Consider the following 72,089-nt stretch of genomic DNA (forward strand, 5'->3'; position numbering starts at 1 on the left):
TGTACAAGAATATAACTACTATAATACTGCTCCTATGTACAAGAATATGACTACTATAATACTGCTCCTATATACAAGAATATAACTACTATAATACTGCTCCCTATATACAAGAATATAAATACTATAATACTGCCCCTATGTACAAGAATAAAAATATAACTACTATATAACTACCTCCTATGTACAAGAATATAACTACTATAATACTGCAAAGAAAGAAAAATCCAGCTCCACGAAAATCCAAAAACCCTTCTTTATTGGTGTGAATAGAAAACACTCGTCAGAGAATTAAAATGCCATTGTAGTAGGTAACAACTAGTTTCATGTAGTAAATCCCTTAGTCATTCACTACCTGAAACTGAACATATATATATATATAATGAATAATACCCCATGCATATTACAAAAAAATCTCTGCACCTCTCACTGCAGTTACTGTTCCAGTCTTTTGGGGTCTTTCTCTCCAGCATTGTACATCTAGGAGATTACGTATTCTTCTTTGCACACTTGCTCTTTTTCAGTGAGCTTGAATGGAGACATCTATGTACCGCAAATTTAAAGGGGTTGTCCGGTACTAGGACAACCCCTTCTAATACCCCACGCTTGGCCCCGGTAAAATAGAAAGGCCTATACTCGCCTTCTGTGCCGGCGCCACTCCTGTGGTTTCGGCACTCACTCTCCCCAGGGCTCTCGTGCGGTTGTAGGACACAAGGTGCCCGGCGCCCAATCAGCGCTGGCGTCACTATCTCCGCAAACGGACAAATTGAACATGAAGAGGAAGTCCGGGCTGCAATGGATCTCTGGATTCCTCTTCATGTTCAATTCGACACAAGGCGAGGGTGGTGACACCAGCGCTGATCGGGCTCTGGGCACCATGTGTCTTACAGCCGAACAAGAGCCCTGGGAACGCGAGTGCCGACACCACAGGAACGGCGCTGGCATGGGAGGAGTATAGGCTTTTTTTATTTTATTGGGCCAAGCGTGAGAAATGAGGGGAATGAGAATGAGTTGTCATTTTGTGGACAATCCCTTTTAGTCTTGTCATAGATTCTCAATGGGATTTGGGTCTGGACTGTGAGTGGGCTGTTCACACATACTTTGATCTTTCTAGACCATCCATTGTAGTTTTGGCAGGATGTTTAAGGTCATTGTCCTACTGGAAGGTAGACCTACGCTCCAGTCTCAAATTTTTTGCAGACTTCAACAGGTTTTCCTGTTGCTCCATTTAGCTCCATTCATCTTCCTATCAGCTCTGACCAGTTTCTCTGCCCCTGCTGAAGAAAAGCATCCCCACAGCATGATGCTGCCACCACGTTTGATGGTGGGGATGGTGTTTTTAGGGGGATGTAGTGTTAGTTTTCAATCACACAGAGCGTTTTGCATTTTACCACAAAAAGTTCTCTTGCTTCCTCTGACCAGAGCCTTTTCTTACCCTTACTCAATTGGTCCCCCTACATGACTTTTTCTAAACTGCCAACAGGACTTATTTTTTTCAAAACTGTCTTTCTTCTTGCCACTCTTCCAAAAAGGTCAGATTTGGGGAGTATACGACTAATAGTTGTCCTGTGGACAAATTCTCCCCCCTGAACTGTGGATCTCTGCAGCATCTCCACAGTGACCATGTGCCCTTTGAGTGCTTCTCTAATTAGTGCTCTCCTTGCTTGAGATGTTTAGGTGGACGGCCATGTCTTGGTAGGTTTGTAGTTGTGCTATACTCCCGACTTCCATTTTTGGATGACTTATTGTACACTTCTCTGTGAAATGTTCAGAGCTTGGACATTTTTTTAGAATCTAACCCTGCTTTACTCTTCTCCACAACTTTATCCCTGACCTGTCTGGTGGGCGCCTTGGTTTTCATGATGCTGTTTGATACCTAATGTTCTCACACAAACCTCCAAGGCCTTCACAGAACAGCTGTAGTTATACTGAAATCACCCCCAGGAGGACGCAATGTACAAATGTGACTTCAGGAGGCATTTGGTCATTCAGGATTTTATTTAGGGGTGTTAGGCGTTCGACTATAGGGGCTGAACAGAAATGGATGTTATAATTTTTAGACTTATATTTTTTAAATAATTACAAAACCTTGTATCATTTTCTTTACACGTCACAAACACTTGCTACTTTGTGTTGATATCACAGAAAATCCCAATAAAATACAATAAGGTTTGTGGGTATAACGTGGAAGAGTTCATAGGCATCAATACTTTAAGGTACTGTATACATGGGTTGGATAATGTCTGGTTTTCTTGAACATGTTCTTGGCCGACCCTCAGCACATCATGGTCCGTGGTAAGACTCTCTGAATCTCCTCATGTCCGGCAACGAACCGAAATACGAGGTCTATGTTCATCACCCTGAAACAACACAAGCGAGAATTTGCTGGAGGCGCCTTTCATCCAAGGAGTCTCGTGTCTCCATCGGATCTGGACTTCATTCTCTGGTTTTCTCAGTAGGTTCTGACACCCGGGGTAACCAGCCTCGTCCTGTGACTCCCGCTATCGGCCTCTTGGATGTCGCTAGGAAATCTTTATTGTGGCTCGCGCTGCATTCATCCAACCACTGGACATTCTCAAAAAAACGACAGCAATGAAAATGTCAGCACCGATGAAACGTTACAGGAGACGCCTGCAGACCCCGGACGACCTTGTGCTGCTGATGTGGAAAGGAGCTTTACAGTCTTCCAGACTTAAAAATAAATCCTCCGAGGTGCCTGCGAAAAATTTACGGTGCGTTTTTGCCGAGGTCGTAAAGCATGGGCAATGGGAAAAAATGCATAGTGAAATCACATGTGATCTTGTTAAAAGACAGACACTTTTTTTGGAAAAATCGCAAAATATTTTTTTCTCTACCAAGGGTCTCCTATAAATGACGTACGAATACTGCATTTATCTTTATTTCTTTAGGATGTTACAGCAGCCCCCGCCATGGTCCTACTAAAACTCACACAGCTCATAGCACATGGTGTACAATATAGGTTATGCTCCAACCACATCCAAAGACACCGCTAGATGTCACCTCTATGAAATGCAGTCGTACATAATATAAGAACGGTCACATTATTTGTTCTTTCCATCCTACACTTTCACCAGTTTTCTCCTCTGTCGATTCCAGCTCTAATATTCAGTCGTCTCTGAGCTAGTAGGTGTAGACTGGCTGTCTCCTATCCTATGCACAGATGAGAAATACTCAAGCTACTTACCAGGTAGCGGTGTTTTTCAGGAGTCCATGACAGCACTAACGAGAGAGGGGATCCGCCCTTCAGGGACAGGAAACCTACAGAGATAAAAGGGCGGCACCTCTCTCCCGCATCAGTTGGATTACAGAGCATGAGAGGACCTCCATTGATTAGTAACACATAAAAATCTTAACACATTTCACCTTGTGACTAAAATTTGTAGAAAATTAACCTACATGAGAATATACTTATCGTGATGAAACCCATACCAGTAGAAAAAAGGGAGGGAATATAGGAGTGCTGTCATGGACTCCTGAAAAACACCGCTACCTGGTAAGTAGCTTGAGTATTTATTCAGTCGTCATGACAGCACTAACGAGAGAATTACAGAGAAAAGAGTATTAGGGTGGGATTACTGCTTCCAGCACCCTTCTACCAAATGTAAGATCATTGGAGCTACCAAGATCTAATCTATAATGATTCAAGAAAGTAGACGGAGATGACCATGTGGCCGCCTTACATATGTCCTCAATTGACACCTCCGATCTCTCTGCCCAGGAAGATGCCATAGCACGGGTGGAATGAGCCTTTACGCCTTCCGGGACTTCTAGGCCACCTGCTGAATAAGCCAGAGAAATTGCCTCCCTAATCCATCTACTCAAGGTGTTTTTGGATACTCTAAACCCTTTCTTGACTCCCTGATAGGATATAAACAGGGAATTATCTTTTTTCCAGGGATCTGTTAAAGAAATATATTTAAGAAGGCATCTTTTGACATCTAATGTATGGAGTTTGAGTTCCTTTGGGTTTTTAGGATTACGACAAAAGGTGGGGAGATTTATCTCCTGGAGTCTGTGGAACCTAGATGCTACTTTTGGGAGATAGAGGGGATCCGTTCTTAATACTACTCTATCTTCTCTAATCTGCATATATGGAGTCAGTCTAGAGAGGGCCTGCAAATCACTAACTCTCCTAGCCGACGTAAGAGCAATCAAAAGAGCAGTTTTTAAGGACAGGATCTTTATAGATGCAGATTCTAAAGGTTCAAAGGGGGGTTCCGTTAACGCCGAGAGAACTAAGTTTAAGTCCCACGGGGCTAGTCTTTTCTTAACGATGGGTCTTGATCTAGCGGCCGCTTTAATAAAACGAGCAATCCAATAATTTTTAGCTAACCCGCAATTATACAGCGCCCCCAAGGCTGAAACCTGGACTCTAAGGGTGCTTGTAGCTAGCCCCATCTCGAGACCTCTCTGCAGGAATTCCAAGATCTTTGGAATATTTGCTTTCTGACTGATAACCGATCCCGAGACCGAAAGGAATTTTCTCCAGATTCTTACATAAATATTTGTTGTGGAGTTTTTTCTGCTTTTTAATAGGGTATTAATAAGTCCCTCTGAAAACCCCTTTTTTCTTAGTAATGACCCTTCAAATCCCACGCCGTCAGATGTAAACTGGCCACTCGTGGATGGAAGACCGGACCCTGTGAGAGGAGGTCTGGGAGTTCTGGGAGAATCCACGGTTGAGAAACGGACATTTTCCTCAGCCAGGGAAACCATGGCCTCTTGGGCCAGAACGGCGCTATCAAAATAACATGGGCTTTGTCCTCCCGAATCTTCCTGAGGACTATCGGGATCAAGTTCAACGGGGGAAAGGCGTAGGCTATTTCGAAGTGCCAAGGAATCAGGAGAGCATCCACCGCCACCGGATTGTCTCTGGGGTTTAGGGAACAAAATTGACGACATTTTTTGTTTTCTTTGTTGGCGAAGAGGTCTATCTGTGGGTATCCCCAACGATGGGTGATCTGATCGAAGATGACCTGATTGAGCACCCAATCTCCTTGCCCGAGCTTCCTGCGACTTAGAAAGTCGGCTACAACGTTGTGTTTCCCTTTTATGTGCAGTGATGTTAGTGACCGTAGATGATTCTCGGCTATCTGTAAGATACGACCCGATACTTCCATTAAGGACCTGGATCGGGTTCCCCCTTGGTGGTTAATATAAGCTACCGTTACCTGATTGTCTGAGAATAGTCTGACGTGATGGTCCTGTAAGGATATAAGGAAATGTCTCAGAGCTCGTTCTACGGCTAACAACTCTTTGAGGTTAGATGACAAATTCTGTTCGGAGGGTGACCAAACCCCCTGGACCCACATCTCGCCCATATGCGCCCCCCATCCCGTGGGACTAGCATCTGTGGTTAATACTCGCGATATGTGGTTTATCCAGGGAACCCCATTACGAAGGTTTGGAGCGTGTAACCACCAACGTAAGGACTGAATAGTGGAATCTGACAAGGAAAGAAAACTGTCCAAGTGACCTTCTAACCGACGAGTGTTGTACAGAACCTCCCACTGTAGGACTCTGGTGTGGTATTGGGCCCAACGTACTGCCGGGATACACGACGTGAGTGAGCCTAACAGTGACATTGCTCCCCTCAATGTTATAACTGGATTAGCAATCACTCCAAGAATCTGTCGTTGGATTTTTTCCAACTTAACGTCAGGTAGACGGCATTCTTGTAACCTCGAGTCCAATATGAGACCCAGGAATTCTTGAACCACTAGAGGCTGCAACCGCGATTTTTTAAAATTGATTATCCACCTCAACCTTTGCAAGGCTGCAATTACTTTGTGTAGTTGGGACGTGCAGTGTGATTCGGAGTTTCCTATTATTAATAGGTCATCGAGATATGGAACTATGAGAATATCCTGCTCATGGAGATGCGCCATAACCTCCACCATTATTTTAGTGAATACCCGAGGGGCCACCGCAACACCAAAGGGGAGTGCCTTGTATTGGAAGTGTCTTATTGATTCTCCTAAGAGGACTGCAACTCTTAAATAACACTGGTGGTCTACGTGTATGGGGACGTGATAATACGCGTCTTTCAGATCCAAGACGACCATAAAGCACCCGCCAAACAATAACTTTATTGCAGACTTGACCGACTCCATTTTAAATGACGGGATCCACAAAAACCTATTTAGGCCCTTAAGGTTTATAATTGTGCGAAAGGTATTATCTGGTTTCTTAATCAAGAAGAGGGGAGAATAGAATCCTTTACCCCTCTGTACTTCAGGAACCTCCACCAAAACGCCTTTCTGCTGGAGTTCCTGGACCTCAGTCTCTAATGCCAGCTGCTCTGTGGAGGAAGAACGCATTGGTGTTACAAGAAACCTGTCGTCAGGGGTGAATCGAAAGTCAAACTTTAATCCAGACTCAACAATGTTCAAGACCCACGGGCTATTGGAAATAATACGCCACGCCGGATAGAAGGCTAGAAGTCTGCCTCCTACCCGTTCCGCCAGTCATTGTGGCTTCCTGTTGTCTCTAAAGGAATTGAACATGTAGCCTCTACCTCTCTTTTTATTGGCGTCATATCTGGATCTTTCTCTATTTGGTCTTGTTCGATCAAACCATCTCCTATTAGTGCCTCTTCTGTAAGTAGGCCTACCCAGGTAGGGAAACCGTTTCTTACTGTCTCCCGCTTTTTCTAATAATTCGTCCAGAACCGGACCGAATAAGTGCTCTCCCACGCACGGGATGTTGCACAACTTGGATCTGGCCTGCATGTCTCCTTGCCAACATTTCAGCCAGATTGCTCTACGGGCTGAATTAGAAAGTGCGGCTGACCTAGCCGCCAATTTAACTGAGTCCGCTGAAGCATCAGCAAGGTAAGCCGCAGCCCCTTGAATCATAGAAAGGGAGGATAATATTTCATCTCTCGGGGTTTTGTCCTTCAGCTGACCCTCCAGGCTATCCAGCCACACCATCATAGAGCGTGCCGTGCAGGTGGCAGCGATTGATGGTCTGAGAGCCCCTGCTGAAGTTTCCCAGGCTCCTTTGAGAAACACATCTGCCCTCCTGTCCAGTGGGTCCTTTAAAGTCCCCAGATCTTCAAACGGTAGAGAGGACTTTTTAGAAGCCTTGGCTACAGCCGCATCAAGCTTCGGGGCTTTATCCCACGTGGCCGAAGCAGACTCCTCGAACGGATACTTCCGTTTGAAGGATGGAGGAAGAGAACCTTTTCTTTCCGTTTTTTTCCATTCCCTGGAAATTAGGGCGCTAACTTTCTCCACCACCGGAAAGCATTGGCGGGATTTACGGTCCAGACCTCTGAACATGACATCCTGCATGGATCTCTCTGGTGTCGTCTGCTCAATCCCAATTGTATTATTTACCGCTTTAACGAGGCGGTCTATGCGGTCAAAAGAAAAACAAGAATGTTCATATTCAGAACCCGAGGAGGATACTGATGAGAGAGAGGCTTCCGACTTCAGATCTCCTAAGTCACTTTCGTGTGAACTTGGGGAACCAGGGTCTATTATTTTAGACCCCCTATTATGAGATTGAGATCTTGTAGAGCTCCTAATCTCTTGTCTAACCATCTGTCTCAGACTAGAAGCGAAATCTGGTGTTTCTTCCGCTATTAGACGTTGGATACACGGACCACATAGTCTTTTAACGTATTCGTCAGGGAGAGGAATACCACATTCTGCACATTCCTTGTGCTTGGATTTAGAGGACCGCTTTCTTCCCTGATGTAAAAAGGGAATAAGGAGGGACACCAATCACTAAGTGAACTTTCACGATGATCACTTACCCCTACAGTGTCCAAGTGGTACCGAAGATTGCGGGGGGACCCTCTCCACCAAAGCAATATCCATCCGGCTTGAGGACTTTCCGGCTTTAGCAGATTGATCAGCTTTACCACCAGGACGACTACTGCCACTAGAACGTCGCTGGGTGTTTGCTGCATGGGGCTTCTCCAGGGGTTGACGCTGCTGCTCAGAAGGCAACTGCTCCTGCTCCTGAGACTCCATTGTAACAATGGATATGAAGCATGAGGCAGCCATCAATGAATCTTTAAGTAGCCGGCCCCCTAAAGGTACCTCCCCCTGATGGGGGACAGCAGGCCAATCCCGGTGAACTGCCTGGTGCCAGCCAGTGTGTGGGAGGCCCCTCCTTTCCCCAAGATCCCTCCAATGGTACTCACAACTTTAGTCCGGAAGTACCGCCGCAAGTTTCCACCGAAAACGCCCCCACGCCGATTTTCCAGGGAAGAACGCTGGGCGCCGCCATATTTTCCTTCAATAAGACGCACTGCGCATGCGCCGAGCGTCATTGCTTCTTGCCGGACTAAGCACCGCCCCCCTATGCGCGTCACCTCCGGTGCGACGCTTCCGGGACGCTGAGCGCAGCGCTCGTGCTGCTTAGAATGCCGGTGTAGAGGGGAAGCTCTAGCCCCGACGCCGGCACCCAGGAAACCGCAGCTGCGATGCACTACCAGCGGAAAATGTGCCCGTACCGCTTAATACGCCCGTGCAGAGGAGACGCTCCAGCGCACAGTGCCGGCCGCAAAAGTACCGCCGCTGCGATGTGTGCTACCAGCTGGGTATCGGAGGGCCTCCCACACAATACTTACCTGCACCTGGCGATGGGACACCACTCGAGACAGCACTCCCCCTGAAGGCTGCTCCTGCCGTGCTGTTGCCTACCCCCACAGCCCTCTGTGGTGTGGCACTTCCAGCGTCACGATCAACACCGGGGAAGGGGCCATCCCGCCTCCAGGATCGGTGAGTCGGACCTGGGTCCCAAATTCTTCGCCTTTCTTCAAAAGGCCTCTGCAGGGTCCCCTGTCAGGGACAGGAAACCAACTGATGCGGGAGAGAGGTGCCGCCCTTTTATCTCTGTAGGTTTCCTGTCCCTGAAGGGCGGATCCCCTCTCTCGTTAGTGCTGTCATGACGACTGAATAAATTCCTGCTCCTCTGTCTATGAATAGCGCACATTAAGAAGCTGCTGCATGGGAGATATTTTACAGCAGTACTGAGCAGTGTTGATGTGCATCCAGCTGAGGTCAGATGTTTACTAGAAGGCAGCATGGTGGACATTATACAGCAGTATTAAGCAGGGTTGATGTGAATCCAATTTTGAGGTGAGCTAAACATTTACAACACAGTGGACATTGTACAGATGACCTGAGCTGTTCAACTTGAAGCCAGCTCTGCAGTCAACTAAACGTTGACTGGAAGGCAGCACGGTGGACATTGGACAGCAGCACTAAGCAGTGTTGATGTGAATCCAGCTCTGAGGCATGAGGTTTATTAGAAGAATGCGGTACAGAGCAATGTAGCTGTGAATGCAACACTGTAGTGAGATAAACACTTACTAGACACAGCAGATTTCACTTTGCTCCTTGCCTCTCTATAGGCTTTAAGTAGCTGTAATCTTAGTGAGCTGGCAGACTATTTTGACCAAGGCTGACCTGAATTCTTAAGGCAAGGGGGAAAAAAAAAAGGTGGCTTGTAAGTGTAAAAAGAAGATTTTGCTGATAAGATCTATTGATGTTTCATATACTCACTTCTATAATGGCAGCGACCATTTAAAGCTGAATTAGTCCAGCTACAACCGCTAAAGCCATCCCACGAAGCAGCAACATCTTCTCAGTGACGTCCGTGACAGCCTCCAGGTACAAATACAGGAGGCAGTAATGGACGTTACTGGTGTCTCTAGCTCGTTACAACCTCGTTATAGGCACCTTATTTCTTAATTTTAAGAAAAGCTCTTAAAATTATAAGTTTTACTTTTAAAAGAATATTTCCCTTTTCATAAAAGACTATTCTCGGATAGTTCTTGTAAGTACAAACAATTTTGCAATATGCCAATTATTAAAAATTTTCATCCGTTTTTCAGACCCCACTTTTGTTTACAGGTCATAACCTTGGGAACCGACCACCGCTGCTGGACAGCCAAACATGCTCAGTGCTGACAAGCTCTTTCTAAGCAATTTTGTTTTGAAGAAACCAGGCCAGCATCGCTGGAGCGCATCATTACCGCCTAATCCCGGGCAGCTGCACTGCAGAAGGCAGAAGTGGTCGGTCTCCGAGGCAATAAGCTGGAAACAAGTGTCAATATTTCAAAAACTGATACTTTTCAAATTTACTGAGAATTAGAATTTGTATCAATCTATGAAGATGGGAATAACCCTTTAAACTAACCCTTCCTTATACTCCTATACAAGTGAATGGGAGTCACAAAGTTTTCGGAAGAAACAAGAACGGCCCATAAAGTAAATTCTAAGAATTATTTTTTTTAGAGTTTTCAAAATTTTGATTTTAGAGATGAAATGATGGAGCGGAGTTCATAAATTATCCTCAGCCTCTGAGACATCCACCGTCATACATAGCACTTGGGAGGCCGCAGAAGACCTAGACAACCCCCTTTATGAAAGCCGCACTATAGGGCATTGTGTAGATGACAGGGGTCCGCCAGCATCGGTGGCAGTGACTGATGAGATGTGTCTGAGGTCCGACATCGCTGCTGTGAATGAAGAGTCAGGGAAGGAGGGAAAGATTAATGAAGGGAGGAGCGAAGGAAAAAAAACTTTGTTAAATCAAATGGGAGATTTATTGGACAAATTGTATTTATGACGACAGATGCGACCTGGAGAGGGGGCGGGGGGCGCGATTTGTCTTAGATTTACACATCAATACGGCCATTTAGATTTGTGCTGACAGTTAATAGAAAACAAAGTTAATTTCTAAAACCAATTGTGAAATGAGTAATGAAGGTTATTTTGTTTGTTTTTTTTTAAAGAAAAAAAATAATTTGAAATTTTAGCATTTTTGACAATATCTTATCTGGATTGTTCATTCACTGTAAGGCCGAATTCACACTTTTTTTAAATTTTTTATAAACATACGAGAAAAACAGACCACCGTCATGAGTTTGGTCCGGTATCAATTTTTACGTAACGTGGATCCCACCTTTTGTCAATCATGGCGGCCTGCAGCCGAGGAATGGGAGGTGAAGGGTAGAAGAGAAGGGCAGGCATGTGAAAATATGATCTGCTGGTATTATGACATACCATGCAATGCGTTATATAGTATCAAAGGGTGTTAACTGTTCCGCAGGCTTCAGAGCTGAAATCTCCCATCATCCCCTGCTTGTTTATTGTCCGTGCATACTATTTTACTATTTCCAGTAACAGAATTGTGATTGCTGCTCTGGAGTAAAATACATTTTGTTACTTGACTAGCTTAAGTTCTACCCTTTGCTTATCCATCAAATTCTAAAAGCAGTTGACCCGAAATTCCAGAAATCTTTTTGGCACATTGTGCAAAATAATGATCAAATGACCGTGTTTTGGAACCGCCCTCAAAAAATAACAAAACACTAAGCAGCTTCAAGATAACCTGCCTGCACAGGGGTATGTACACTTTCGCAACCTTTAATAGCTCTGAACCATCGTAAAAAAAAAAAATGTTGTTTTGGAAAGAGTAAAACATTTTTAATTTTTTTTTTTTTTTTTACACACAGACCTGTGAATGAACATCGGCAAAAGAAAGACGGCAGCCTGGAGGCAGAATGATGTTTGCTTTACTGTATATTCATAGGAAAATAAACCCCCACGTAGAAACAGAATAATTTCCATTAACATAAATAATTTTCTCATTTACATATTTAATACTGTGCATCAAAGTTGAGGGGGAGAAAAAAAAAAAAAACAGCATTACGTGTCAAAGCAAGTAAAACAAAAACATAAGAAGCGACGCCCGACACTTCCTGAAAATAATGGAGGCTTGTCCGCCACAACCGACATTTTGTACTGATCCAAAAAATGAAGCAACTTTTAAAAAAAATTTTGTACACAGCTTCTGTGCAGACAAATGTATCTCCATGGTTACAGACTACAAGGTTGGTTTGTAGTCTGTTTCCACATCGACCCTTTTTTATTTTTAAACTGTCACACATTTAGATAAATTTGCCAAAAGTGAAGGACAGATGGAAGGGAGTATGTCTGCAGGAACTGACAATGCACAGAGTCTGTGACCACAGGAACACATGGGTGTGCATAGGGGCTGCATACACAAAATTCTATAGATTTTTATTCAAGGTTATTAGTAATGGAAGTTGCTTAATTTTTTATGCTTTGGGATATATAGAAAAAAAAAAAAAATGACTGGAAATTGCAGCTTACATTTTTAGGAACACTTCTCCCCGAGGCTTCACCTGTTAGCAATTTAGCTGACAGTCGAGGACCTCCTGAGCCTCATACGCATCTATAAATCATTTATTTCGGCTCAGGAGACCAGCCCAGGAATCATGGTCACTACACGCATCAGGAAATGCAGACATGTGAAACCGGACTTAAAGGGGTCGTCCATTACATTTACATAGCTTAAAAATAGGACTATGGTGGTGCTTTAAAAAAACAAAACAAAAAAAACACCTAACATTTACTACTGGTGCCCACCACTGCAGCTGCTTATGCCTTCCTCTTCCAGCAGGAGTGGGTTGCGAGGTGACCACTGCAGCCAACTGACTGACTGCAGTGGTCACCTGACATTATCCGTAAGTACATGGCTAATATATATATATATATATATATATATATATATATATATATATATATATATATATACATACATACATACATACATACACACACACATCACCATGGACCCATTTTTATACTAAAAGTACATAGTGTACAGCCCTATCTAAATATATATAAAAAAATTTATATATATATGTATATATATATATATATATATATATATATATATATATATATATATATATATATATATATATATATATATATATATATATATATATATAATTTTTTTTTTAATATATTTAGGCAGGGCTGTCCACTATGTACTATTAGTATAAAAATGGGTCCATGGTGATGTATAAATAAAAATAAAAAATAAAAAAATGATAGTAGCCATGTACTTACGGATAATATAGAATACATTTTTCTGGGAAAGCTGGGTTACAATCATTATAGATGGCAATTTCAGCTTCCACACAGCTCGTCACCACGCTGCTGACAGAATAGCAATATTACGCAGCCCTGCAGTTTAGGAGTCTGGAAAACAAAACACCATGTTGCCAGTGATCCAACTTTGCCTGAAAAATGACTTGGTATTTACTTATATATTTTTTTTGGGGGGGAAAGGGGAGAGATATGGGAAAAAAGCAAAAAGTGACATCTTTATTGTAAAAAAAACAGCCACCATAAATATTCCTGGCTTATGAATGTCTAGCTACATGCTAAATAGGATAGGAAAAAAAAAAACATCTGCAAGAACATGCAGGCAGAAGTGACTAGTCCTTGTGTGCACATGTCGGGGGTGAAATCAATTTAGATTTTTCTATAAAAAAAAAAAAAAAAAAGTATATACCTATATATCTATAGAGAACTTTCTTCCTATGAGCTTATAGGCCAGAATACTGTAGGTGAAGCTGCCTATATAGCCATGCACGGACATTACTAATGAAATCCCTGTATGTCAGATTAGCAGGCTGTGCAGATGTAAAAAAACAAACTGAATTTAAAAGGAAATATCCACGCTCAATATCTGTTTGTGAAAACGTATCTAAAATGAAGCAACTTTTGCAAACATTCTGAGTTCTAAACATTCCAATGGTGTCTCCATGGTGACAGACTACAAACAATCCCTGTGTAGTCTGATACTGTAGTCATGTGATACTCCTCTCTGCGATCCCAAAAGAATTAGGGAGAGGAATGAAAGAAAGTGACAGCAGAATCAGACTACACAGGGATCCGTTTGTTGTCTGTTACCGTAGAAACACAAGTCTGCATAGGAGCTGTGTAAACAAAAAACAGAGCTATTTTACAGTTGACAGTTGCACCATTTTTCATTCTAGATACAGTTAAATATAAAAAATAAAATGTAATCTTAAGTTTGAAGGATGGAGGATAACTACCCGACCACTGGAACCTCCACTGATCCTAAGAACAGGGTCTCTCAGTCGTGGTCCACCATGTGCACTGCCGCTCCATTCACGCTTATGGGAGCGATGAAGACCAGCAGAGAGCAACCCTAAGCTATCCTTGGCAGTCCCATTAAGAATGGAGTGGCTCTTCAAAGCCCCAGTTCTCGGAGTTGGTGAATCCCAGCGATCAGGAAGTTTTGCCCCTATCCTATATTTAGGGGGTAAAGAAGCATTCTCAAGATTGGAAATTAAGTGGCCAGATTGAAAATGGCGCCACTCTGGTCCATAGGCCGCAGCTGGTATTGCCACTCTGCACCAGTAAAGTGAATACCAGACCATAGTCAAGAGTGCCGCTGCTTCAAAAAAATACATTTCGTACAGCCCCTTTAAAAAAAAATTAAAAAAAACTAAAAAAAAAAAAATATTTTTATTTTTCCCTATACACGTAGGCAGTGGAATGACGACTTCAGGGGGCGTCTTTAAAACAATTCAGTGGCTTTCTTTGCCGGATAGAAATGATAACGATGTGCAAAGAGGGATCTTCTCCGGTTACTTATCGGAACTCTTCCGCGGTCTACGGAAACTGCCCATGTTCTCGTTCAGTGCGTAAATTCTACGGGAAAATTCCTCAAACTCTCCCAGGACTTGATCGTCGCACTCCACGGCCACGGCGCGGTCCACAGGAATACTGTTAAACGCTCCTAATTGATCCCCCGAGGTGAAGTCCGAGGCTTCGGTGCCCAGAATCTCCTCGGCTTGTTCCACGGCGCAGTGCAGGTCGCCGCTGAGGGAGGGGAGCGCGGCGCAGGAAACGGCGTCACTGCCAAACTCCATGCTTTCGTTCTGCGAAAAAGTTCCGTTGAGGGCGCAGGAGGAGTCTGAGAAATGCGCGGCCTGGCTGTGCTCCTGGCTATCTGTGGTTGCTACACTGTCGCCATTAAGGCTCTCGCAAAAATCCTTGCGAGTGTTTCCCGAGGACGTGCCGATGCTGGCGTCCAGCGAGTAGGCGAGCTGCCCCTGGTCTGCCGGCGTGGCTGGGACCAGTATTGCGATGGGCTCCGCCACTGCCGCCTTGTAGCTCGGTGGAGGGGTTCTGTATTGCGTTTTTTCATTCTCGGAGCTGGCGCGCTTTCGAGGTCCCTTTTCCGGTGTTGGAGTCCGACTAGAGAACCCGAAGTCGTGGCTTCCAAATGTGGAGCTGGCCGGCCTCTTTGGAACTGGGATTGCACTGGAAGTGTGATGTCTGTCACTGGTGGAGACACAAAACAAAGATTAATGACTGAGCGAGGGAGAAAGGCGAAGACCTTCATCAGACTCCATAACCTATAAGATCTCTGCTTGCTGTCAGAACCAACAAGCGTTTGCTATAAAACTGTATCTAGGCCAGAAAGCAAATGTCTTATCTCACAGAGGATTTACAGGACGTTCTAGAGAAAATATTACATCCAAGCAGAATAGCGAGTGCAGCTCTGGAGTATAATACAGGATGTAACTCAGGATCAGTAATGTAATGTATGTACACAGTGACTGCACCAGCAGAATAGTGAGTGCAGCTCTGGGGTATAATACAGGATGTAACTCAGGATCAGTAATGTAATGTATGTACACAGTGACTGCACCAGCAGAATAGTGACTGCAGCTCTGGAGTATAATACAGGATGTAACTCAGGATCAGTAATGTAATGTATGTACACAGTGACTGCACCAGCAGAATAGTGAGTGCAGCTCTGGGGTATAATACAGGATGTAACTCAGGATCAGTAATGTAATGTATGTACACAGTGACTGCACCAGCAGAATAGTGAGTGCAGCTCTGGGGTATAATACAGGATGTAACTCAGGATCAGTAATGTAATGTATGTACACAGTGACTGCACCAGCAGATTAGTGAGTGCAGCTCTGGGGTGTAATACAGGATGTAACTCAGGATCAGTAATGTAATGTATGTACACAGTGACTGCACCAGGAGAATAGTGAGTGCAGCTCTGGGGTATAATACAGGATGTAACTCAGGATCAGTAATGTAATGTATGTACACAGTGACTGCACCAGGAGAATAGTGAGTGCAGCTCTGGGGTATAATACAGGATGTAACTCAGGATCAGTAATGTAATGTATGTACACAGTGACTGCACCAGCAGAATAGTGAGTGCAGCGCTGGAGTATAATACAGGATGTAACTCAGGATCAGTAATGTAATGTATGTACACAGTGACTGCACCAGCAGATTAGTGAGTGCAGCTCTGGGGTATAATACAGGATGTAACTCAGGATCAGTAATGTAATGTATATACACAGTGACTGCACCAGCAGAGTAGTGAGTGCAGCTCTGGGGTATAATACAGGATGTAACTCAGGATCAGTAATGTAATGTATGTACACAGTGACTGCACCAGCAGAATAGTGAGTGCAGCTCTGGGGTATAATACAGGATGTAACTCAGGATCAGTAATGTATGTACACAGTACCTGCACCAGCAGAATAGTGAGTGCGGCTCCAAAGTATAAAACAGAATATTCCTTAGTATAAAGAAAAAACTAAGGATCCCAACCTGTGGCCTTCCAGCTGTTGAAAAACAAAAACCCAGAGACTTGGGAACTAACACGTTGCAGCGCCCCCGTGTCTAAGCATAGGTTTATAAGCCCCTGCTCTCTGTGATGAAGCCCCCACATCTGTAATAATACAGAATATTCCCACCATTATCCCCTGTGTTAATCACATTAATATCTTCTCAGTGTCATTACGACTTTCTTGGTGTTGCCGGCCTCCGGATACAGAGGAGCTGCCTCATCGCCCTATCAGGCTTTTGACAAATGCTCCTTGCAGCGGATTACTCTACATCTGCTCCGGGAGCAAAATCTCTATGGTTTGGACATGGTCCAAACACGGCAGTGTCGGGGCACGGCATGAGAAATCTTCTATGCCAGGAGCCGCTTTCATCCTTTATTGTTTCAGTCGGCCCCTGACCTCACAGAGGTGAGAGCTAGAAACGGCCCATGTTGAACTTGGGCTTCGGCCACATGAAATGTCTACAGTCTAACGAGTTAATCGCCACAAAAAGACTGCAGTCCGTCCATGCCTTCATGACGACGGCGGAAAACGACATCCTGAGTAGGCGGCTAGCTGAGGGCAGCTGGTAAACTCATGGTATCCGGAGTCACCGTCATCGAGGTTTTCCAGCTGTTTGACCACTTTGATGCCGAGAAGAATGGCGACCGTGGCATCTACAGGGTTTATACAGCCGAGATCAGAGTTATCTCCACTCTTGGTTGTCGCGCCCATCATCAAAATTTCACAATCTACTCCTGTTATCATAAACACTAAAGCCCTTTAACATCATTAAACCATCATATATCATCGGCCGCTGTAAAAGAGCCTTAGTCATGGACCACTTCCAACAAGGTCAACACAAGGTTTTGTTTGGAGGCAGAAAACTGGGGCGGACGGCCGGGGGAACAGAGCGCGGGGCGGACGGCCGGTGGACAGAGCGCGGGGGGCGGACGGCCGGTGGACGGAGCGCGGGGGGCGGACGGCCGGTGGACGGAGCGTGGGGGGCGGACGGCCGGTGGACAGAGTGCGGACGGCCGGTGGATGGAGCGCGGGGGGCGGACGGCCGGTGGACAGAGCGCGGGGGGCGGACGGCCGGTGGACAGAGCGCGGGGGGCGGACGGCCGGTGGACAGAGCGCGGGGGGCGGACGGCCGGTGGACAGAGCGCGGACGGCCGGTGGACGGAGCGCGGACGGCCGGTGGACAGAGCGCGGGGGGCGGACGGCCGGTGGACGGAGCGCGGGGGGCGGACGGCCGGTGGACGGAGCGCGGACGGCCGGTGGACAGAGCGCGGGGGGCGGACGGCCGGTGGACAGAGCGCGGGGCGGACGGCCGGTGGACAGAGCGCGGGGCGGACGGCCGGTGGACAGAGCGCGGGGTCGGGTTCATGAAAAGGGGTTACAATATTAGAAATGAAAGTCGCTGGGTGATAGTCACTAGATTTAAATCAACGCACCGTCACCAAGGGGTTAAGGGGGTACATGCAGCAGACCTGTCCACCCGAACACTGTACTGACCTATAGTCCCTCTGGTTATTGCCCCCTGACCATACAACTTACCATCTGACCATGAGGCCATGCTCCAGAAACGTCTTCAGGTTAGGGAGAGTCTGCCGTAAATCGGGAGTCCCCAGAGAATGCTGATATCTTAACTGGAAAAGATGGAGACCACGTTACGTCACAGCTAAATTATAAGAAAAGATACAATTATATTCTACCCTAGATTACAGATATACATACTATAGGGACGGCCCATGCTCTGTTGCCCTGGGAGGACCAACCAATGTTGGCAACTAGTGAAGGAGTATGGGTGGGATATCCTATCACCTTAGGATCAGCCCTTGAGATTGAAGAGGGTCTCAGTGCTGATTTAGCATCAACTGTCCCCTTCACTGCGACCGACCCCATACAATCGGAGCTGCCGGTCTCTGAATGGCGGGTGGATAGCACCAATCTTAGGATCGTCAAAGTCCAAGTGGTCAGACCTCCGGCAATCAAAGTGATCCTAGCCATATTTCCACTTAAAGGTGGATCCATTGATCCCTTTATCAGCCACGGAGTGGCCGACCTTAGAGATCGCTGCTACCTTTAAATAGTGTAAGAACGTCTTTTGTTGCTGTTGGGGGCAGTCATCTCATACCATCGTTATACGTTCCTGAGGTGCTGGCAATGGTTGATGGCATTCATATGGAACTGATAAAATGTTCTGAGCGATGAAACATTTATAGCCGGCACTAAAAGGCAGATTAGGAAATTATATGCAGGATATTTATAATGTAAGGGTGGAGCATCGACCTATGAAAGATGCATGACGTCTGGGACCATAAATCATAACATGGTCTGACCATCGCTGCCGCCAGGAATGCTAATGAGCCGAATGGTGTAAATGAGGACAATAAAAGATACATAAAATATTCTGCAAAGCCGTAATCTGATCATTCCCCCCAGGAGCTCACAATCTACTCTCAATATCGAGACCAAACAATGAAGATAGTGACTCTGGTGGGAGTAGAACCCAGGACCCGGCGCTGCAAGGCAACCAATGAGCAACCACTTCTCTTACAGGCGGCCTCTGCAGGAGATATGTGGTATTACATGGCATGTAATATAAAGGATGCCCTATTACGCACATGGACGGGGGTGTGGGGGGGAAGGTGTCCTCCTTGTGTGACCTGTATCCCAAAAATGCCAATAGTTTCCCAGTTTCAATTAAAACTGGTCATGTACGTTCACAATGACACTGCAGGGGCAGAATGCAGGCACAATTCTTCTTCCTCCAGTCGTCAGGATAATTAGGCAATTGACTGATGGACGAGGCCATGGCTGCTTCCACTACTAGACCAGTTATTGGGGAACTCAGAGCGTATGGTATATACATCTCCGATTCCAACGCATGGAATATAATATATATATTTACATCCCAGTACAGTCACTGCCAACACCACAATACTAAAAAAAAAAAAAAATTAATAATACTCGCTGCCACCACCAATCCAGGCAGATTGGACACCTGGGTGCGGTTTACAGAGCAAAAGGAAAGGAGCGATTACATTTTATATATTTAATCCAGAAAGGCAGGCAGTGTTTATAATAAATATACAAAGATGATACAAAATGGGAACAACACAATACAGTATATACAATTACATAAAATAAAAGGGATAACAAAAAAAATTTACTAAACCTGATGTCACAGAAATAGCTCCGAAGCTACTCAGATTGGGAAAATGGAACACACTCACAGAGAACTTATGTCTTCCAGAATAAACAGAGACTCAAACTTTCATTTTTATTAGCTCAATGGTACGCCCACATACCCCACCATGATGAGCTCATATGGAAGCTGAGTGTGGGATGTGCTAGGTTGTTCAGAATTCCATTAGATCCCCAACTTACAGGATATCTCCGCCCATGGAGGTCCCAGGCAATAGTCATGATTCTTATCGCGATTTTATCTGTTTTATCTGTCTATAGGGATGAAACAGGGCATGGATAACACCATCCATTGGACCATTATTAAGTTGGAGGAGTTCAGCTGGCCGTGACGAGAATCAATGAGTCATGTTTATCCCTTCACTACGACGCCAAAAATATATCTCCCATAAATATCAGAACGATGCAAAACCCCAATATTCATCACTGTCCAATGGCTCCAAAAGGTCGAAGAAGATTCCGTGATCTATGGAGATGGAAGCGTTAGCTTTCCTTCTCTTCCCCATTTATAATTAGTTTTTTCTTCCCAGCTATAATTCATCCCATATATTATACTTTAATGAAGGTTGAAGTGTTTGTTCTTTCTCTTCCCATATGTTTAATGTGAAGGGGACTTGTCCTCTCTCTGGAGAGGTCTGTATGGATTTTCTATATGACCGCGATCTAGACCTTTTCAGCATAACTTGTCTCCACCTGATCAGGGGGATAGGGAACGCGTTTTTAGGAATCGTCATTGGCAGTGTTCGCAGGACTCTCCTTGTTGGGCAGATTTTTGCAGGATATTCGCTCGCTCTCTATTGCCCCCCTGGCTACCTCCTCACAGGGCCTGTTTTCGTCCAGTCCCTCCTTCACCTGTACCTGGTTATGCCATACTCCCTACTTTGCCATCATCTTCATTTTATCACATCTCAGAATATGCGATGTTACAAAAAGTGAGCAATACGTTGTCAGCACCCGGCGCAGCCTGTGCCGCGCATCCTCCTTTCAGCAGGAGGCCAGAAAGCTGAATTACTGCAAAGTGCTGCAAAGCAGGTTCTCTCACTGGTCTGTAAAGCGTTTTTCCTTTATCGCATTCTCTCCCTCCATTTCTATATAAATAGAAGATATTGCAAATTGTAAAATAACGTAAAAATTTTGGCGTAAGATAAATATTTCCAGGTGATAATGTAAACTGCATAAATCACCCCGATTATAGGCCGCGTCCGCAAGATAAGATTACCGGGAGTAGATGTAACACAATCCTCCGTAGATTTTATATGGTGCATTAGGGCGGGGGGGGGGGGGGTAATTGAGGTTACGGGGGGGTTTGGCCAAAGGCTCCTTGTTTATTAGACATATTGAGGCCGACAAGTAAAATTCTGCCAGGGCTTATGTGGAAAGCTCTCTTTATTACCGTCGTCTACAAATCGTCTCTTAGTGCTAATAAAATATCAAAATGAGCGTTAAGCTGTCGCTGGAAATATGGCGCTGTCAGATACCATCAAGGCCATGTCAGATACCATCAAGGCCATGTTTGATCAAAACCACCGGAACGAGACATCTCCTGTTCACAGCCAGACAAGCGCGTTGCAGTGGGGTGACCCATTGTAACAGACATGCAACTTCAGCTCCGCTCATGCACTACACAGACAAAGAAGATGGGTGACTACTTAAAGGGGAAAGCATCACTTAGAGCACATTAGGAAGATCTGTGGAGATCCAACCAAAGAAGACCGATCAGACATTGCCGAGCCACTTGAACATTTGCCACCACAGGAGAAACGTTGTAATACAAAGTGGCCGTTCAGATGATACATGGGACCATTTGAGCAGCCAACCCCCCCGTCCGAGCAGCCAACCCCCCCCGTCCGAGCAGCCAACCCCCCCCGTCCGAGCAGCCAACCCCCCCCCGTCCGAGCAGCCAACTCCCTCCACTTATTACATGAATTCTGAACACACCGGTGACTGAAGTGCCGCAGTGCAGGGAAAAACTAAACAGGACTTTGAAATGGAGACCACTTTATACTCAGAATTGGTGGGACCCCCAAGTGACTACTGCAATATGCAATCATTTACCAAAATAGGAATACCCCTTTAAGCACATAAAGAGATGAATATGCATATTAATAGGGCTGTAATTTTCTGAGAAGCGGCTGCTCTGCCTCCAGGACTCCCATCTATCGGAACAGGAGTCCGGTGAGCAGAAGTATCTGGCCAGTGGTGGACACAAATGTTTACGGCCATTTTTGTACATGTGAAATATATGGCCTTAGCCAAACTTGAGTTATGATTTTTTTTATTCATTTTATTTTGCTGTAATACTTTGCGCACCAAACTATTATTTTCATCTGTGAGAAGCAGACGATGGACTTTACAGCTCACTGACTCTCCCATGGATGGCTCGGCTGCAGTCTATATTCTATGCTTCATTTTTCTTTGGGGAGAGATAGAAAAAAGTAAAAATGTTCCTCGTCTCCGGCCAAGATATCCTGATCTTTACTACATCAGCCCCGGCCCATAAAATCCAGACGCCAAAAGCCGGAATTTATGTTCCTGAAAACGGTCCGCCCAACGAGCTTTATAAAGTGGAGCAAAGACCGGGGGATACAGGGACAACTGCAGACAACCATAAGCTCATAGTATAAGGTGCACCTATAGAGCACAGATCTCTTACAATCTATGGCTATGAAGGATGTGAACCCCCAGCCAAAAATGTAAACTTTCCTGAGCAAACCATCGATGTCGGCCATGTTCGTTCTTACACTACTAGTTTCTCGGTCACCTGGCCACCAAGATTTCCTCCCTTTTTTGATTCTGTTCTCCCAGGCAGCCAATCAATCATACCCGCCCATCCCAAACTATCTTGTTCCTTTCTTTTTTTACGCTTGTGTAGACAAACCGGTGTCTTTACAAGCATTTACAAACTAGAAAGTTTCAAAGTTGATATCAAATATAGGAGGAAGTAGCTAACTTCTACTGAGGTCATCAGTGTTTACGCCTCCTTCCATTCTCCTACTGGGGTTTTCAAGTTCTTACTCCCTAGTTTTAAATTTTTTCCCCCCATTTATTCCGTATAGGAAAGAAGTAGCTAACTTCTCTGCATACTCGGGTTTTAATCATCCCTGTATTCCTTATATTGAGGAAGTCCCTGACTTATAGCACCGCTTCACATTACTGTGCTCCTCCATGCATTCCTTCTATGATTAAGGTAGCTAACTTCCTAAGTTTTTCGCTTGCTCTTATTTTAAGGAGGAAGAGTTTCTGCTCTTCTCTCTATTCATTGTTTGGAGGAAGTAGCCAACTCTTCCAAAACAAGTTTTAAGGTTTTGTTGCTTGCTCGAGTATATGAAACCCGTAGGAAACTTCCTTTAGTACTAAAGTAGCTGACTTTTACTAGAGATTTGGGTCTTTTCTCCACCCTCTACTCCTCACATGGACCAAGTAGGGATACTCACTTTATACTTGAGTTTCGCTCCTTCCTTTTTAGAGGAAAAAACAAAGGCTAAATTCTAATAGGGTTTCAAGTTTTTACTCCTTCCCGAGTATCTAGCGAGAAGTAGCCTACTTCTCCTACTTGACAATTTACTCCTAGTTCTACTGATTTATATAGGCAGATAACATTTTTTTTGGCTACTCAAGTTTGATGCTCTTGCGCTTCGCGCTTTTTCTTTTCTTTTTATAAGTAGCTAACTTCACTTCTTCCCTGAATAAGTAGACAAGTTCTACAAGTTTTTAATCTTCCTTTTCCATATATTAAAAGGACTTCTTTTAAGTGAGATTTTACTTCCTTTATTTGGAGAAATGAGTCAACTTCGTTTGCCACGTAAATTTCAAGATTCTGCTCCTTGCTCTATTCATTATATGAAGGAAGTAGCTACCTTCCCCTCCTAATCAGATTTGGAACAATTGCTCCTCTATCTATTGCTTATCCAATTCTTCCTACTACTTAAGTTTACAGTTATTACTCCTCCCTGTAATCTCTATATGCAGGTGGTAGCCAAACTCTGCTACTATTCCAGTGTCATGTTTTCGATGCCTTATTTATAGGCAGGAAGTAGCTAACTTCTCCGACAATTTTTGCTGCTTCTCTGGATTTAAGTAAAGAAGACAAAATCTTTGACGTTATAACCAGACTGGCAGCTGGCCACCAAACAACTCTGCTCGATCGCTCACGTACAAATATGCAGATATGGTCCATAAAGCTATAACCGTGCGCTTGCCCTAATTTAAAAGCGCATCAGGAGCTAAAATTAGCTGTACGGCTCCGGTAAACTGAGGTCAGGAAACAATTATGTCCTTGGATCCTCCATCTCCAGATTCCACCTTCACGGGTTCATGGAAAGGCGCCTCCTGGACGTCTGCGGCATCCGCTTTACAGGTGCGGAGATCCCATTACCACTTCAATGAACGCTGACTGTCGGGGAGAAATGTCTGAAACCAAACATTTTTCCTTCCATTTTCCACCTCTAATTGTAAAGTATTGGATCATGTCAAGACAGAAAACTGTCCAAGGCAAATACACGGGGCCGTGAACGCTGCTCAGCAAAATCTCTCACAGGAGGTTTATTAAAAAGAAAGTTGTCATTACAGATGCCGATACATTCTGGATGAAGAGAAGTGAAAATAGTTTATATGCTACAGTTACATTTGACTCTGGCCTTAAAAGTTGGCCTAAATCCTACTTCCTCGAGCCCGGACGTCGTACCAAAGGATGTCATCTGGAAAGACGAATTGTATCTCCTAATACTTTGCAGAAAATACTTGGACTCAGGAGCTGTTCGCGACATGCATGAAAGAAGTGGATCGGGAGGTAGACTTAAAAGGTGGCAAACTAACTTTGCCATTAGATCAGCACATACCAGCGATTGCAAGTTAAACCTTTTTGCTTGACAATTTTCGCATTTTACGTCCATTTTGCCCTTCAGATGTGACCTATAGACCTGAATTGGGTTTTAGTGAAACGCTTTCAAACTCAAGTCAGCCTACCTACCTATGTCTCTGCATAAGTTGCATATGTCGTATGCGGTCATTTTTTACAATGTTCATCCTTTAGTTCAGATGTTTCAGCATCCCTTGATGCCTGTCTCATCCGTTTCTCCTAAAGACGACGTTCCCGTTGATCAGATATTTCTGCCTGTCTCATCCGATTCTCCTGAAGACGACGTTCCCATTGTTCAGATATTTCAGCTTCCCTTGATTCAGCCTGTCTTATCCGATTCTCCTGAAGACGACCTTCCCAGCGTTAAGATGGTTCCGCATCTCTTGATTCAGCCTGCCATCAGATTCTCCTGAAGACGACGTTCCAGTTATTCAGATGTTTCACCTTCCCTTAATTCAGCCTGTCTCATCCGATTCTGCTGGAGATGATGTTCCCAGCATTCAGATGATTCCGAATACCTTGATTCAGCCAGTCTCATCCGATTCTACTGAAGACGACCTTCCTGGCGTTCAGATGATTCTGCATCTCTTGATTCAGCCAGTCTCGCCCGATTCTCCTGAAGACGACCTTCCTGGTGTTCAGAGGATTCCTACATCTCTTGATTCAGCCAGTCTCGTCCGAATCTACTGAAGACGACCTTCCCGGCGTTCAGATGATTCCGCATCTCTTGATTCAGACCATCTCATCCGATCCTCCTGAAGATGACGTTCCTGGTGTTCTGATGTTTCCGTATCTCTTGAGTCAGCCTGCCTCATGAGATTCTGCTGGAGACCACATTCCCGATGTTCAGATGTGTCCGCTTCCTATGATTCAGCCTGTCTCATCGATATCCTTACAAGCCGGGACTTGCTTCGTTCACTTATCTCAGCTGTCTGAGACAGTTTTGCTTTCTTAACTTGTGGTTTTACTTGCCCAATAGATGGTCGCTTTTTGGGTGCATTTTAAAAATCAGTCCTTAGTATTATGACCCTTAGTAATAAGCTCACAATGTTCAGAGATCTAATAGATGAATATATGTATAAATAAAAATATATATAGCAAAATGTGCGACTGTCTCACATTCACACTGTTCTACTTGTCCATAGCAAACAGAGCTCAGCTTTAACTTTACCTCCGCAGCTTCAATGCTGAAAGCTGGACTTTGGTTGCTAAGGGCAACTAGAACTATCTTATTGTGAAGAAATTGTCATAAATTAAGCTGCAGTTACTTCAGCAATAGCCGTTGCCATTATTACAGACTTTAGAGCAACTTATTAGGCTGCCCCACCATAGCGACTATATGGTTGCTGCCAGCTCGAGTCACGGCGCTGTCACTTTAATTCTTTGACCCCCAGTGGGGGGGAATATGGTTTTGCAATCAACATACAATTTTTGAGATCCAAATCTGATAAATTAGTTATATCAGCAGTCACCAATAGGGGGAGATCAAGAGCTCTTAGTATGCTCATTCCACAATGAATAACTCACAATGCAGCTAGCGCCCTCTAGTGGTGGCTGAATGTGCTCAATCTTATAACTATTTTCTATGCGGCAGATTTGGGGCTCTATCAGAAAAATGCAACCTTAACTACTAAAAAAAAATGTAATAAAACAAAACAAAATATTGTGGGTCATTTTAACATGTGTCTTTATGTGATTAACGGGTAAAGCATAGTGATGAGCGAATATACTCGTTACTCGAGATTTCCCGAACACGATCGGGGGTCCTCCGAGTATTTTTTAGTGCTCGGAGATTTAGTTTTTCTTGCCGCAGCTGAATGATTTACATCTGTTAGCCAGCATAAGTACATGTGGGGGTTGCCTGGTTGCTAGGGAATCCCCACATGTAATCAAGCTGGCTAAGAGATGTAAATCATTCAGCTGCGGCAACAAAAACTAAATTTCCGAGCACTAAAAAATACTCCGAGGACCCCCGAGCGTGTTCGGGAAATCTCGAGTAACGAGTATATTCACTCATCACTAGTAAAGCACTAAATTTTAGGCACAGAGACAAACCTGAGCAATGTTCTTGTTGAGAAGGTAGACGCCATAGTCAAACTGAAGCTTTTCGCCTCCTTTTGGATACAAAGGAAATCTGCAAGAAAAATTGTTAAAAAGTAGTTATATTCTTGTACATAAGGAGCAGTATTATAGTAGTTATATTCTTGTACATAGGAGGCAGTATTCTAGTAGTTATATTCTTGTACATAGGGGCAGCATTATAGTAGTTATATTCTTGTACATAGGGGCAGTATTATAGTAGTTATATTCCTGTACATAGGAGCAGTATTATAGTAGTTATATTCTTGTACATAGGAGCAGTATTATAGTAGTTATATTCTTGTACATAGGAGCAGTATTATAGTAGTTATATTCTTGTACATAGGGAGCAGTATTATAGCAGTTATATTCTTGTACATAGGAGCAGTATTATAGTAGTTATATTCTTGTACATAGGAGCAGTATTATAGTAGTTATATTCTTGTACATAGGAGCAGTATTATAGTAGTTATATTCTTGTACATAGGAGCAGTATTATAGTAGTTATATTCTTGTACATAGGAGCAGTATTATAGTAGTTATATTCTTGTACATAGGGGGCAGTATTATTGTAGTTATATTCTTGTACATAGGAGCAGTATTATAGTAGTTATATTCTTGTACATAGGAGCAGTATTATAGTAGTTATATTCTTGTACATAGGGGGCAGTATTATAGTAGTTATATTCTAGTATATAGGGGCAGTATTATAGTAGTTATATTCTTGTATATAGGGGCAGTATTATAGTAGTTATATTCTTGTACATAGGAGCAGTATTATAGTAGTTATAGTCTTGTATACAGGGTAGATCTACAGTGGATCTCCTGTTCCCTGTCGGTGCAGAGGTTTCCGTGTTGATTTTTGATGGAGTCTATATAAAGGCCGTTATGAGGTAGAGACTAGTCCTATGGTGAAGATCTCCATGTTTTCCGCCTCCACCGGTCCTTCCAATCCACTTGGCTGGAAACCAAACAATTGCTTTCTGTTTTTCAGAAACTGCTGGAGTAAAATGTTTTGGAGGGTGGAACTTGTGGCCTAAATCCCCGAATTTTCCACTAATCAGTAAAATTTTCATCAATTTTTTTTTTTTTTTTTTAAAGAAAAACAAATTCCAGATAAAACCCACAGTAAATACATATAAATGTTACCAGCCGCAAAACGATTGGAAATCATTTAGATGTTAGATGCTTTATGTCGGGAGTTAAGCCAGGAGAGGAGCTGCAGCCAGGTCACGAGGTATTAAGTGGATAAGGGATATTTTTGCAATTTACCATATTTCTTGGACTATAGAAGTGCGACCGCTTGTATGGCAATACTCATTGGTCATGAGAGAATTGTGGGTAGGAATGTGGCCGGCATGGTGGGGGCGGAGGACCATGCACAAGGCAGCCGGAATGGTGGGGGGTGGAGGACCACGCACACAGGAGCCGGCATGGTGGGGGCGGAGGACCAAACACACAGCATGGTGGGGGCGGAGGACCATGCACACGGCATGTTGGGGGGCGGAGGACCATGCACACGGCAGCCGGCATGGTGGGGGTGGAGGACCATGCACACAGCAGCCGGCATGGTGGGGGCGGAGGACCACGCACACGGCAGCTGGCATGGTGGGGGCGGAGGACCATGCACACGGCATGTTGGGGGGCGGAGGACCATGCACACGGCAGCCGGCATGGTGGGGGCGGAGGACCATGCACACAGCAGCCGGCATGGTGGAGGCGGAGGACCACGCACACGGCAGCTGGCATGGTGGGGGCGGAGGACCATGCACACGGCATGTTGGGGGGCGGAGGACCATGCACACAGCAGCCGGCATGGTGGGGGCGGAGGACCACGCACACGGCAGCCGGCATTGTGGGGGCGGAGGACCACGCACACGGCAGCTGGCATGGTGGGGGCGGAGGACCACGCACACAGCAGCCGGCATGGTGGGGGCGGAGGACCACACACACGGCAGCCGGCATGGTGGGGGCGGAGGACCATGCACACAGCAGCCGGCATGGTGGGGGAAAAGGACCACGCACACGGCAGCTGGCATGGTGGGGGCGGAGGACCACGCACACGGCAGAGTATTTTTCATTTTATAATTTCGGCAATGTTCATTTTTCTCACGCTCGCTGACATCTGGGGTGCACATTACTGAATATAAATTACTTTTTTCTCTGAGCTTACACATAGCAATAATTGACACACGAGTAAACATTTTTTTTTTTTGTGAAACCCCCATAACTAGAGATTTATAAGGTTCCAGCCTATTTGCTCTCAGATGGAGACTTTCCTCCGCTGTTCTCATACCTGCAGCTGCTCGTTTCACAGCGGACATCACTCAGCCCCGACATATTAAAGCCATTATCCAATCACTGAGGCGAAGGCAATTTTCATACTTTGGCAAAAAACACTTAAACTTTCACAAAAAAAAAAAAAGTTTTAAACATTTTTTTGGGGGTGGGTGAGGGGGGCGATATCCAGCTCTTTAGTTCCAAAGTACAAAGGTGATGGATTAAATGGTCACAAAAATGCCAACAACATTATAATATCTGTAAAACCTGAGTGGATTTCCACATTACACTGAAGATTAAAGTGAAGTCAAATATGCTCCAAGTGTTACCATTGGCACTAAGAAAGCCCCCAAAGCCCCGACTGCCCCCAACACCTGCAGCACCAATAGCCGCATGTGACCTTATCGGCCAAATCTGACATTACACGTCTGACTCACTCTCTCTCCTTCTCTGTAAGTTTGTCGTTGATGTTGTCTTTGATGGCAGATCGGGAGCCCTTGTGGAGGATAGGATACCGCAGCGGGACTTGGAGGAAGAAGGAAATCATAGACACCAGATGAGCCGTGTAGCCCAACGCCACCGCCACACTGCCGTCATCCTTAGCTGCAAAAGAAATCATGTACAGCTTGTACTTATCCTGTATTATACCCCAGAGCTGCACTCACTATTCTGCTGGTGCAGTCACTGTGTACATACATTACTGATCCTGAGCTACACCGTGTATTATACCCCAGAGCTGCACTCACTATTCTGCTGGTGCAGTCACTGTGTACATACATTACTGATCCTGAGCTACACCGTGTATTATACCCCAGAGCTGCACTCACTATTCTGCTGGTGCAGTCACTGTGTACATACATTACTGATCCTGAGCTACACCGTGTATTATACCCCAGAGCTGCACTCACTATTCTGCTGGTGCAGTCACTGTGTACATACATTACTGATCCTGAGCTACACCGTGTATTATACCCCAGAGCTGCACTCACTATTCTGCTGGTGCAGTCACTGTGTACATACATTACTGATCCTGAGCTACACCGTGTATTATACCCCAGAGCTGCACTCACTATTCTGCTGGTGCAGTCACTGTGTACATACATTACTGATCCTGAGTTACCTCCTGTATTATACTCCAGAGCTGCATTCACTATTCTGCTGGTGCAGTCACTGTGTACATACATTACATTACTGATCCTGAGTTACATCCTGTATTATACTCCAGAGCTGCACTCGCTATTCTGCTGGTGCAGTCACTGTGTACATACATTACATTACTGATCCTGAGTTACATCCTGTATTATAGCCCAGAGCTGCACTCACTATTCTGCTGGTGCAGTCACTGTGTACATACATTACATTACTGATCCTGAGTTACATCCTGTATTATACCCCAGAGCTGCACTCACTATTCTGCTGGTGCAGTCACTGTGTACATACATTACTGATCCTGAGTTACATCCTGTATTATACCCCAGAGCTGCACTTATTACTCTGCTGGTGCAGTCACTGTGTACATTACTGATCCGGAGTTACCTCCTGTATTATACCCCAGAGCTGCACTCACTATTCTGCTGGTACAGTCACTGTGTACATACATTACTGATCCTGAGTTACATCCTGTATTATACCCCAGAGCTGCACTCACTATTCTGCTGGTGCAGTCACTGTGTACATACATTACATTACTGATCCTGAGTTACATCCTGTATTATACCCCAGAGCTGCACTCACTATTCTGCTGGTGCAGTCACTGTGTACATACATTGCATTACTGATCCTGAGTTACATCTTGTATTATACCCCAGAGCTGCACTCACTACTCTGCTGGTGCAGTCACTGTGTACATACATTACTGATCCTGAGCTACACCGTGTATTATACCCCAGAGCTGCACTCACTATTCTGCTGGTGCAGTCACTGTGTACATACATTACATTACTGATCCTGAGTTATATCCTGTATTATAACCCAGAGCTGCACTCACTATTCTGCTGGTGCAGTCACTGTGTACATACATTACTGATCCTGAGTTACCTCCTGTATTATACTCCAGAGCTGCACTCACTATTCTGCTGGTGCAGTCACTGTGTACATACATTACATTACTGATCCTGAGTTATATCCTGTATTATAACCCAGAGCTGCACTCACTATTCTGCTGGTGCAGTCACTGTGTACATACATTACTGATCCTGAGTTACCTCCTGTATTATACCCCAGAGCTGCACTCACTATTCTGCTGGTACAGTCACTGTGTACATACATTACTGATCCTGAGTTACATCCTGTATTATACCCCAGAGCTGCACTCACTATTCTGCTGGTGCAGTCACTGTGTACATACATTACATTACTGATCCTGAGTTACATCCTGTATTATACCCCAGAGCTGCACTCACTACTCTGCTGGTGCAGTCACTGTGTACATACATTACATTACTGATCCTGAGTTACATCCTGTATTATACCCCAGAGCTGCACTCACTATTCTGCTGGTGCAGTCACTGTGTACATACATTACATTACTGATCCTGAGTTACCTCCTGTATTATACCCCAGAGCTGCACTCACTATTCTGCTGGTACAGTCACTGTGTACATACATTACTGATCCTGAGTTACATCCTGTATTATACTCCAGAGCTGCACTCGCTATTCTGCTGGTGCAGTCACTTTGTACATACATTACATTACTGATCCTGAGTTACATCCTGTATTATACCCCAGAGCTGCACTCACTGTTCTGCTGGTGCAGTCACTGTGTACATACATTACTGATCCTGAGCTACACCGTGTATTATACCCCAGAGCTGCACTCACTATTCTGCTGGTGCAGTCACTGTGTACATACATTACTGATCCTGAGCTACACCGTGTATTATACCCCAGAGCTGCACTCACTATTCTGCTGGTGCAGTCACTGTGTACATTACTGATGCCAAGTGACATCCGGTATAATACTCCAAAAAAGATGTAATTGTAATTACCTTGAAAATCCTCAGAATTTGGTAATTTGACACCACATATGAAGTAATCCTTTTGGTCAAGCTGCTGAGATAAGAAAGTGAGAGGAGTCAATTGTGTTGAATGTAAACAAAATCCTCATTTATGGGCTAGAGGAGAAAAGCAGCAAACATCTTTCTGGGGCAGCGGCATCATGTAATTCAATTTAAACTGTAATACTCCAATTTTCCTGTTGGGGAGCTGTGGGGATAAGAGTAATTCCTGTTGACTGGAGATGACAGCGGACGCTGGGGTCTGAGCAGCAGGAAACATTTTGAATAAAGCTTATTTTCAGCTGACCCCAACAAAAAAAGTGTTGAAAGTCTACACCACAATGTAAGTGGAATTCACAATGCAAAGATTGAGTCGCCGCCTTCCCTTTTTATCTGGTTTCAGGTGTGATTTTTATATTGCCCACACATGTCACTTGCCACAGGTGAGTGTGAACGAGCATCACATGCTTGAAACAAAGTTGTTTACTCACAGTTTTGGAAAGGTGCCAACAATTTTTTGTCCTGCTCATTTTTAAAGGTTTTGTATGAAATTATTTCCAATTTCCCTTTTTTACTGTTTTTGTGTTGTTCCAATACACACAAAAGAAATAAACGCGTGTATAAGAAAACACTTGTAATTGCAATAATTTTCTGGGAAAAGAACTTTTTTTTCTGGCGCAATTTCCAGGGTGTCAACACTTTCAGCCATGACTGTATGTAGTCGCTGAATACGAGGTGTAGACAGCGTCCTGCTCTGGTTACTCACCGCGTCTATTGGGTAAATGTAGGAAAGCTCGGAGATGAGCTGTCGGCAGCGGATGGTCAGCTGGGCGTTTGTCTTAAGAAATGACTCCCTGAAAGAAAGGGAAAACAGAAAAAAAAAACACACAGAAAACTAGGTTTAGTGTCGGGATTTGCACTTCCGGTAGCCGATCACTGCAAAGTTTTAAGGGGCCAATGATTGGGTTTACTGGAGTCAAGATTTTAGGGCCTTGGAAGGACAATCACTTGCCTGGAGGGGGATATTTTTACCCCTCTCCCTATTTTTGACCAGTGTTTCCAATTTTTTTTTTTTTTTAAAAGCTGCAAAAATGAAATATTTTCTCCATTGAATAACCAAATAAATAATGCTGCCTAACTGTGCCCCTAAAATAGCACTGCTATATATTACCCACAGCACAGCCAGGCAAGGATACTCAAAGCCTTAACATAATACGATATACAGTACGCGATGGCTGCAAACCCCGCCGGTCGCGCCAGAGACGCCTGCAAACCCGGCCAGGAGCGCCAGAGACACCTGCAAACCCTGCCGGGCGCAAGAGACGCCTGCAAAACCCACCGGGAGCGCCAGAGACGCCTGCAAAACCCCGCCGGGCGCGCCAGAGACGCCTGCAAAACCCTGCCGGGATCGCCAGAGACGCCTGCAAACCCCGCCGGGCGCGCCAGAAACGCCTGCAAACCCCGCCGGGCGCAAGAGAGATGGCCACAAATCCCGCTGGGTGCAAGAGAGATGGACGCACACCCCGCCGGGCGCAAGAGAGACGGCCGCACACCCCGCCGGGCGCAAGAGAGACGGCCGCACACCCCGCCGGGCGCAAGAGAGACAAGTGCAAACCCCGCCGGGTGCAAGGAGACAACTGCACAGCCCCTTCTTCCGGTCGCTCACAGACCCATAAACGTGGCCATCCTCCACCCCCCATGCTGGCTTCCCTGCAGTCACCTTTTCGCCGTGCACTCTTTCCTCAGCTCGTTCAGGGACTCGCTTTTCTTCTGCAGCTTCTCACGTTGAGAGGTGAATTTATTACCTGCGAGACAAACACAGAGACTCGGTTACACGGTGCCGGAGTCCTGGCCCCGGCTGTCTGCAGAGACGCAGTTTATGGTTTACAAGATTTTTTTTTTTTTTTTCCCCCCCTTCGTGAAACTTCTTGAGCCGCTCTGCAGAAAGTGTCAGATGTCTGTTCTCTCCACAAACGCGTGGAAAAATGCGCTGAACTATCACGTTATGGGAACAGTTACAAGCCACGGGAAAATGAAAGCAACGCAAACACAAGAGCAGCGCTCAGATCTATGTACTGGGGTCCAGCACCGCGGGAGAGGGGAAAACAGGGGAGGCAGAGGGGTTAATATTAACCACTGCTCTGCTGGAGAGATACCCCACGTATATAGAAAGGAATATACAATAAAAAAACATGTACTTCACAGGATTCCTGGGGTTAATGTAACAATGAAAACTTCGGTTACTTTAAAAAAAAACTTTGTATTTGTATTTTGATTTTTCGCTATTTGCAAGATCACAGTTTGCTTCCAATTAATGAAAAAAAAAGGTGTAATTTGCATCCATAGATAAGTCAGGCTTACAAGAGAAAATCTGATAGACGCAGTCTGAATCGGTCTACGGTCGGGCGCATGTAAAACCTTCCCTTCACTGACAAGAAGCAGAGATCTTGTAAACAATAAGGAATTGAACTCGGAGTCTCCACCTTTGAACTTGGCATTCATAGCACTAGAACACGCAGATAAATGTGGCCTTATTTTTTTACGGCTGCTATAATAAGCCCCCGGATAAGAGAAATCTCCGATTGTTATAACATTAATGATTGCGGCACGATTCTTTTTCCGAGCCCCAAATAGTGCGGTATTATGGGGTTCAACAATTGTGGAATTATGTGATTACAGTATTATAAGAGGGAGCAGAAGAGACCGGGCGTAACTATATAAACAGTCGGAGTGTTTATGTAATCCGATCACTTGGCGCCGTCATTTATATGGAAAGCGGCTGATGAAATGCGAAAAAAATCCCCCCCCAAAAAAAAATGCTTAACGGATAATTGTAAGCGATGGTCCGAGAGAAGCAAATAAATATACGCAGGGCTCAGGGAAATACCGCACAAGTAGCGTCACACATACCGCCACAACGTGTGAGTGTGCTATATATGACCCGGGTCTGTGCATACACACAGCATTGGGCAGGTTCCCCTTTCCATGGCTCCAGGTACACCTGTGAAGACCACCCAATCGCTCTGCTAGCCCCCCGCTCAGTGCAGTCACAGCCTCGGCGTTTTTAGAAAGTTATGGTTAAAGCCCATTCTCCAGCCAAACTGGTAACCAATGACGGCCATATTGGCACTTATGGGTCTAAAGCCTTTGTCACCCGGTCACACAGCAGCTTTCAGCTCGGATCTAAAGGCTGCAGAAGAAGATTGGGTTCATGGCTGCCAGAGACCCCCGTGGAGAAGACGGACACGGGCTATACCCATGTCCGGCTTTTTACCTGCCTACGTACCAATAAGAGGACACTATTAGACCCAGCAAAGAAGAGTGGGGTCCCACACACTGTCATGGTCTTATAGAGGTGTCTTATGCATTAAAAAAGAACTAAAAAAAATAATTATATAATATAAATACATAAACTCAAAAAAAGTTACAAATATATAAAATAAACAGTAACAAAAATTAAAAAAAAATTAAAAGAAAAATAAATGAACATTTATCAACCTAAAAAAAAAACACAGAGAAATAAGAAAAAATAAATAAAAATATACTAAACTAAGGAAAACAACTCTTAACAGAATACAAATAAAGTAAAGCTTGCAAAAATAAATTTTAAAAATATATTCTTAAAATGAAGGATAAAAAAAGATATACAAAACAAACAAGAAAAAAAAATGTTGGTTAAAAAAAAAAAAAGTGTGACATTGTCCAAGCCAACAAGTAATCGGAGATGATATCTTATTGATTAATAAGGAGGGCAGCTCCCAGTTTTAGGGGCACAGAATAGACCCAGATTCTGAATATTAGTGGTGATCTGTACGCCGCCGATCTAATCAGAAGAAGTGTGTGAAGATTAAGAGGTAATTGCCTGATCCGAAAAAAGTACCAACAATGTTAACTATTAGAGGACTGAGGTGCAGCAAGAGATGGGGTAAACGGATCAGGGACAGTACAGAAAAATTAGACCCAAGATAACAGAAATACGCCGGACACTTATTAACAGTTCTATAGATATTCCAAACTTTCACCTCTTTCTTAATAAATTAATGTCCGGTGAATCCAGTATTTTAAGTTCTACCTACGATTCATAAAAACCTTATTAAACCCCTGTTAGACCCATAGTAGCTCCTACATGCTCTTTACTTTCGCCATTAATCAAGAAAATGCAAAGTTCCCTTATTAAGACCACTAATTCATTCCTACTGGACACCAAACGTTTTCTGAGAACCATCTCTAAACTTGGTGAGATTAACAGAGAGGCCATACTGGTCACCTGTGAACTCAATAGTCTTCATAGACCACCATAAAGGCATACAGGCTTTAGAAAATATATTTCACACATCTACCCTTGACGTCCCAGCACAACGATTTTGTTTAGAACTACTAGAGCTAGTCCTCACAAAGAACTTCTTCCTGGACTCATTTTATCTACAAACTTATGGGACCGCGATGGGGGTCGAATATGGCCCCGCTGTATGAAAACTCTATGCCCTGGTTTGAAGATACATTACTTGTGCCCATTATTTGACCAACATGTTATATTGTGGAGAAGATACATAGATGATGTGTTTTGTATTTGGTCTGGTCCACCTAGTTCCTTACATGATTTTCATTCCTATCTGAACTCAATCCTCCTTGAACTACAATTCACCATTCATTCAGACATGACAAAAAATAATTTTTGGGTCAGGAAAGGGGATTTAGGTTACTTGTTATTGACCCATTTGTTAACACAGATCGTAAGAACCTACTGTATTTTACTAGCCGTCACCCCGCCTCTGCTAAAAAAAAAATCCTTTCCATTTCTCAATATCAACGTGTTAAAAGCATAGTCTCGAATGAGACGTTCCACACGTTTAGATACTTTTCCCCGTGGAAAGTTAATCAAGAAGAAATGGAAAGACAACAGTGTCTAACATGATGTGCAGGACCCGACGCACCATTCCGTCACATGGAAGGAGGCACCGGCTCATTCTTCCTGCCCGATCTGCGTTAACGCCATCTGCATTCAGGACAGACATTTTAGTGGTGGTTTCTCCTTTACTCACGTTTCGCGGTCATGGCGCTGCGTTCCTTATGGAGCAGCTCCACCTCCCGGCCCAGCGCCCTCTTCTGCCTCTTCAGTTCGTCCTGCAGCACCAGGATCTTCAGCCGCAGACACTCGCTCTCTTTCTTCTACAAAATAGTGTCCACATTAGGAAATTTATTTTTATATGTACCCATAGGAAAAAAAAAAACCATCAGACGACGTGCTGCTCCAAGTCATCTAACCGCTGCAGCCAATCACAGGTTTGATTAAGCTGCGAAGGAGCAAGATGTGGCAGAGCACTCAAAAACCATTTAGATTCCGTTCTCAGTGAGCGACAGTGGCATCTTACTGGTTAAACAGCAGTGATCGGAGCAAGTTCTGGTCGCTGCTGCAATAGTGGGGCACGGGTGGTATAACACAACTGGCACCCGACATGTACGGAGCAGGCTCAGCTCCTGCTCCCTACACCTGACAAAGAAAGGTGAGTAAAGCTGCCATTAAACCCTGACCTTCGATTTTTCAGCAACTTTCTAATGCGGCACAAAAAAGATGAAACTACTGCACAAATGTGGCATGCACCATGACTTGTGACCTTAAGCTGAAATCCATGCGAAATTATAAAGTCACCTCCCTGCAGCCTCCACTAGAGGGAGCCATTCCTCATAACAGTATGCAGTGAGCTCCCCCTTGTGGTGGCTTCAGGCGGACCGAACTTTACTACTTATCTCTGTGCGTGTGATGGGGATTGGGGGGGTGGAATAAAAGCTCTGACCCGATAGTGAGGAAATAAGAAATTACCAGATTATTATTCGATGACGAGATCCGTAGCTTCTCCTCAATCTCCTTTCCGATTTTCTGAACGGTCACCTGGGTTTGCTTGATGGCGCACTGGGCCCGGTGAAGCCTGCAAAGCAGAAGGCGGCAACATTTATACGTACAGCCTCCATAATGACCAACCAAGGGACGGTCCGAAAAAAAGAACTTTTTGAGTACCCTAACCAATTGGATACGTGCTCAGGTATTATACGAGTGATTTCGGCGTGCTTGAAAAATATGCTCGAATCCCCCCTCAGCTGCATGTATTGCAACTGTACAACAGCCGCAACACGTGCAGAGCACAAGAACAAGCTCTGATAACACGTTTGTGTGTGCATCTGTGTGTGTGCCTTTGTGTGTGTAGCCAGGCATCGTCTAATGGGACTACTGTTCCCATCCGGTTATGTCTGCTGTCACATATAAACAGTGACAGCATGAGCCGATGTTATATGTGACAGCAGACATAGCCGGATGGGAGCAGTAGTCCCATCAGACGATGCCTGGCTACACACACACACACACACACACACACACACACACACAGACAGAGATGCCTGCAAACAGACACACAGACCTGCACACACACACACACACCTGCAAACACATACACACACACACACACACACACACACACACACACACACACACCTGCAGATACACACACAGACCCGCACACACACAGACACACACAGACACACACAGACACACACAGACACCTGCAGATACACACAGATACACACAGATACACACAGACATTCTCCGCTCACACACTCTTCCTCCTTCCTTTCTGCAACGTTTTTGGCACGCAGATTCGCAGACCTTTTTACACCTGTTTTGCTGTGGATTTGACTGACAATGTAAGTCAACAGGTGCAGAAACGCTGCAGATCCGCAAAAAGAATTGACATGCTGCGGAAAATAAAACACCGAGAATCAGTGCGGAATTTTCAGCAGCATGTGCCCAGCAATTCTGGATTCCCATTAACTGGATTCCCTCTTCATTACTAAACCCTGGGCTTGATGTCAGCCGACATTATACAGCTGACATCAACCCCAAAACCATTACCCCGCTTGCCAATGCACCAGGGCAAGCGGGAAGAACAGAGGCCAAGCGCCAAAACTGGTGCATCTAATGGATGTGCGCCATTCCTGGGGTAGCCGAGGGCTGGTGTTATAGTCTGGGAGGGGGCCACTGTCCATGGTCCCTTTCCAGCCTATTAATATTAGCCCACAGCTGTCTACAAAGCCTTTGCTGGTTATTAAAAATAGCGGGAACTTCACATTTTTGGGGGGGTCCCGCCTTTTTAATAACCAGTGAAGGCTACGCAGACAGCTGAGAACTGATATCATAGGCTGGGAACCTTTACAGACACTTCCCCTTCCCACAATAATAACACCGACCCCCCGCTGTCAGCTTTTCCTGAGCAGGTTAATAAAAAAATAAGGGGGGACCCCAAGCCATTTTCTTCATTGCTAAATACATGTACAGTAAACTGCACTAATTATGTATCAATGCCAACTTTTTATCTATATATTTATTCTGATTGTTCACGCTGTGAATTTACAGTATGCGGCTGATGAAATTTCGGATTTCCTATGAGATGGGTGTGTGCAAATCAGATAGCACACGCATGGTACATGTGCCGTGCAATTTTTTTTTTTTACCTTGCACCCATTGACTTGCATTGGTGAGTCTCGGCACTTTTACACAGCATGCTGCGATTTGTTTTCTCAACCCAAATCCAGGTGAGGATAAACTTGCAGATGAACACAGCCTAACTGACTAACATTGCTGAGAGTGAAATGCGATTTTTTTCTAACAACGCACGCGCTGATGTTATACACCGATGTGAGTGAAGCCTTAGGCTGTGGCTTTTTCACACTCCCATGCTTTATACTGTAGTTTATAATTTTTTAATTTTTCAGGGATGCAATGAGACCTTTAGAAATACCTAGAGGGGAGATGGACGAGTGCTCTGGAGGCTGCGATACAAGAGATGCTGAGTACATGGTCGCTTTCAGTGCAGCAGCGCTATCTGGTGGTGACACAGAAGACCACCAGACAGGGCCACTGCGCCATCTAGAGGTGACACAGAAAACCACCCGACAGTGCCGCAGCGCCATCTGGTGGACACCCAGAAGACGACATCACAGTGCGACAGAATGAAGAGTTAAAAAATGTTTTTAAGAATAAAAGTTTGATTGGGGTCATTCACAACTCTCCTCGCACAAAAATAAGCCCTCCTACGGCAATGTCCATGGAAAAATAAAAAGTTATGGCTCATGGGAGCACCGGCAGATCGGCCCCATATAAAGATATGGCCAAAAACTAGTTATTTTTCCTGGCAATGTCCCATCACTAGAGGACACGGAGCGGCAGGACGAGGCGGCGCTCTGATTGTCCGGATGTTTATCTTCAGGCTGATGTGAGAAGTTCAGCTCTGGAGGTTTTACAACAGGGCAGGAGGGACATCGATATCCCTGAGCGCCGATCCCGGGATCCTACAGCGCTCACTTTGAAGTCGGCGGGGGTCCTAGTGATCACAACACCCGCAATCATTCATTTATGAGCAGCCTCCATGTGTACAGCAAATACTGGAAAAGTAAGTGCACCTACCGCAGCAGAGAGAAGACTCCATAAGAGTTCCGCACCGCATTCTGCTCCACCTGCAGGTGGCTGTTCCTGCGTGACTCCGTGCTATCCTGCAGAGAGCAGATACATTCAGGTTCATAGGGTTAGGTGCTGATTTGTTGTTCTTGACTCGATCCCACACACGGCGCTCGCTAAGGCTATGTGCGCACTCTGCATATTTTGCTGCGGATCCGTAGCGGATTGGCCGCTGCGGATTCGCAGCTGTTTTCCCCGAGTTTACAGTACCAAAAACCACAGTGCCCATGCTGCGGAAAAAAACGCGCGGAAACGTAGCGTCGTTTATTCCGCAGCATGTCAATTCTTTGTGCGGATTCCGGAGCGGTTTACACCTGCTCCATAATAGAAATCCGCAGGTGTAAAACCGCAGGTGGAATCCGCACAAAAACCGCAAACAAAAAAAACGCGGTAAATCCGCAGTGCGGATTTCCCAAAATCAGTCCAGAAAAATCTGCAGAGTAATCCGCAGCGTGTGCACATAGCCTAAAAAGGACGAAGAGGAGAAAACCTCGGGGTCCCGATACTCGGCAGCCCGAATGTCTGCGTACTTCACGCCATATACAGAACAGCTGTCATAATATGGCCGCTGCATGGATCAGCCCCCAAAATGACGGGTGCACTTACCTTACTCTCAAAAGAGGCACCGTAATATCCATCATTGAGCCCAAAAATGATCTCATTTGGGTTACGGGCGTGGATCTGCACACAGACGGAAAAGAGATTGTGTTATTAAAGGGAATATAAAGGGCAGGCGAGCAGCCAAATCACAACACAGCAATCAGGTGTCTAATCCAGGTGGGGAAATTATAGGCAGCGACCTCCCTCCTGGACGCGGCAGCCACCCCAACACCTGTCCTTCCTCCTGGCCGCGACAGCCATCCCATTGCCCACTCACCCTCCTGGTCGAGCCAGCCACCCCGCGCCTGTCCTTCCTCCTGGACACAGCAGCCACCCCGATGCCCGCGACAGCCACCCCGACGCCTGCCCTTACTCCTTCTTGGGGCATGCATCCCGCGCCTGTCCTTCCTCCTTGCCGCGGCAGCCACCCTGGCGCCTGCCTTTAATCTTTGCTGCGGCATCCACTCAGCACCTGTCCTTTATGCTTGCTCCAGCATCCACCATAATCGCGCCCGTCCTTCCTCCTTGCTGCAGCATCCACCTCACGCCTGTCCTTCCTCCTTGCTGCAGCATCCACCCTGCGCCTGTCCTTCCTCCTTGCTGCAGCATCCACCCTGCGCCTGTCCTTCCTCCTTGCTGCAGCATCCACCTCGCTCGTGCCAGTCCTTCCTCCTTGCTGCAGCATCCACATCGCTCGTGCCAGTCCTTCCTCCTTGCTGCAGCATCCACATCGCTCGCGCCCGTCCTTCCTCCTTGCTGCAGCATCCACCTCACGCCTGTCCTTCCTCCTTGCTGCAGCAACCACCCTGCGCCTGTCCTTCACCTTGCTGCAGCATCCACCTCGCTCGTGCCAGTCCTTCCTCCTTGCTGCAGCATCCACATCGCTCGCGCCCGTCCTTCCTCCTTGCTGCAGCATCCACCTCACGCCTGTCCTTCCTCCTTGCTGCAGCATCCACCCTGCGCCTGTCCTTCCTCCTTGCTGCAGCATCCACCTCGCTCGTGCCAGTCCTTCCTCCTTGCTGCAGCATCCACATCGCTCGTGCCAGTCCTTCCTCCTTGCTGCAGCATCCACATCGCTCGCGCCCGTCCTTCCTCCTTGCTGCAGCATCCACCTCACGCCTGTCCTTCCTCCTTGCTGCAGCATCCACCCTGCGCCTGTCCTTCCTCCTTGCTGCAGCATCCACCTTGCTCGTGCCAGTCCTTCCTCCTTGCTGCAGCATCCACATCGCTCGCGCCTGTCCTTCCTCCTTGCTGCAGCATCCACCCTGCACCAGGCCCAACGTTGCAATTCAACATCCATTCCCTCTTTCTTCAACATCACTTGTAGGAGAAGTGGGGGATCCACATGCAAACACTTCACAAAAATACAGTGCAGGAGCCCTGACCCATTAACACTGCAGCTCGCATGCTCCGACAGCGAATCCTTTCTACATTATTTACAGACTTTCCACCACTCCACAGTCTCTGCACTGTCTATAGTTACTGGGGAAGACACAAATAGCTGCCAGCGGACAATACTAATACTGTGCAGTCACCAGAGGATGATAGTCATATATACATTGCCCCCCCTGCAACTATACACCATCTCCTACCCCAGAGCAGCGATCCCAAAGATTACAGCTCAGGGAGGAAAATATCACTAACTGTAGAGAGCTGGTGTGTCACCACCTGACATGTATGTGTACAGAGATAGCAGAACAGTGAGTGCAGCTCTGGAGTATAATACAGGATGTAACTCAGGATCAGTAATGTATGTACACAGTGACTGCACCAGCAGAATAGTGAGTGCAGCTCTGGAGTATAATACAGGATGTAACTCAGGATCAGTAATGTAATGTATGTACACAGTGACTGCACCAGCAGAATAGTGAGTGCAGCTCTGGGGTATAATACAGGATGTAACTCAGGATCAGTAATGTAATGTATATACACAGTGACTGCACCAGCAGAATAGTGAGTGCAGCTCTGGAGTATAATACAGGATGTAACTCCGGATCAGTAATGTAATGTATGTGTACACAGTGACTGCACCAGCAGAATAGTGAGTGCAGCTCTGGGGTATAATACAGGATGTAACTCCAGATCAGTAATGTAATGTATGTGTACACAGTGACTGCACCAGCAGAATAGTGAGTGCAGCTCTGGAGTATAATACAGGATGTAACTCCAGATCAGTAATGTAATGTATGTACACAGTGACTGCACCAGCAGAATAGTGAGTGCAGCTCTGGGGTATAATACAGGATGTAACTCAGGATCAGTAATGTAATGTATGTGTACACAGTGACTGCACCAGCAGAATAGTGAGTGCAGCTCTGGGGTATAATACAGGATGTAACTCCAGATCAGTAATGTAATGTATGTGTACACAGTGACTGCACCAGCAGAATAGTGAGTGCAGCTCTGGGGTATAATACAGGATGTAACTCAGGATCAGTAATGTAATGTATGTACACAGTGACTGCACCAGCAGAATAGTGAGTGCAGCTCTGGGGTATAATACAGGAGGTAACTCAGGATCAGTAATGTAATATATGTACACAGTGACTGCACCAGCAGAATAGTGAGTGCAGCTCTGGAGTATAATACAGGATGTAACTCAGGATCAGTAATGTATGTACACAGTGACTGCACCAGCAGAATAGTGAGTGCAGCTCTGGGGTATAATACAGGATGTAACTCAGGATCAGTAATGTAATGTATGTACACAGTGACTGCACCAGCAGAATAGTGAGTGCAGCTCTGGGGTATAATACGGGAGGTAACTCAGGATCAGTAATGTAATATATGTACACAGTGACTGCACCAGCAGAATAGTGAGTGCAGCTCTGGAGTATAATACAGGATGTAACTCAGGATCAGTAATGTAATGTATGTACACAGTGACTGCACCAGCAGAATAGTGAGTGCAGCTCTGGGGTATAATACAGGAGGTAACTCAGGATCAGTAATGTAATATATGTACACAGTGACTGCACCAGCAGAATAGTGAGTGCAGCTCTGGAGTATAATACAGGATGTAACTCAGGATCAGTAATGTATGTACACAGTGACTGCACCAGCAGAATAGTGAGTGCAGCTCTGGGGTATAATACAGGATGTAACTCAGGATCAGTAATGTAATGTATGTACACAGTGACTGCACCAGCAGAATAGTGAGTGCAGCTCTGGGGTATAATACAGGATGTAGCTCAGGATCAGTAATGTAATGTATGTACACAGTGACTGCACCAGCAGAATAGTGAGTGCAGCTCTGGGGTATAATACAGGATGTAACTCAGGATCAGTAATGTAATGTATGTACACAGTGACTGCACCAGCAGAATAGTGAGTGCAGCTCTGGGGTATAATACAGGATGTAGCTCAGGATCAGTAATGTAATATAATGTATGTACACAGTGACTGCACCAGCAGAATAGTGAGTAATCTGTTAGTGTCCAGTGTAAGTAGTAACACTCCGGATTATATGAGGCCTTACGGTACAATAAAGTGCACGGTGACAACACGGAACCAGAGATTCTAATGACTTCTTACCTGAGGACCGAGGTACTTCAGTCCATCAAGATTGACTTTCCACTCAATTAAAAGCCGATAATTATCATTTTTGCCCCCCCATATCCTGACGATGAAGCAGGACACGGATGTATCCAGCCGGTCCGGCATCAGCCCGAAGTCCAGGCTTCTCCATGTTGGATTCTAAAGAGAAATAAAGTTGATCGTGAGAATGAATTCCTGGTGGTAAAGAGGTCAGCAGCACAACACGGGGATGTGGCGCCTGGACGTCCGCAGGATCTGAAGTTTCGCCCGTGTGAACAGTCGCCTCAGTATAAATTGTGTCTACTCCTATAAAGTGGTGATAATTGGTTCCTGCTTACACTTCCATGTTATCCAGTCACTGACATCTCCACACACATATATTCCTAGTTGTCACACATTCTCCCCCCAACAAATATTAAGGGCCAGAGCATGTGCATCAATGTCCCCCCAATGGTCAAAGCAGCCACACAGAAACCAACTACTACATAGTCAAATGAGTTGAAAACAATAAAACATAAAAATGATCAATGATCACAACTAATATCCCATGGAGGTCTGGAGTTGGAATGATGCTCAAAATCAAAGTGGAAAATCAAATTACAGGCGGATCCAACTTCAGTGGAAATGCCTCAAGACAAGGAAATGATGCTCAGTAGTGTGTGTGGCCTCCACGTGCCTGTATGACCTCCCTACAACGCCTGGGCATGCTCCTGATGAGGCGGCGGATGGTCTCCTGAGGGATCTCCTCCCAGACCTGTACTAAAGCATCCGCCAACTCCTGGACAGTCTGTGGTGCAACGTGATGTTGGTGGATGGAGCGAGACATGATGTCGGATTCAGGACTGAGGAATGGGCGGGCCAGTCCATAGCTTCAATGCCTTCATCTTGCTGGAACTGCTGACACTCCAGCCACACGAGGTCTGGCATTGTCCTGCATTAGGAGGAACCCAGGGCCAACCGCACCAGCATATGGTCTCACAAGGGGTCTGAGGATCTCATCTCGGTACCTAATAGCAGTCAGGCTACCTCTGGCGAGCACATGGAGGGCTGTGCGGCCCTCCAAAGAAATGCCACCCCACACCATTACTGACCCACTGCCAATCTGGTCATGCTGAAGGATGTTGCAGGCAGCAGATCGCTCTCCACGGCGTCTCCAGACTCTGTCATGTCTGTCACATGTGCTCAGTGTGAACCTGCTTTCATCTGTGAAGAGCACAGGGCGCCAGTGGCGAATTTGCCAATCCTGGTGTTCTGTGGCAAATGCCAAGCGTCCTGCACGATGTTGTAATACCAATTTGTGGGCATTGGGTCCTCATAGCACCCTTGCCATAGCTTGCATTGATGTGCCATCCTGGATGAGCTGCACTACCCGAGCAACTTGTGTGTGTTGTAGACATCGCCTCATGGTACTGTACAGTACCTCTAGGGTTAAGAGCAATGACCAAATGCAAAAGTGACTAAGGCTACTTTCACACTAGCGTCGTACGACGCACGTCGCAATGCGACGTGCCGACGCATACTGTGAGAGCGCCGCACAACGGGAGCAGTGGATGCAGTTTTTCAACGCATCCGCTGCCCCATTATGAGCTCCGGGGAGGAGGGGGCGGAGCTCCGGCAGCGCATGCGCAGTCGGAAATGCTGGACACGACGCACCAAAAAACGTTACATGCAACTTTTTTTGTGCCGACGGTCCGACGCAACCGTCGTGCGGCAATGCGTCGCTAATGTTAGTCTATGGAGAAAAAACGCATCCTACAAGCAATTTTGCAGGATGCGTTTTTTCTCCAAAACGACGCATTGCGACGTGCGTTGTACGACGCTAGTGTGAAAGAGGCCTAACAACAGCCAAAAACGATGAAAACAGAGAAATGGTCTGTGGTCACCCCCTGCAGAACCACTCCTTTATAGGGGTTGTCTTGCTAATTGCAGAACATTTCTACCTGTTGTCTGTTCCATTTGTACAACAGCAGGAGGAATTGATTCACAATCAGTGATACACACACATACATGCACACATCCCCAAAATCACAGCAGCCACACACTCCCCCCAGAAGTGAAACTTCTTTTTAATGGTCCCAGCTGACAAGGACACAACAGACTTTCCCCAAATAGTCTCACCCACCACTCCTCAATGGTCTCCCACAACACACAAACCAGACCCCCAGCAGTCACACTACAACGTACACACCATACCTCCGGCCGTCGCACACATACACCCGGGCGTCATACACACATGTATATTCCAGATGCTCGGCAGTCACACCCCTGCGTATACGCCGCACCCCTGATATCACCCCCCCACTCAAGTATACACCAGACCCCCTGCCATTGCATACATGTGTGATAGAAATATATATATAGGGCCATGTACCCCGTACCCTCGTAAGGCCCAGGCCAGGCCTAGAGTCAAGCTGCCTCTGACCAACTGAAGGTCTACCTGGAAATAGGAATAATTGTTCCTCGCACATCGCCTTGCAATACCCCGCTTTTCCCCGTCAAGAAAAAGACTGTAAAAGGAGAGCCAGCCAAGTTCAGAATGGTATACAACCTGAGAGCTGTGAATGACGCCACGGTGTTTGAAACTGCAATTATGCCGAATCCGCACACTCTGCTCTCAAATGTGTCTGCCACAGCAAAAGTGTTCACAGTGACCGACCTGGCTAAGGTTTTCTCCAGTGTTCCCCCTTCATCAGGAAGACCAGTTCCTGTTTGCCTTAATGCACCAGGGGGGACAACACACATGGACAGTGATGCCACAGTGGGCCCAGAACAGCCCTTCACGGTTCACCAAAGCAATGTCCACAGTCCTCACCAACTGGGTCGCAGAACATGCAGAAGTGACCCTGCTACAATACATGGACAATCTACTCCTTTGTGCAGTTGACTTTGACACGTGTAAAGCCCATTCCTTGTATCTCCTGCTCTACCTGGCGGAGCAGCACTGCAAGATCTCAAAGAACAAAGTCCAGTGGTGTCTGAAGCAAGTTACGTTCCAGAGACACTGTATTGCTCACCAGGCAAAACACCTGACAGATGACCGGAAGACCGCAGTGGAGAAGATGGTCCCTCCGACAACTCCAAAGGTGCTACAGGCCTTCCTTGGTCTAGTTTCGTATTGCAGAGCCTGGATCCCTGATGCTTCCGTCCTAATGCAGCCTCTGTGTGAATAAAACAGCGTGACCCCGTTCCTCCTGACAGATGCAGCCTTCAGTTCGTTCAAGAAGTTAAAAGGCACAGTAGTCTCAGAGCCAGCACTAGGCCCATCTGACTACGAGAAGCCATTCCGTCTCTACTTGATGAGAAAAGAAGGCCTTGCTGCTGGAGTCCTGACACAGCTTCAGGGGGGAAAGCAGAGACTTTCGGACTACTTTTCAGCTTGCCTGGATCCAGTTGCAAGGGAAGCCTCTTCCTCCCGCATGAGAGCAGCAGTTGCAGCACACGCCCTCCTGGACAGGACTACTGACATCAGTGGAAAAAACCATTGGAAATCCTGGTTCTGCATGACATCTCAGCAATCCTCAACCAAACCCAGCTAAAACATCTCTTCACCGCCACGCATCTTCGCCTCCAGTGCTCTCTACTCCTGCCCAACAATGTCACCATCTCCAGATGCACAGTCCTCAACCCGTCCACTCTACTCCCACTCCCAAGGGGGGATACAGATACGGATCCTCAGATAAAAAGTCTGATCAAAATCTGCATGATGCCTTCTGCAGGGATCTGAATTTGCTCCGGACGGATGACCATGATTGCTTCAGCATCATGCAACAGAAAACGGCAGGACTACCCAAGGTGGCAGAAGAGCCACTGACCAACCCAGAGTTGATCCTCTCTGTGGATGACTCCAGATTTGCAGATGATGAAGGAAGATTCCACACGGGATGTGCAGTGACCAGCAATCAAGAGATCCTGTGGTCCAGAAGTCTGCCGCCCAGTCTGTCAGCCCAGGAAGCAGAACTGATAGCGCTGATGAAGGCCTACCAGATGGCAGAAGACAAGACTGAGAAAATGTATACCGATTCAAGGTACTTACATGGCATAGCACACGACTTCGGACCCATCTGGGCTGCAAGGGACTTCATAACAGCCAGCGGAACAACCGTGAAGCATCAATGGAGCCATTAAGGACCTGCTGAACACACTTCAACTTCCAAAAGTGGTGACAATGCTAAAAGTCAAAGCGCATGGAAAACTGAACACAGTAGGGGCACGAGGCAACAACATGGCGGATATGGCAGCCAAAGAAACAGTCAAGGGAAGACAATATGGACAAGTGGAAGAGGTCGTAGAGCCGGACGGCTACTACAGGACGGCTGAAGACAGGAAACCTGACAAGATGACATCCTGGGATCTGCTCAAAAAAGTTGCAAGAGCAAGCCCCAAAGGACAAGAAGGAATGCTGGATGCAGAAGTGAGCAACACATGAAGAATGAAGGGTATACTCAATGGACTACAAACCCTGTTTACCCCGAAGCATGCACCCTATGGTGGTCCAGTGGGCACATGAGCCCACACACAGATTAAAGGCACAGATGAATGATCCGATTGGTGCTTACTGGTTCGCTCCAGGGATCCCCACCCTAACAGCCAAGTTCACAAGCAGTTGTCTGACCTGCGGCAAATGCAACCCTGGAAGAATGGAGAAAGTTCCCACCCATCATCTCGCCAGACCGCTATACCCCTTCCAGAGGATCCAGATAGACCACATCCAGATGCCGCCAAGTGGAGGATTCGAATATGCCCTTGTGGTCGTGGACGTTTTCTCAGGATGGCCAGAAGCTTTCCCAGTGAAGAACCAGTCAGCAAAGACTACTGCAAAGAAGCTACTCTCAGAGATGGGATATGCAGCCATGGGGTCCCAGAAGTGATAGAGAGTGACCAGGGACCTGCATTCACAGCAAACCTCACATGAGAGATCTAGTTAGCAGTAGGGTCAGACTTAGGCCTACACACTCCCAATCACACTACTCAGTGTTGGGCACACTCCCAGAGGCCCAGAAAAGCTGTCATTATATGAAATTTTGTTTGTGTCTAGTTCCAGGTTAGGGGTATCCTTTCCCTCAGCAGCTGACTATGTAATATGATACTTTGTCTGCTTATGTAATTGAAATCACCAAGAAACTTGCTAACATCCATTCTCGAGTTTTTTCTTCATTGCCAGATCCAGATTCAGTGTCCGGTATGCACTCCTAGAAGCCAGGAGACTGGGTGTTGGTGAAAAAGCTTGTAAGGAGAACACCACTCGATCCCAGATTTGATGGTCCTGCTCAAGTGCTGCTGATGACGCCAAACTCTGTGAAACTGGAGGGAAGACTCGCTTGGATCCACTCATCGCATTGCAAGAAAGCTCCCCTACCAGAAGATGACACCCAAGCCAGAATGATGTTGCGGCCTGACCGAAAAAGATGACCTCCCTGATAAAGACTACACATCGCTCACTACACATGCTATTGACTAAGAGACTGATTGCAACGAACCCCCGTTAGGGACAGATCTCCTGACCGCCCATTTGCGAAAAGTCTGTATGGAGTGGGGCACAGGCGTTAGGCTTGTGTCAGTTCGCCGACAGCACAAAAGAGTTGCAGCGCTTTGGGACAGGAGGCTAGGATTAGGGCAAGTGATATCTAAGGGGGGCTTGTGATAGAAATATATATATCATGTAGATCTCACTTGCATGTATACTCCTCTATAATCAAATATATACTTATATGCTCACAGCGAATATATACATTATAATCAATGGTTTAAAATGGCTGACAAACTGATATAACCCAGACAGATCATATGGGGTTTTCCATCCCTAAAGCAGAACAGAGTCAGATGTTTGGTGACTGCTGATCAAGTCTCTCCACTTTGTCCTAGACACAGAACTCGAGTTCGGTTGCTTAATCAGCAGTCATATGAGCATTAATCACAATATTCCATATATGTTTAGATAACCAATGACAGAGGAGCTAGACAATATGGTAATTAACTAACCACCCCTGACAACCCCTAACCACTCCTTTCTATGTGAAAATATAAAACTATGTATGTACAATAAAGTATCAGTATTGATGGAATGTTGTTCTGTCACAGTTGTGTACAGTCCATTCTTGATGAGCGCTCAAAATACTCAGTCTAATTGGGAGCGGCCACAGCACACACAGGGATATATTTATCCAACCCTAATATTTCCATAACACATGTATACAGCAGACCCCCGTGCACACATTATACAGCAATAAAGACGTGGCTTTTATTAACATTCCTGCATTCCTCCAGAAAGGAGAAATCAGAACCATTCACTGAGCTAAAAGCAAAAGGTGTTCAACCCGGCAGGGTCAGTTCACAAGAGTGGAAGCTCTCTGAGGTCTATGCACCTGGCTTACGTATGTAATAGAGGGGGGATTCATCGTGCACCACTATCAGCCACAGCAGAGACGCTGCAGAAAATGGCAAGTAATAAACACCGCAGACACAGCTCAAGGGTCTCCACAACCCTCAGAAATACATTAGGGGCGGCCGCTGACCCCATCATTGCACCTGCGAAACACACAACTGTGATCATCCTAAGGGAGCCACACTGAGCAATCCTTCCAAGTTTTGTTCTTGCGCTTTTCATCCTTTTCTTTATCCATAACTTAATTTTTCAGACCACATTGGCCGTATCAGGGTTTGTTATTTTTTTAGGACAAGTTGCCGTTTTGAATGACACCACAAAATGGGGGAGGGAAAAAAAAAAATCTAAATGAAATCATGAAGCAACAACAACAAAAATATTGATAAAAGACAACAGACCAGACAAATACGAGATGCAAATAATAAGGAACATCTTACCAGAGAGTCCTTCACCACCTCACTCTTGTAAAATTCTGGAACCAAAAAAATAAATTATAAATAGAGAATTATACCCGGATAATAAATATATACAGCACAAAGCAGAAAACAAAAAAAATTAGTAGTTATATATAGCATTATTATAGTAGTTATATTCTTGTACATAGGAGCAGTATTATAGTAGTTATATTCTTGTATATAGGGGCAGTATTATAGTAGTTATATTCTTGTATATAGGGGCAGTATTATAGTAGTTATATTCTTGTACATAGGGGGCAGTATTATAGTAGTTATATTCTTGTGCATAGGGGGCAGTATTATAGTAGTTATATTCTTGTGCATAGGGGGCAGTATTATAGTAGTTATATTCTTGTACATAGGGGGCAGTATTATAGTAGTTATATTCTTGTACATAGGGGGCAGTATTATAGTAGTTATATTCTTGTACATAGGGGGCAGTATTATAGTAGTTATATTCTTGTACATAGGGGGCAGTATTATAGTAGTTATATTCTTGTAAATAGGGGGCAGTATTATAGTAGTTATATTCTTGTACATAGGGGCAGTATTATAGTAGTTATATTCTTGTATATAGGGGCAGTATTATAGTAGTTATATTCTTGTACATAGGAGCAGTATTATAGTAGTTATATTCTTGTACATAAGGACAGTATTATAGTAGTTATATTCTTGTACATAGGGGGCAGTATTATAGTAGTTATATTCTTGTACATTGGGGCAGTATTATAGTAGTTATATTCTTGTACATAGGGGCAGTATTATAGTAGTTATATTCTTGTACATAGGAGCAGTATTATAGTAGTTATATTCTTGTACATAAGGACAGTATTATAGTAGTTATATTCTTGTACATAGGGGCAGTATTATAGTAGTTATATTCTTGCACATAGGGGCAGTATTATAGTAGTTATATTCTTGTACATAGGGGCAGTATTATAGTAGTTATATTCTTGTACATAGGAGCAGTATTATAGTAGTTATATTCTTGTACATAAGGACAGTATTATAGTAGTTATATTCTTGTACATAGGGGGCAGTATTATAGTAGTTATATTCTTGTACATAGGGGCAGTATTATAGTAGTTATATTCTTGTACATAGGAGCAGTATTATAGTAGTTATATTCTTGTACATAGGGGCAGTATTATAGTAGTTATATTTTTGTATATAGGGGCAGTATTATAGTAGTTATATTCTTGTACATAGGAGCAGTATTATAGTAGTTATATTCTTGTACATAGAGAGCAGTATTATAGTAGTTATATTCTTGTACATAGGGAGCAGTATAATAGCAGTTATATTCTTGTACATAGGAGCAGTATTATAGTAGTTATATTCTTGTACATAGGGGGCAGTATTATAGTAGTTATATTTTTGTACATAGGAGCAGTATTATAATAGTTATATTCTTGTACATAGGGAGCAGTATTATAGTAGTTATATTCTTGTACATAGGGGCAGTATTATAGTAGTTATATTCTTGTACATAGGAGCAGTATTATAGTAGTTATATTCTTGTACATAGGGGCAGTATTATAGTAGTTATATTTTTGTACATAGGAGCAGTATTATAATAGTTATATTCTTGTACATAGGAGCAGTATTATAGTAGCTATATTCTTGTACATAGGAGCAGTATTATAGTAGTTATATTCTTGTATATAGGGAGCAGTATTATAGTAGTTATATTCTTGTACAAAGGAGCAGCCCATCAAACTAACCCCCCCCCCCCCAATCACTTTATTTTTACCAATTTTGTCAGGGTTGGTGGATCTGATGTGTATTTGAGTCTACTGATCAGGCAGCTGGATTTCGACATGCCCTATCATTTTGTTCTGTAGGAGATAAGGAGCCACCTCTCCTCTCCCCATACAGGACTCATGCAATGTGACTTATAATAGTATACGCACCTTTGTAAATTTTCTCCCCATCTAGTAAGTACAGCGTGAAGTAGGTGTCCAGCAGGCGGTGGCCAATCTTGTTTATTATGTTCCTCGCTGCGATGCTGCGCAGGTGACGAAGCCGCCGCTAGAAAAAAAATTACTCAGATAGTTATTACCGTGATGGGATAGTTATCAGAAGTCGCGCACGAAAAGACATTTGTTAAGATTCTCCCTCAAATATCTTATGTGCAACTTACTGCTCCTCCAATTATCTTGTCAGTGCCCAAACCTTACAATGTGAAGCACCTGGCAGCCATCAGTGGCCGATTGTGTCCATCCAACTCCGCACCATCCACACAACTGACCACATACATTCAGGACAGCAGGTCGGTCACTGAAGTGGATGCAGTATGGACCCATAAGATGTGGCTATGATAAGGGAGGACAAAGTGTTAACGGATCCAAATATGTGCTGGAGCCTGACAATGACCCCCAACATCCAACCAATGTCACTAAGAACGAGGAGTCCTGGGGCGATGATCCGGCCCCACAGAGCTGTGATCTCACATCATCTAGTCTGTCTGGGATCACAAGGAGACAGAAGGATCCGCACAAGCCTCATATACAGAAGATCTGGGGTCAGTCCTCCAAGATGTTTGGAACAATCTCCTGCTGAGATCCTCCGTAACCTGTGTACAAGTGACAAGAAATGGAGGCGGCGGGCCGTCACCAGATACTGATGACGGAGGCGGCGGGCTGTCACCAGATACTGATGACGGAGGCGGCGGGCCGTCACCAGATTCTGCGCGGCTTAATTCCATACTACGGACAATAATAAACCGATCTGTGTCGGCGATCCTATAAATCAGACTGTAAAGCTTATGTTACCGGCCACGTAGAGGATGTCAGTCCTCATGTCCCATCACACGGAGGAATCTTGTGGCACCAATATCAGACGCGATCTCTACATAACCACCGGCGACATGTGACCTCTGCTGGGTTTCATCATGTGATATCACACAAAGTAGAGACTTGTTAAGACCATTAAATTACGATGAAAGAACAAAGATTAGAGAACACAAATCGCCATTCATCCCTCAGTCCTCACTATTAAAGGGAAACTCCGACCAAAACTGAGAAATCAACTACGGAGTCGGTAGGTGTTCTATACAAGGTTATTTACGGCACATCTGAAATCACCGCTACACTGTAGAGGCCGGCCTGTAATACTACAGGAGAAGAGAGCCGCAACACTGTAGAGACCGGCCTGTAACACCGACTACAGGAGAGAAGAGCCGCAACACTGTAGAGACCGGCCTGTAACACCGACTACAGGAGAGAAGAGCCGCAACACTGTATAGACCGACCTGTAACACCGACTACAGGAGAGAAGAGCTGCTACACTGTCGAGACCGGCCTGTAACACCGACTACAGGAGAGAAGAGCTGCTACACTGTCGAGACCGGCCTGTAACACCGACTACAGGAGAGAAGAGCTGCTACACTGTAGAGACCGGCCTGTAACACCGACTACAGGAGAGAAGAGCTGCTACACTGTCGAGACCGGCCTGTAACACCGACTACAGGAGAGAAGAGCTGCTACACTGTCGAGACCGGCCTGTAACACCGACTACAGGAGAGAAGATCTGCTACACTGTATAGACCGGCCTGTAATACTACAGGAGAGAAGAGCCGCAACACTGTATAGACCGACCTGTAACACCGACTACAGGAGAGAAGAGCTGCTACACTGTCGAGACCGGCCTGTAACACCGACTACAGGAGAGAAGAGCTGCTACACTGTAGAGACTGGCCTGTAACACCGAATACAGGAGAGAAGAGCCGCTACACTGTAGAGACCGGCCTGTAACACCGACTACAGGAGAGAAGAACTGCTACACTGTAGAGACCGGCCTGTAACACCGACTACAGGAGAGAAGAGCCGCAACACTGTAGAGACCGGCCTGTAACACCGACTACAGGAGAGAAGAGCCGCTACACTGTAGAGACCGGCCTGTAGCACTACAGGAGAGAAGAGCCGCTACACTGTAGAGACCGGCCTGTAACACCGACACTTATGATCTCCGTAGCACAAGTCACCTGTATACAACACAATGTGCTGCCGAGAACAATAATCTTTTGTACAGATTTTTGCTCTGTGGTCCTCCGGGAACCTGTTCACACTGCAATATTATAGAGAATCTGTAATCCCTCAGGCTGCACGTTCACGATATTGTTGCAGTGTATGGAGCCAATGATGCTCTAAAAATAATAAACAGCCTTACACTAGCCAGCTACAAATTGGTAATAACAGAGCAATCAAAGGGTTGTGATCCACCATACAGGACTGGAGATCTAGTGATCTTTCTGTCCAGCTTTTACACAGGACTTGATAGCACAGGGAATGTGCACACTCAGCACAGGGACAGGGGAAGAGCACATTATAGGGCAGATTTCCTGTGCACTTCTTCATAGCAGTAACTTCCTTCATCAGGGTCATCGTGGGTGGGGGGGGTGATTTTGGGGCTTTTCTAAACTTCTGAGATCTAGGCAAGTTTCAGTAAGCCATATCTTGCGCTTCAAATCACTGTGCACATACATTACTGATCCCGAGTTACATCCTGTATTATACCCCAGAGCTGCACTCACTATTCTGCTGGTGCAGTCACTGTGTACATACATTACTGATCCCGAGTTACATCCTGTATTATACCCCAGAGCTGCACTCACTATTCTGCTGGTGCAGTCACTGCGTACATACATTACTGATCCTGAGTTACATCCTGTATTATACCCCAGAGCTGCACTCACTATTCTGCTGGTGCAGTCACTGTGTACATACATTACATTACTGATCCTGAGTTACATCCTGTATTATACCCCAGAGCTGCACTCACTATTCTGCTGGTGCAGTCACTGTGTACATACATTACATTACTGATCCTGAGTTACATCCTGTATTATATTCCAGAGCTGCACTCACTATTCTGCTGGTGCAGTCACTGTGTACATACGTTACATTACTGATCCTGAGTTACATCCTGTATTATACTCCAGAGCTGCACTCACTATTCTGCTGGTGCAGTCACTGTGTACATACATTACTGACCCTGAGTTACATCCTGTATTATACCCCAGAGCTGCACTCACTATTCTGCTGGTGCAGTCACTGTGTACATACATTACTGATCCTGAGTTACCTCCTGTATTATCCCCCAGAGCTGCACTCACTATTCTGCTGGTGGGACTTCTCCCAGGATCCACATACTGTAACTCCTGTTAATGCTCCCTACACTTTCTCTTAGATCTGCGAGGTCCCTGGTGCAGCAGTTCTATTAATGGAAACAATACATAACGGGTGAAGCCGTTCTGGAGTCGTCCTGAATTCCGGCACATGTTATCGGCCAAGCTTAATTTTTCCAGGCACAAACAATGTCCCAATGACGCAGAACCTAAAAACTTTCAGAGAAAGGAAACACCAGGAACAATATGAAAGCTAGCTCATTCTGTCAGGAGCTGTGGGTCAGTTATGTTTTATATGTAAGTGCATTTAGAGGCAGGACTCCCATCTGGCGCAGTCCAGGAGGCGGAGACTCAAAGGCCACACCTCTGCTCCGCCTATTTACTTGTATGTAGCAGAGGAGTCTTTACTTCTATACGTATCTAAAAAAAGCCGAGGCTCCTTGTAAACATCTGAATGGGTCCCTGCTCGCATCATGTCCCATCCCAACGCCGACTGGTGCGGCACAAACTTAGATACAAAAATAAATAAAATAAATATCGGGAAAAAAATAAATAATAATAATAAAAAAAAAAAACATTAGACAGCTCTCTGCAAAGCGATATCTCCCGACTGCCACATACACACACAGCTCTACAGTCAGTCATGAGTAGTTCAGTACCAGGGGTCTAGTCTTCTCATCACATGCCCCATACTTACAAAATGTGTCGCCGGCATGTGACGGAGCGCACGCTATGACTTCTTACTGCTAATTAACACCTTTGTTCTTCCAGAACCTGCAGCACATGGAGATCTGTGCAGGGCCTGTTCAGATTAGACTTGTGCCACGCGTCCCGGCATCGGTCTGTAGTTACTACTTGCATTAATACTTCTCAGTCACGAACTTACACTAATACTCTCAGAAGAAAAACTTTACAGACATTATGTACAGGAGCATCTCACAAAATTAGAATATCATCAAAAAGTTAATTTACTTCCGTTCTTAAATAGAAAAAAAAAAACGAAGCTCATATTATAGAGTCATTACACACAGAGTGATCTATTTCACGTGTTTATTTCTGTTAATGCATATATAATATAGGAGATTCACTTTTTGTATTGAAAAACTGAAATTAATTCACTTTTTGATGATATTCTAATTTTGTGAGGAGCTCCTGCAAGTGTAAAACCCAAAGACACAATGTGACAACGGCCGCATCATTACATCATGTCGTGTGCTGCACTCCTAATTCCGATACAATATTGATACATTGTAACAAGCTGATCATTAGGCCAGGGCAGGTTTATTATCCCAGAGACAGGTTTACTTCTATTTACTAACAGCAAACAGATCTTTGCATCTCAACTTCTCACTGTTCTGAGCAGAAGTTTCCGGCTTTATCAATATATATAAAATATCAGTGCTTCATGTTCAGCGCCCCCCTCGGAGGTGTCGGCAGCGCAGCACAGAGCTCATCCATTATTAATCCGATGCCTTGTAATGTTAGTATCTCTGCTAATAGGTACAGGGAGGAGCTGTGCCGTCAGCAGCGTGGTGCCCGCACCACAACAACACAAACAAGGCAATGCCAGCAGCTGCTCCATGATGTCACCCCCCTGTGGTGCAAACCGTACCAGGCAAACTGCACCGCCGGCCCCTCACTGCAGCTGACCCAGGCACCAGTCACAGGACGACACGACCCCGGGCAGCCGCAGAGGGGCGATGAAAAGTGACGATGCCCCGTCTGAGGGGTATTCTTGGAAATTACTTTTCCATTCACTTACAGCAAACAGATACAGAAAGAAATGTGGGGAGCAAATGCCATACAGTGAAAGAACAGTGAGGAGCTCTTATTGATACAAATCCCTTCCTTACCCCCCCATATCTACACAGTGAGGCCAGGGTCACATGGGGGGATTCTGACTGGGATAGGACCCTGCATCAGTCTGCCCAGCGCCGAGAGAAAGGGGGGCTGTCATTACTCGTAACGCCCAGCGCCGGGAGAAGGGGGGCTGTCATTACCCGCAACGCCAGTGTAGGGGGGTCATTACCCACAATGCACAGTGTAGGGGGGGGGTCATTACCCACAATGCACAGTGTAGGGGGGGGGTCATTACCCACAATGCACAGTGTAGGGGGGGGGTCATTACCGGGCAGCACGGGCTCAGTGGATAGCACAGCAGCCTTGCAGCGCTGGAGTCCTGGGTTCAAGCCCCACTAAGGACAACATCTGCAAAGAGTTTGTATGTTCTCTCCGTGTTTGCGTGGGTTTCCTCCGGGCACTCCGGTTTCCTCCCACATTCCAAAGACATACTGATAGGGAATTTAGATTGTGAGCCCCAACGGGGACTGCGACGATAATGTGTGCAACCTGTAAAGCGCTGCGGAATATGTTAGCGCTATATAAAAATAAAGATTATTATTATTATTATTATTATTACCCACAATGCACAGTGTAGGGGGGGGGGGTCATTACCCACAATGCACAGTGTAGGGGGGGGGGGGGTCATTACCCACAATGCACAGTGTAGGGGGGGGGGGGTCATTACCCACAATGCACAGTGTAGGGGGGGTCATTACCCACAATGCACAGTGTAGGGGGGGGGGTCATTACCCACAATGCACAGTGTAGGGGGGGGGGGGTCATTACCCACAATGCACAGTGTAGGGGGGGGGGGGTCATTACCCACAATGCACAGTGTAGGGGGGTCATTACCCACAATGCACAGTGTAGGGGGGGGGGGTCATTACCCACAATGCACAGTGTAGGGGGGGGGGTCATTACCCACAATGCACAGTGTGTGGGGGGGTCATTACCCACAATGCACCGCGTGTGGGGGGGTCATTACCCACAATGCACAGTGTGTGTGGGGGGGGGGGGGGTCATTACCCACAATGCACAGTGTGTGTGTGTGTGGGGGGGGTCATTACCCACAATGCACAGTGTGTGTGTGTGGGGGGGGGGTCATTACCCACAATGCACAGTGTGTGTGGGGGGGTCATTACCCACAATGCACAGTGTGTGTGTGGGGGGTCATTACCCACAATGCACAGTGTAGAGGGGGGGTCATTACCCACAATGCACAGTGTAGGGGGGGGTCATTACCCACAATGCACAGTGTAGGGGGGGGGTCATTACCCACAATGCACAGTGTAGGGGGGGTCATTACCCACAATGCACAGTGTGTGGGGGGGTCATTACCCACAATGCACAGTGTGTGTGGGGGGGTCATTACCCTCAATGCACAGTGTGTGTGGGGGGGTCATTACCCACAATGCACAGTGTGGGGGGGGGGGGTCATTACCCACAATGCACAGTGTGGGGGGGGGGTCATTACCCTCAATGCACAGTGTAGGGGGGGGTCATTACCCACAATGCACAGTGTAGGGGGGGGTCATTACCCACAATGCACAGTGTAGGGGGGGGGTCATTACCTACAATGCCCAGTGCCGGGGAATTTTATTACCCACAATGCAGTGTGTGTGTGTGTGTGTGTGTGTGTGTGTGTGTGTGTTCATTACCCTCAATGCACAGTGTGGGGGGGGTCATTACCCACAGTGCACAGTGTAGGGGGGGGGGGTCATTACCTACAATGCCCAGTGCCGGGGAATTTTATTACCCACAATGCCCAGTGACACGGACAGCGCCGCTGTGCGCTCACCTGCTGGGTGTGCAGCTCCACATGCAGGGACCGAGGCGCCACCATTCCGACCCCAGGAGGGATAGACAGGCCCTCCCTGCCGCTGCCCCTCGCCGGCCCGGGGAGGCTCATGACGGCGGCGGTGCTGAGCTCTCCTCACTCACTGACTGGATGACGCCGCTTCCTTCCGGGTCTCAGGCGCGCCCCCATCTTGCGGTCACGAGGTGCGCGCCCCCGCTCGCGGTGACGCGCCCAAACACAAACACTGCGCTTCGCCCCGCCTCCAGGGACGGTTTCCCGCTCTTTCATTGGTTAAAGCCGATCGCATCGGACAATGCCAGTGGTCTGTCTTAACGTCAATCAAGATTTCGTAACGAGCGCCTATTGGATGTCCCTGCCGTTTATCAGAAGAGGCGTGTTCCTGTTACTGGTGGTCGTCACGTCACAGCTGCTGCAGCGCCTCTTCTTCTTCCAAGAAGGAAGAACTGCTATATTTTTCCATCTACATGTCGGTATTTTTTTGGATGAGGCCGTGATTCTAAATGTCACCATTCACTTTACCATAAAGTATCCAGAACACTGTCCGTTTCCCCTTCCACCACTGGAGTGTTGCTTTAGCCTTATACTGTGTGTGGTTGGAAGGTGAGCCTTGGTGAGCCTTGGACCATTTTCGGCTACGTTCACATTTGCGGCCAGCGCCGCAGCGTCGGGCGCCGCAGCGGCGCCGCATGCGTCATGCGCCCCTATATTTAACATGGGGGCGCATGGACATGCGGCGCACTTGCGTTTTGCGCCGCATGCGTCGCTGCGGCGCCCGCGTCGGGGCGCAGAGGACGCAGCAAGTTGCATTTTTGCTGCGTCCAAATTCAATGAAAAAAACGACGCATGCGGCGCAAAACGCAGCGTTGTGCATGCGTTTTGCTGCGTTTTTGTTTGCGTTGTGCGCTGCGGCGCCGACGCTGCGGCGCACAACGCAAATGTGAACGTAGCCTTCCCTGTCCCTGCTAGCGAAAAACATCCCCACAGCATGATGATGCCACCACCATGTATCACTGTGGGGATGGTGTTTGTGGGGGTGATGAGCTGTGTTGGTTTGGTGCCAGATCTTCTTGGTCTTCATGGTGGTGTTTGGAGATCACAGCCCAACATTCAGATGTCTGTACCCCAGGGCTTGGAACAAAAAAGGAAGTTCCCTTCCAACTACAAGCCCAAATGCTAAGCAGGCACTTGCAGTGCACTTTCAGGCTGCTTACAGTGAAAATGTTGCCATTTAAACTGGTAAACACGGAGGATTTCCGCCAACTCTTGGAGGCAGCCGTACTCGGTCCCCAGCAGCCACATTTTCTCCCAGTGTGTCGTCCCCGCCTTGTACCAGCGGGTGTCCAGGAACACCACCCCCGTGCCCTTACCAATGCATTTACTGGCATTGTCCACTTAAGGACCGACATCTGAACAAGGGCTTGTGACCAGGGATGCTAAATTTCCGAGACAGCACACTGGGTTAACACTGTGGAAACTGGGGCCAAGTCACACCCTGGCACGGCGCATGTGCTCCTGATGCCGAGGATTGCTGACCCTACTTCTATCAGAGTTTCCTCCACCTCCTACAGCAGTTCCTGAACCTCATCCTCCATCTCCAGCGTTCTATCTCAGAGCACATCGTCCACATCAGCCGGAAGCTCTGCAGCACTGCCTCAGCGAAGCGGCAACAGGCTCTGCTGAAGCTAATTTGTTTGTCTAGGAGACACCACAGCAGAGTTACTTAAAGGAATAACAGACCAGACAGCTGTGGTTTTTGCCGCTGAACATCCAACCAGGCACAGTTGTGTGTGATAATGGGCGTAACCTGCTGGCGGCTGTGAAGCTTGGAAAGCTCACACATGTATCATGCTTGGCACAAGTGCTCAACCTGGTAGTTGAGTGGTTTGTGAAAACATACCCAGATTTGCCAGAGCTTCTGTTCAAGGTACGCTGCATCAGCACCCATTTCTTCAAGTCGGCTAAATAAATAGTACAGCTGCCGCCGCTCTGGCAGTGCTGCAGCACCGCATGCAAGTGCCAGCTCACCGACTGGTGTGCGATGTCACCACATGTTGGAACTCCACACTGCACATGCTGGCAAGGCTTTGTGAGCAGAAGAGGCCAGTGGTTGAGTTCCAGCTCCAACACGCCCGTCAGTATTCTGGTCATCCTCCGCCACATAACAACTGAAGAATGGGCATGGATGTCTGACATTTAAGCGTTTCTCCAAGACTTTGAGGACTCCACAAAGATGGTGAATGGCGATGATGCCGTAGTCAGAGCAACGATCCCGCTTCTGTTCCTACTTAAACAGTCGCTGCTCACAATTAAACATGAAGCTTTGCATGCAGACCACGTGGGGATGGAGGAAGACAACACAGAGAGATTGTAGCCAGCCTAGTCTCATCGCATCTTCTCCTCTCAGATTGGGTAACAATGAGGAGGTGGACGCTGAGGAGGAGGAAGAGAAGGAACAGGAGCTGGTGGCTACAGCGATAGAGGCTAGTAGCTGCACAACGTTCATCCCATCTCTCCTATGTGGCTGGGATGAGGAGGGGAATGAGGAGGAAGAGATGGAGAGTTGTCATCATGGTGGAGACAGGGAAGTGTTGGCTGTATAGAGCTTGACACGTATGGTCAACTTTATGTACCACTGCCTTTTCCGTGACCCTCGCATTACGTTCATGTTGGCCAAAACTGCACTGGTTGCTCACCCTGCTAGACCCATGCTACAAAAGGGAACCTTGCATCTTTCCTTCCTGAGGCGGAGAGGTCTACTATAATGGTGCTATACCAGAAGGCCATTGTGGAAAATATGTTGAAAAAATTCCCATCAGACAACGCTAGTGGCAGGGGGCAAGCTTCCTTGCCCAAACAAGGAGGAGAGGCCAAGGAGACACACAGCAGAGGCAGGGGAACACTGTAGAAGGAGAGGGCCAATTTCATAACACCAGCCCAGGGCCTGATGACTGGGTATCTTTGACAAGGAGGGAAAAGTTTTTAAAAATGTTCAAGTGATACCTGGCTGACCAAACGAGCAAACTCCCTAATTCCTCTGCGACTTTCAACTGTTTGGTCTCAAAGCTGGTCACCTGGCATGAGCTGTCCCTCTATGCCTTGGAGGTGTTGTGTTGTCCTACTTCTAGCATCTTGTCTGAGTGGGTTTTTACTGCCACAAGGGGGGCTTTCGCCTGTCAACAAAGAAAGCAGACTGGGACCTTGGGATTTTCCATTTTTCCGTGTTCGTTTTTCGCTCCCCTCCTTCCCAGAGCCATAACTTTTTTATTTTTCCGTCAATATGGCCATGTGAGGGCTTATTTTTTGTGAAACAAGTTGTACTTTTTAACGACATCATTGGTTTTAGCATTTCATGTACTAGAAAATGGGAAAAAAAATTCCAAATGCGGTAAAATTGCAAAAAAAGTGCAATCCCACACTGGTTTTTTGTTTGGATTTTTTGCTAGGTTCACTAAATGCTAAAACTGACCTGCCATTATGATTCTCCAGGTCATTACGAGTTCATAGACACCTAACATGACTAGGTTATTTTTTTATCTAAGTGGTGAAAAAAATTCCAAACTTTGCAAAAAAAAAAAATTGCGCCATTTTCCGATACTCGTAGCGTCTCCATTTTTCATGATCTGGGGTCGGTTGAGGGCTTATTTTTTGCATGCCGAGCTGGCATTTTTAGTGATACCATTTCAGTGCAGATATGTTCTTTTGATCGCCCGTTATTGCATTTTAACGCAATGTCGCGGCGACCAAAAAAACGTAATTCTGGCGTTTCTAATTTTTTTCTTGCTGCGCCGTTTAGCGATCAGGTTAATGATTTTTTGTTATTGATAGATCGGGCGATTCTGAACGCGGCAATACCAAATATGTGTAGGTTTGATTTTTTTTTTTATTGATTTATTTTGAATGGGGCGAAAGGGGGGTGATTTAAACTTTTATATTTTCTTTATTTCTTTCACATTTTTTTTTACTTTATTTTTTTTTTACTTTTGCCATGCTTCAATAGCCTCCATGGGAGGCTAGAAGCTGGCACAACGGTCTCAAGGACCTCTATGGTTACTCTGCAGAAGCATCGCTGACCCCCTATAATGTGACGGGGGTCAGCGATGCGCTCATTTCTGGCCGGAAGCGCCGGTTAAATGCCACTGTCTGCGTTTGACAGCGGCATTTAACTAGTTAATAGCGGCGGGTGAATCGTGATTTCACCCGCCACTATTGCGGGCACATGTCAGCTGTTCAAAACAGCTGACATGTCCCGGCTTTGATGCAGGCTCACCGCCGGAGCCTGCATCATTATACTATATGGGGGCTGCATTATACTATATGGGACCTGCATTATACTGTATCGAGAACTATGGAGAATACATTATATTATATGAAGAACTAAGGGGTGCATTATACTGTGGGAAGTGAATTGTACTACATGGAGGAATATGTGGTGTATTATACTATATGGATCACTATGAGGAGTTTACTATACTATATGGAGGACTGAGTAGTGTATTAAACTATATGGAGGACTGCGTGTATTTTAATACATGGAGGACTGAGGAGTGTATTATACTATATGGAGGACTGATGAGTGTATTATACTATATGGATGACTATGGGGAGTGTATAATACTATATGGAGGACTATGAGGAGTATATAATACTATATGGAGGACTGAGGAGTGTATTATTCTATATGGAGGACTGAGGAGTGTATTATACTATATGGAGGACTATGGGGGTGTATAATACTGTGGTGGACAATGGGGAGTATATTATCCTATATGGAGGACTATGAGGAGTGTATTATACTATATGAAGGACTATAGGGAGTGTATAATACTGTATGGAGGACTATGGGGATTGTATTATACTATATGGAGGACTATGAGGAGTGTATTATACTATATGAAGGACTATGTGGAGTGTATTATACTATATGGAGGACTGAGGAGTGTATTATAATATATGGAGGACTATGGGGCACATATTATATAGAGAACTATGGGGTGTGCATAATATAATATGGAGGACTGTGGTGCACATTATAATATATGGAGGACTATGGGGTGTATTATACTAAACAAGCAAAATGCTGCATATTCATAATAATAATAATAATTTTATTTATATAGCGCCAACATATTCCGCAGCGCTTTACAAATTATAGAGGGGACTTGTACAGACAATAGATATTACAGCATAACAGAAATCACAGTTCAAAACATACCAGGAGGAATGAGGGCCCTGCTGCTCGCAAGCTACAAACTATGAGGAAAAGGGGAGACACGAGAGGTGGATGGTAACAATTGCTTTAGGCTACTTTCACATTAGCGTTTCCCTGATGTGCGGCAGGCTGCAGACTTCCTCCGTGAAGCCCCGCCCCTGGCCGCACCTCCGCCGCTAGCTCCGCCTACTTCTGCATGCGGCCCGCATGCAACCTCTGTACCTATCTTTAACATTAGGTACGCAGGTCGTGCGGCTGTATGCAGATGCTGCCGCATGCGTCGTTTTGACGATGCGGAAAAAAAATAAATGCTACAGGCTGCGTCCTACGCTGGTCGCTGAATCGTCAAAACGACGCATGCGGCAGCATCCACATACAGCCGCACGACCTGCGTACCTAATGTTAAAGATAGGTACGGAGGTCGCATGCGGGCCGCATGCAGAAGTAGGCGGAGCTAGCGGCGGAGGTGCGGCCGGGGGCGGGGCTTCACGGAGGAAGTCCGCAGCCTGCCGCAGATCAGGGAAACGCTAATGTGAAAGTAGCCTTAGTTATTTGGACCAGCCATAGTGTAAGGCTCGGGTGTTCATGTAAAGTTGCATGAACCAGTTAACAGCCTAAGTATGTAGCAGTACAGACACAGAGGCTATTGACTGCATGAAGTGTATGAGAACATGATGCGAGGAACCGGATTATGGGTTTTTGTTTTTTTTTTATGATAGGCCACACAGGGATAGTTAGGTTAATGCGTTGAGGCGGTAGGCCAGTCTGAACAAATGCGTTTTTAGGGCACACTTAAAACTGTGGGGATTGGGGATTAATCGTATTAACCTAGGTAGTGCATTCCAAAGAATCGGCGCAGCACGTGAAAAGTCTTGGAGACGGGAATGGGAGGTTCTGATTATTGAGGATGCTAACCTGAGGTCATTAGCGGAGCGGAGGGCACGGGTAGGGTGGTAGACTGAGACCAGGGAGGAGATGTAGGGTGGTGCTGAGTCATGGAGTGCTTTGTGGATGAGGGTAGTAGTTTTGTACTGGATTCTGGAGTGGATGGGTAGCCAGTGTAATGACTGGCACAAGGTAGAGGCATCGGTGTAACGGTTGGTGAGGAATATGATCCTGGCTGCAGCATTCAGGACAGATTGGAGCGGGGAGAGTTTGGTAAGAGGGAGGCCGATTAGTAGAGAGTTACAATAGTCCAGACAAGAATGAATAAGTGAAACAGTAAGAGTTTTTGCAGAGTCGAAAGTAAGAAAAGGGCGAATTCTAGAAATGTGTTTGAGATGCAGATAAGAAGAGCGAGCCAGTGATCGGATGTGGGGGGTGAATGAAAGCTCGGAATCAAGGATGACCCCAAGGCAGCGGGCATGTTGCTTTGGAGTAATGGTGGAACCGCACACGGAGATGGCAATGTCAGGCAAAGGGATTCATAGAGTGATTGGATTGTTTGTACCGGAACAACAATCATTGTTCTCAGCAGCACATCACTCGGTAAAAACTGCAGATATGCTGCTGATAACATGATATTGTGTGGGGTGTGAGGGGTTGACACGCTCAGCTGCTTCTTCAGGTGGACACAGGAACACTTTGCTGGTTTATTAATGTCAGCATACACCGAGGCAGGGTTCAGAAAAACAAAAACAGAGCTTTCCTGGCTTAACAGAAAAGAAAACAAAGTATTACGGAGTCCTTTCTCTGCAGGTTTCAACCAGCAGTTAAACCGCACAGTCCTTAGCTCCTCCTGGAGCTATCTGGGAGTTCCTGCTCTCCCAAGACACAACAACTACTGACTCTCATGGCCAGGTATTTGGCACCCCATGTGATGATCACATGACCTTGACATCACACAGGTCTTGTCAGGGCTCTGCATTTGGAGGTATGTTGGACCTCCACCCACCCACTCTATGGAGGTCCACTAAAACTAGCCCATAACACAAGATCCTATTAACCCTCTCAGCACTTAGCGTGCTGGAGGCAAAAACACTCTGGTTTCACATCACTGACCGCAGTATGCGTAGTGACACGTATCTCCCTTCACATACTATGCCAGTGACTCTGTCACAGGGGACAGATTGATCTATTAGTAATAGTTCTGTCCCCATCATTATTCCTCAGCCGGTGTAAAAAGGCCGGGAAACAAGCGTCGAATGACTTCAATATTGTCGATCAAAATCGTTTAGCGGCCTGAACTCAGCACATATAAATACAACCAAAATGCTTCTGTGTGATGGTGCAATATGTGAGCATTTGAAGCCCCACTGTAAACTTTTCCCTAGGGTCCCACTTTGCCTAAAACCAGCCCTGACCAGAACAGTACCCAAACCCAAACCCCATTCAAATGAATGGGAGGCCCGAACATTCGTTGTTTGCCACGCTGTCATCTGCATGTCAAACTGCCTCTGATCGTCGGTAAGATCATCAGATGACAGCGTGAACAAGGAACTGTGACCGGCGACTATGATCTGTGGTAAGATTATTACCGCCGGTGAGAGTGCCAGCAGCTGTGACTGGCGGTAAAAATTTACCTCCGGTCAATGATCAGAGAGTACTACTCCCATCAGCCTAGGCCTACTGCTGCTAATAACAGCGAGGCCAGGCGCGGCTGATGGGAGTATTCATCAGCTGGCGCCTGCACTATAAATAAATATATAAAAATGATATGGGGTCTTTCTATTTTTGATAACCTGCAGGGCAAAACTGGAGGAGGAGGAAATGATGAAAGTGGTGGAATGGTCATGGATGGGGATGATGGGGGAGGAGGAAATGATGGATGTGGTGGAAAGAGCAATAATGGGGTGGGGGGAGAAGGCAATGATGGAGGTGGTGGAAAGGGCAATAATGGTGAGTGGAGGGGGGAGGAATTGATGGAGGTGGTGAAATGGGCAAGGATGGTGATGGTGGAAAGGACAATGATGGTGGTGAAGGGGGAGGAAATAATGGAGGTGGTGTAATGGGCAAGGATGGTGGTGGTGGAAAGGAAAATGATGGGGATGGTGGGGGAGTAGGAAATGATGGATGTGGTGGAAAAGGGCAATGATGGGGATGGTGGGGATGGTGGGGAAGGAGGAAATGATGAAGGTAGTGGAATGGGCAATTATGGGGTTGGTGGGGAGAAGGCAATGATGGAGTTGGGGGAAAAGGCAAAGATGGTGGTAGTGGAAAAGACAATGATGGGAGTGGAGGGGAAGGAGGCAATGATGGGGTGGTAGAGTAGAAGGCTGTGATGGAGGTGGTGGAAAGGGCAATTGCAGCGCCCCAGAGTCCTGGTTGCTGCAGTAATGTCATTCTTCCACCAGGGGGAGTGATATTATGTCTGAGGGCAATAAAGGAGATCTCCTGTCCATGTATCACAACCACACACAACACACTTCACACTCCAGTCCACCAGGGGGAGCAAAGGTTCTATCTACTAGGCCACTCCTCACAGTTAGGTAAAACTGGTGGGTTGGTTAGGAAGTTAGACAGAAGCTGACTGGGCTTCACCCAGACAGTCAGATCCCGACGGAGTTTGGCAGAAGCTGGCTGGAGTGGGTTCCAGCCAGATCCAGACTGCAGTCTGAGGAGTACGAGGGTCCACGGAGCTGCGCCTGCCCCACGTGCAGCAGCATCCAAAGAAAGAGACATTGAAAGGAAGTGTATTGCAGTGAGTGAGAAACGAAGGCTTAGCAACAAGTGGATACCAGAGAGGATAGCGGCTGAGAGAAGCGGCATCCTTCAGGTGCGCGATCCGGTAGCCAGAATACCGAGGGAGTAAAAGTGCTCTATGCCATTGCTTCAGAGACTGGCAGGACAGTCAATTCCAAGTTGGCTGCCCGACCTTAATACCTAAGAAGACAGGTGGCAACTTGTGGGGGTCGGGGCATCTCTAGGGTCCCTATAAACAAGCCTCAGGCCATCAGTCATACGGGTTTTGTTCTATCCGACCACGGGGAACAGTGAGAAGAGTAATAACAGTGAGGACCTCATTAGAGCTTAAACAAGTGAGGACCTACTGTGTTACTGGGTGCATAGGAAGGCTATTGCATTCCACCTGGACAAGGAGACTCTGGATTTGCCTTCAGACCGGCTGGACTCTGCCTACCCTGTGATCCGGTGCCCAGGACTGTGGACACTGAAGCCTGCAGTAAAAGGTAAAGAGACTGCAACCTTGTGTACTCATTCTTTAATGAGTCTTGCACCATCCACCAACTACACTCTGGGAAGCCCTGGGGATACACTTCACCTGTGGGAAGGTATACCATCTTGCTGCCATAACATCACCCCAGCGGACCCCTAAGCAGCGTCGGTCACCCTGACCAAATACCACAGGTGGCGTCACGAACATTATACAAAGTTTCCTTCTTTTATTGGACGCCCCTCAAAGGGCCACGGACCGGGTCAGGCCACCGTGACATTCCCCGAACCGAAGGACCCGGTACTGAGTACCCCATTGCCCTTGCGTGGGGGCGCTCCACAATGATAGGGGTGATGGAGAGGGCAATGATGGGGTGGTAGGGGAGAAAGCAATGATGGAGGTGGTGGCAAGGGCAATGATGGGATGGTGGGAAAAAGCAATGATGGAGGTGGTGGAAAGAACAATAATGGGGGTGATGGGAGAGAATGCAATGATGGTGGTAGTGGAAAGGACAATGATGGTGGTGGTGAAAAAGGCAATAATGGGGGTAGTGGGGGAGGAAATGATGGAGGTGGTGGAAAGGGCAATGATGGGGTAGTTGGGGAAAAAGCAATGATGGAAGTGGTGGAAAGAACAATGAGGGGGTGGTGGTGGAAAGGACAATGATGGTGGAAAGGGCAATAATGGGGGTGGTGGGGAGGAGGAAATGATGGAGGTGGTGGAGTGGGCAATGATGGGAAAAGACACTGAAGGGGTGGTGGGGGAGTAGGAAATGATGGAGGTTGTGGAATGGGCAATGACATGGGGTGGTGGGGGAGAAAACAATGATAGTGGTGGTGAAGAGGGAAATGATGGGGTGGGGAGAGGACAATAATGGGATGTGGGGTGAGGAGGACAATGAGGGGTGTGGGGGATTGGGATGGGAGGATGGAGGACTTATAATGGACTTAGAAACGGGGAGGTAGAAGAAGACATTATTATCGCTTATTATGTCTAAAACAGTCCCTTAGTTTAGAGTGTATGTACTTATTATGTATAACACAGTCCCTTACTATATAGTGTACTCACTAATTCTGTATAACACCATCCCTAGTTACATAGTTTCCTAGTTATATATGGTGCCGTCCCTTATTATATAGCTTCCTCTGCTGTTATGTACAGCACTGTCTCTTACATAGTGTATTCTTGTTATTTTTGTTATTCACAGCGCCCTCTTTTATTACATAGTCCGCTCTCTTGTTAGATATAAAATGACTGCTGATGGAGATGGTGACAAGTCGACCAGTCCATCAGCTCCTCTATTAGAAAAGAAGCTTTCGCATGTCATCAGCCATCATTGCATTACACAGCTAACAATCCCTCAATGTCTGTCTGCTATTTCATCCTTCTTCTCCACTAGATTTCTAAAACTTAACATGGACCAAACAGAATTCATCATCTTTCCCCCATCTCACACGACCCCCCCAACGAACCTAACCATTATAGTAAACGGCTGCCCACTCTCCCCAGTCCCACAAGCTCGCTGCCTCGGGGTAATCCTTGACGCTGATCTCTCCTTCAAACCACATATCCAAGCCCTTTCCATTTCCTGCTGCCTTCAACTCAAAAATATTTCACGGATCCGTACATTCCTCAACCAAGAATCTGCAAAAACCCTAGTCCATGCCCTCATCATCTCCCGCCTTGACTACTGTAACCTCCTGCTCTGTGGCCTCCCCTCGAACACTCTCGCACCCCTCCAATCTATTCTAAATTCAGATGCCCGACTAATCCACCTGTCCCCCCGCTATTCCCCGGCCTCTCCCCTGTCAATCCCTTCACTGGCTCCCCATTGCCCAGAGACTCCAGTACAAAACCCTAACCATGACATACAAAGCCATCCACAACCTGTCTCCTCCATTCATCTGTGACCTCGTCTCCCGGTACTTTCCTACACGCAACCTCCGATCCTCACAAGATCTCCTTCTCTACTCCCCTCTTATCTCCTCTTCCCACAATCGTATACAAGATTTCTCTCACGTATCACCCCTACTCTGGAACCCTCTACCACAACACATCAGACTCTCGCCTACCATCGAAACCTTCAAAAAGAGCCTGAAGACCCACCTCTTCCGACAAGCCTACAACCTGCAGTAACCACCGATCGACCAAACCGCTGCACGACCAGCTCTATCCTCACCTACTGTATCCTCACCCATCACTTGTAGATTGTGAGCCTTCGCGGTCTGGGTCCTCACTCCTCCTGTACCAGTTATGACTTGTATTGTTTAAGATTATTGTACTTGTTTTTATTATGTATACCCCTCCTCCCATGTAAAGCGCCATGGAATAAATGGCGCTATAACAATAAATAATAATAATACAGCAGTCTCAGTGTCTCCTATGTGATGTGGCAGCTTTGTTGTCTCATATGTGATTTATACATAGCAGTCTCGGTGTCTCCTATGTGATGTATATACAGCAACCTTGGTGTCTCCTATGATATTTATATACAACAGTCTTGTTTCCTGTGAGATGTATATACAGCAGTCTTGGTGTTTCCTATTAGATATATATACAACAGTCTGTGTTTTCTATGAGATGTATATACATCAG

General features: G+C 46.0%; 1 protein-coding gene across 2 annotated transcripts; it reads right to left on the reverse strand.

Annotated features, from left to right (window-relative positions):
* Positions 1–13,140: 13,140 nt before the first annotated feature.
* UVRAG (UV radiation resistance associated) lies at positions 13,141–60,401 on the reverse strand. 2 transcript variants are annotated; one of them, XM_077298735.1, is made up of 15 exons: positions 60,154–60,401; positions 53,299–53,416; positions 51,368–51,402; positions 44,546–44,707; positions 41,018–41,092; positions 40,361–40,446; positions 37,727–37,832; positions 36,948–37,074; positions 33,626–33,710; positions 32,672–32,759; positions 31,897–31,957; positions 29,345–29,510; positions 26,604–26,682; positions 18,038–18,129; positions 13,141–15,179 (listed from the first exon to the last, which is right to left on the reverse strand). In XM_077298735.1, the coding sequence occupies exons 1-15, from the start codon at positions 60,262–60,264 to the stop codon at positions 14,480–14,482; spliced, it is 2,091 nt and encodes a 696-aa protein (XP_077154850.1). In that variant the 5' UTR covers positions 60,265–60,401; the 3' UTR covers positions 13,141–14,479. The 2 variants fall into 2 exon arrangements, with proteins under 2 accessions (XP_077154850.1, XP_077154849.1); XM_077298734.1 differs by having other exon boundaries at positions 13,147–15,179; positions 31,897–31,960.
* Between the last annotated feature and the right edge of the window lie 11,688 nt (positions 60,402–72,089).

This window comes from Ranitomeya variabilis, chromosome 3, assembly GCF_051348905.1.
Source record: "Ranitomeya variabilis isolate aRanVar5 chromosome 3, aRanVar5.hap1, whole genome shotgun sequence".
Lineage (NCBI taxonomy): Eukaryota > Metazoa > Chordata > Amphibia > Anura > Dendrobatidae > Ranitomeya > Ranitomeya variabilis.

Bases quoted from the DNA above. Each gene is read 5' to 3' on its own strand.
- UVRAG (XM_077298734.1), bottom strand. From the start codon at position 60,264: ATGAGCCTCCCCGGGCCGGCGAGGGGCAGCGGCAGGGAGGGCCTGTCT. The intron at 53,417-60,153 runs GTGAGCGCACAG...TTTTTTTTCTAG, and splicing joins TGGAGCTGCACACCCAGCAG to CGGCGGCTTCGTCACCTGCG. The intron at 29,511-31,896 runs GTAATTACAATT...TTTCTTTTGCAG, and splicing joins AAATTCTGAGGATTTTCAAG to CTAAGGATGACGGCAGTGTG.